Source organism: Phaseolus vulgaris, chromosome 4, assembly GCF_051622355.1.
Source record: "Phaseolus vulgaris cultivar YP4 chromosome 4, ASM5162235v1, whole genome shotgun sequence".
NCBI classification, from domain to species: domain Eukaryota; kingdom Viridiplantae; phylum Streptophyta; class Magnoliopsida; order Fabales; family Fabaceae; genus Phaseolus; species Phaseolus vulgaris.
Window position 1 is genome coordinate 40,397,851 of NC_143501.1, and position 71,408 is coordinate 40,469,258.

Consider the following 71,408-nt stretch of genomic DNA (forward strand, 5'->3'; position numbering starts at 1 on the left):
GGAGTGCAATCGCAGGTACCCCGCCGACCGGACGTGCATACGCGCGAAGGAGAAAGGACTAGAAGAATTAAGTAGCTGCTGGACAACAACAATTAGGTACTGACGTGGAACAACATCACTCTGACCCTGACATCCACACAGGTATATATATATATATATATATGAGGTGCAAAAAGAAAAATGTACCTGATAACTACATGAAACCTAAAAGCCCAAAAGCAAAAAACATGAATATTATCATGGATTTAAAATAATACTCTAGACCATAAAAATAGAAAATATATTCTTATATATATCTTTAAAATATGAATAAATAATTAATAAATATGATTAATATATTAATAAGTGTGAGTGTTTTCCTCATACCAATTGTCCAGTTTAAATATGACAGTTTAAATATGACTTGACTCTTAATAATAACTGTTGTCCAGTTTAAATATGACTTGACTCACTTAATAAATAACTATTGCCATGACTTTGAGATGTGATGGTTAATGAATAAATATTAATATTATATTTATAAAACTAAATGTTACATTAATGATATTAGTTAATGTAATTAATTCTCTCATTAGTTATTTATAAATCTGACAAAACTAAATGAAGATTTTATATATTAATTATTGCAAAAGATGGGTCAAATGTAATAGTTAAAGAATAAACATTATTATATTTATAAAACTAAATGTTAGATATATTAGTTAATAATATTACCAAAACTAAATGAAGCTTTTATATAATAATTATTGTAATGAAGATGAGTTTGAGATGTCATAGTCAATGAAAATAAATATTAATGTAATATTTATAAAAAAAGGAAAATGTTACATCAATGACATTAATTAATATTTAGCTAATATTTTTATTCTAAGAGTGTTTTTCACATATAAATATGGAAGAACCAATTTCTGCTGAGTTCATATCTGAAACAATCCTAAAAGAAAAAGCTTAAAACATTGAAAGGTTTTGATGGGAGAAAAAATGTCAGAGAAGTTGGGTGTGATGGTGGTGGTGTTCACAATCTTGGTGGTCTTAGCCATGGAGGCTCATCATGTGGAATGCACAGTTTATACGCCAATGGATCCCTGTAAACCTCTTCGCTGCTTTACCCTCTGTTTTCAAGTTATGGCCCAAAACTACAATGGTTTTTGTTGTAACGAAAACGCTACAATTTGTATTTGCAAATGAATTAAAATCATTATCTACTACTTTGCTATTATATATAATAAAGCTTTAATTGAGTATGTTTTCTTAATTTGCTATTAGAAATGAATTATTCTAGTATAGCATGTTCTATTTCATTCCAACCCATGTAACATGTTCAAATTGAAAATCCACAACTTTGTCTTAGTTTAAATAAAAAGAACTCATCTAATTATATGTAATGAGAAAAAGATACACTCAACTAAATAACCAAAATAAAGGATAATAGTTAAAACCTATATATCGGTTTTTAATGTTATTAACTTAGTTATGCAATGTTTATAATGTCTAATATATATTTTAATATCTTCTTAATCGTCTAAAAATTACACATATGCGATAAGTATATTTGTATATAGATTAATATTTCGTAATATAAAGATTTTTTTACAGGTTGGTCAATACCAAAAAACTCGTCTTGCAATATTACGAGAAAATTTGATTTTACTAACACACGAAATTTGTTAATAATGCTAAAGTTCTGTCAATAAATTGAAATTTCTCAAAAAGTGACGGTCAAGAATCTTTTGATAAATCTTTGTCTATAAACACGAAAATTACAACAATTAAGTATTATTTTTGAATCACAGTTATTAGACGAAAATTACAACAAGTAAGTATTATTTTTGAATCGCAGTTATTACACGAAAATTACAACAAGTCAAGAATCTTTTGATAAATCTTTGTCTATAACACACTATTAATATTTTTTTTTATAAAAAATTTCATATTAAGCCAACTTAACAACAATCATTTGTCATCATATGAAAAAAAATACTATTAAAAAAAGAAAATATAAAAGAATATGGGGAACTAGACCAAAATTCATATGTTAACAAAAGCGATACACATGTAGACTATACCTATTCATAAAAAATTCTAAGAACAGACTAAATGGAAGTCTATTATACCAATGAAATGATTATCTATGAGTGTACTGGACAGAGTGCTCGGATGCTCAGTGCACTAGCGTGGGTAGGTCCACTCGGTTGTTGGGTCCAAAGAATGGGTCACGAGTTTTACCTAGTTATATTGGCAAGCCCGTTAGAGACTAATTAAAACAATATTTTTGTTAGATATTAAAATAAGGTTATTAGCATAATATGTTTTTTTAACCTAACAGATAAGTGTGTGTGGTTGTTAAGATACGTAAATATATGCATATAGTTGTTTGTTGAAAAGATAAAATTGAAAATTGCACCGTGTGTAAGGGTGCCCACGTAAACAAAAATGTTTTTCTGCTATTAGCACCTGAAATGGTGTCCCGTTAGCAGGTGGTTTTTCTGTTATTATTTTATACACTCAGTAAAGATAAGATTCTCATGAGAGAAAGTTGTTACAAGAGTAGTTATAAAAGGGGTTTAAGTCCCTCGGTAAAGGTATGGTGTTTCTAAGATTGAGATTGAATACTTATTTGATTTTAGTAAGCTCTCACTGACTTAATCGTCGAAGTATGATCAACAGGTAGAGCCCCCTCTATTTCAATGGAGCCACGTTCCAGTGCAACAAGAATACGTAGAACCGATTCCAGAGGAGACAGGCTAGAAGTGGAGCTTCTCACCAGGTTCAACTGGCGAGAACATTTGGCACCCACCGTGGGACCCGATAAAACCTAATCCCACCCACATTCGTGTTTGAAGCCTTGCAGCGCGATGAGGAACACTTAACAAGGACCTGTGGGATCTGAAGGAAGTGAAGTCCCCACCTTACAACAACTCATGGACACCATAAGAACTCTCTAGGAAGCCAACAGGTGAGAGCAGAAGCATATCCAGCAAGAAGCTAAAGTCGAGCAGGAGAAGATCATTACAGAAGCTTGAGCTGAGTAAGTTCTTAGGCAAGATCAATTGATAACGAAGATAGATGCTTCACGAGCAAATAGTGAGGAATTGCGCAAGGCCAACAAGGACTTGCGCAAGAGTTTACAACAACGTGATCAATGCTCCACAAGGGAGCGAGGTTTGAATGCGCCCTTGAGAACTCGTCCCAAGCCATTCTCGCAAGCGATCATGGATGAGCTTGTGCCACCACACTACATCACGGGGGTAGAAGACCCTGAAAATCATCTCACGACGTTCATTGCCTAGATGATTATTTATGCGGGAACAAATGTTATCCATTTCAAGATGTTCATGGGTACATTCACAAGTACAACCCTGCAGTGGTTTAGTGGGCTTCTTGATGGCCACATCTCCTTTTTCGACTAATTTTCTAAGTTGTTCAGGGAACAGTTCTCTGTCAACCAGGTCAAACCTCCAATTTTATATGACCCCTTCAGCATGAGACAAAGGCAAGAGAGTCTATGAAAAACTACATAAATAGATTATGGGGGCTTACAATGAACTCTCGTGACCTTGCCTCTAATACTAATTGTTGGATTGAGTGTTTACCGTTGATATAACTAATGGTTAAGACACAACTCTTCTTATTACTTAAGGGCATAGTAGTACAAATGCCATAATTCACACCACCCTCCTCTCTCTCCCTTCTCTCTTCATTTTATCTCTCATATCTCAACTATTCCAAAATTTGATCACACATGTAGTAGTTGAGGATTTAGGCTACATTTCTACTCGATCAGGTTTTCAAACAAATAAAGTTTCAGTTTACTATAAAGATCCCTTTTTCTTAATTTTTTGTTATGATTTGGTCATCAATCTTGATGGGCACAATTGAGAGAAATGTTTAACATTACATACGAATTTTTTTTGTATGTAAAACTGTCGTAGGTAACTTTACATACGGATTTTTTCCATATTATTTTTAATTTTTCCATTATTATCTTTATCTTTTTTTATTTATTTCTTAGTATTATCTACACCAAAGAAACTTTAACCACTACATCACACAAATTCTTTTGTCATATTATGATTTTTATTATACTTATTATTATTATTAATATCATTTATATTATTAAAATTATTAATATTATTAACATTAATAATATTATTAACTATTGTTAATATTGTTAATATTATAAATATTATTAATATTATTAATATCTTATTATTATTTTTAATATTTTTAAATATTGTTAATATTATTAAATACTGTAATATTATTAAATATTATTAAAATTATTAATACTATTAATACTATTAAATATTATTAATATTAAAAAAATTATTAATATTATTAAATATTATTAATATTATAAACATTATATGTTTATTACTATTAAAAATATTATTAAGTATTGTTAATATTATTAAATATTGTAAATATTATTAAATATTGTAAATATTATTAAATATTGTAAATATTGTAAATATTATTAAATATTGTAAATATTGTAAATATTATTAAATATTGTAAATATTATTAAATATTAATAATATTATTAAATATTAATAATATTATTAAATATTAATAATATTAATAATATTTTAAATATTATTAGTATTATAAATATTAATAATATTATTATTATTATTAATATTAATATTTTTATTAATATTAATAATAATAATATTAATATTAATATTATCAGTAATATCAATGTTATTATTATTACAATTATTAAAAATATTTAATTCAAATTCGTATGTAATGTTCACTTTACATACAAATCTAGATCCGTATATAAAAATCCGTATGTAACGCTGACTTTACATACGGATCCAAATCCGTATGTAATGTTCACTTTACATACGAAACTAGATCCGTATGTTTTTTTTTTTTTATCAGCAATAAAATAAATAAATAAATAGGGACCACTTCAGGGGTGGTCCAACCCTTATACAGAAATACTTGACATCAGTCTCCTATTAGAACGCCTACCAAATTAGCAAAGGGATAACCATACCAACACTAACCAATGTTAATGAATCAACCTCATACAAGCCAAAGGATTTAAAACCCAACTAGAATAAGGGAAATAAGCAGAACGAGACTTTGCATAAATCCAAGACCATACCTTTACTTGCACCGAAGCGAACACTTCAGACACATCTGCCACACCTCTATTGAAGATGACTGAGTTCCTATGTTTCCAGATTTCGCTCACAATGCCAACCCAAATTGTACCCCAAACTTCGTTATCCGAAACAGAAGCCTGACTCATCCAGAATTGTGAAAAATTTGACTTAGGATCCTTGTGAATTACAGACGACACATCAAGCCACTTAAAGCACAGACACCAGACACGCCAAGCAAACCTGCAAACAAAGAACAAGTGACAAGATGACTCCTCCTCCTCCCCACACAAACAACACAAGAGATTTTCTACCGCCACTCCGCGCCTTACCAAGTTAACCCTAGAGAGAAAAGTACCACAGCTCAACCAACTGTCCTCCCAAAAAGAAATCTCCTTACCATCCCCCACTTTCCACTTAAACCCATCTTCAAAACTTCTACCCCAACCCTCTGAATCCCACACCTCCTTCAAATCTTTCCACCAGAGAGAGCCCCTACTAGACTTACCGCCTTCTCTCAAACTTCTCCAACCACCATACTTAGAATCAAGAATCTCTTTCCACAAACCTCCTTTATCCGTACCCAGTCTCCAAATTCACTTTCCTAATAAAGCCAAGTTAAATTTCCTAAGATCAATGATTCCAAGACCTCCAGAATCCCGAGGCTCCCACACCTTATACCAAGAAGCCCAAGCGATCTTCCTTCCATCAGAGCTCCACCCCCAAAGGAAATTCCTTTGGATCCGAACTAACTTGTCTGCCACCACAAAAGGCAGTTTAAATAAAGACATAAAAAAATAACGGGATTGAAGAAAGAACAGACTTGATTAAACAAATTCTCCCTGCCATTGACAGGCACCTGCCTTTCCACCTAGACAGTTTATTCTGAACTTTCTCTAACACCCCGTTCCAACAAGCACTGCGCTTATGACACCCTCCTACCGGTAGCCCCAAGTAAACAAATGGAGTTACCATCACATTACAATTGAGAATAGCCGCAAAACGCTGAAGCGAACTCGAATCCAACCCCAACCCGCCCAATTTGCTTTTTAAGAAATTCACCTTAAGCCCATAAGCTAGCTCAAAACAAAGCAAAATCGCCTTAATATTGAAGATACTTTTGGTATTAGCTTCACAGAAGAATAAAGTATCATCAGCATATTGCAACATATTCACCTTTACTTTAGCTTTTCCAACCTCCAAACTATCAATCAAATTCTTCTCTTCTGCCATCCTAGAAACTCCAGCCAACCCTTCTGCAACTAAAAGGAAGAGAAACGGAGCTAGTGGATCACCTTGGCGAAGACCCTTCCTAGGAGTAAATTCCCTAGTAGGACTACCATTCACCAACACAGAAACTGAAGCAGATTCTAAGCAACATTTTATCCACTTAATGTTGATTTTACATACGGATCCAAATTCGTAAGTAAAAATCTGTATGTAACGTCATTTTACATATGGATTCAAATTTGTATGTAAAATATGTATGTAATGTTCAATTTACATACAGATTTGAATCCGTATGTAAATAGAAAATTTCTTGTAGTGTTTGGATAACATGCTTTAGGTCCTTAGATCCTAGAGTGATTTTCTTGTCAGATATGAAATTTCCATAGAAATAAAGAATCTCAGGTAAGGGAAGCTATCTTTAATTGAATAGAACCTTAAGGTCGCTTATTTAGATAATAATTTAATATAAAATTATGTTATGCATTTTTAAGTATGAAGTTAGTTAAACTGAATTTGATTGTGGTATGATGAGTTTGAGTAGTTTATATGGTATTTAAATGATTGAAGAATGATGTTTGAACGGATTTTAGTTTGGATTGATCTTTTTGAATTGTTTAGAAGTTATGTGGTTAGATTGTTTTAGAATAGATCTTTGAAAATATATTTAAGTCTATTTTTTTAGGTTGGTTTTCTTATATTTTTGTTGAGACGAGACAATTCTTGCTCCAGCAAAAATATCCATGCATTTGATTTGTTCTTTAGTTCTCTTCTCGCACAAGCGAGCCTATTCTCTCAAGCGAAAGCCACACTGAAATATCAGCCCTTTCGTCCTCATTTTCACTTAAGCAAAAAAATTTCGCTCAAGCGAGCCTATTCTCGCTTAAACTAGAAAATTTCGCTCAAACTAGCCTAAAAAAAATCATAATTTTTCTTTTTTGTTTTTTATGCATTTTCACAATTATTTAAATTATGCATTAATTTAATTATTTTGCAAATCATACATTTTTTTGTGAAAGTTTAAATGTTGGGAGATTGAATGGTATGTAATATATATAAGAGTGATAATTGAATTGTGAAATTTTTAAATGATATGATTTGGTGTGAAGGATAGAATGTGTGTGAAATTGAGATCATTGTGTAATTAATTTGAGAAATGTTAAATAATACATCAGAGATTGTTATGCATTGTATGTGAATGATATACATTGTATGAGGACTATGGAATTGTATGAAATTAAGATCATGCATTTGGGATAATGTATTAGTTATTGATTGGTTTGGTATTAAGTATTGACACATATGTTTCAACATAGATCTTTTAGCTTCATTGGTGATCTAAGTCACATAAATTAAAATATTAGTAGGTGAGAAGTTGATGAGGGAGTTCATACACACCGTGACCGCTTGTAGTCACACGGTATTTGGTGTTTGAATTTATCCTGATCCTTTATCTTAGTTTCGCTTGTAAATCTAAGTCTTGGGTTGGATCATATGTTAGTATCTGGTAGAGCCTAATTAATACGAGTCTTCCAAAATGAGTCTGTTGGATATTGTTGGTTTATGGATCCATGTGTGGTCCATATGATTGTTCATGATGATATTGGAATGAAGTTGAGTTGTGGTGATTAATATTGATTATTATATGATTACGATTGATGGAAAAATGAAATGAAATGATATATATGAATGATTAATCTAATTTATTATTTTTACTTATATCTTCATATGTTATAATTTGATTTCGATAACTAAACATTGCACGTGTTGTTTATACACAAGCATACATATGTGCAGTGCACGAGGAACTTTGGGTAAAGAGTGGGGAGCGTTGCTTTATTTTATTTCCTTTTATAAAATGATTATATATTTTGGGGTGTTACAATTATAATAAATGAAAATTTTATATAATAATTATTACAATGAATATGACTTTGAGATGTGATTGTTAATAAATAAATAAATATTAATATTATATTTATAAAACTGAATGTTACATCGAATGAAAATTTTATATAATAATTATTGTGATGAATATGACTTTGAGATGTGATAATTAATAAATAAATATTAATATTTTATTTATAAAAGTGAATGTTACATTGATGACATTAATTAATATTAATTTTTTTATTAATTGTCTCATTAGTCCACTCTTAAGTGACTCGGTACACTAACTACAATACATGATAATTCTGCAATCGCACTTAAGAGCATAATAACTCAATCACTACCACGATTTGAATGTGACTTGATCCACGAGAATATATTAAAAAAATATGGTATTACAAATCCAACAAAACTAAATGAAGATTTTATATAATAATTATTACAATGAAGATGAGTTTGAAATGTGATGGTCAATGAAAATAAATATTAATGTTATATTTATAAAAAAAAATGTTACATCAATGAAATTAATTGATACTAACTAATAGTTTAATTCTAAGAGTGTTTTTAATGTATAAATATGGAAGAACCAACTTCTTGTGAGTTCATATCTCAAACAATCTACAAGAGAAAGGTTTGAAAATTGAAAGGTTTTGATGGGAGAAAAAATGTCAAAGAAGTTGGGTGTGATGATGGTGTTAACAATCTTGGTTGTCTTAGCCATGGAGGCTCATCATGTGGAATGCAACAACTTTATGATCCCAATGTACCCTTGTGATCCTCTTTCTTGCCTTACCCGGTGCGAGGAAGTTAGGGAGAACAAGTTCAAGGGTTCTCATTGTGAGAATAACCCAGAGGGTTCATTTTGCGTTTGCACATGAATTCAAATCATTATCTAATACTTTGCTTTATTATATAATATATGAATAAAAAAATGGTTTATTTTTTATTTTCTGCTTAATTTATTTTTATTATTCATAAAAAATTCAAGTTCTTTTCTTTTTAAATGTATTATTATCTGATCGCTCTTCTCCATAATATAATTTATAAACGTTATAATTATCTAAACTTCAATGTATGAAATGATTATAGTGTTTCATCTTTAGGATTTAAGGGATTATATTTGGGTCATAAATTCAAATTTCTTTAAAACTCTTAGGTTTATAAACATCAATTTCTTTTAATTTATTAAGACTTTTTAAGAATAAAATTGTGACAAAAAGACTGTAAATGATTCATCAAAAATATATTTAGCACAAACATATAACCATAATTTATTGGTGTGATTTATTACTCTGATTTATTATGAAATAATTATGAAATAGAAACATTGAATTGTTGTATTAAGAATATTATGGTATGCATAATATATGTTAGTAAGAGGAATCAGAATATTAAGATAAGAAGTAAAATTCATTAATAAAATCATCGATTAAGAAGGATGAAGAATGTTAAATTATAGGTTCACAAAATTATGAATAAAGCACTAACAAATAACTTATCAAGTTCATTGTTGTTCTTCACCCAAATGAAAAACATCAATAATACCTAAAACAATATGTTAATTACAAATAATTAAAATCTAATAAATAAATCAAATTTATTTATTTTTTTTACTAATTTTAAACTAAAGAGTAAATTTTTAATTTTACCTTTTTATTAATTAAAAAAATACAATTTTATACATTACTTAAAAACTTTTACATTTTCTTTCTTTTCACTATATTTACCTTAATTTAAACAATTTCCCTTTTTTATTTATTTTATTCAAATCCACTCCTTAATCTAATGTGCTCAATATCAAACAATTTAACTTCAGAGGTAGTTACTTATTTACCACTTCAAAATTCCAACCAAGGCATCATTTTGGGTAATAACAAATCGTAATTTAAATCTTACTATATTTGTTTTATTTACAATAACTTTCATCTATCGATTTTGAGAGAAAAAAAAACACTTATATAATTAATATATTTTAAATATTTACTAAACTCAAGTTTAGTAGTCAAAAGGTCGAGTTTATAAAAGTTCCTCGAGTTATAAATTAGGTAAAACGTAGATACACGAAAACAACCACGTTGATTTGAGCAAACTACAACTAAAAATACACAATTCCTGGGTTACAACAAATGGTTGTAACTTGTGAGGCAACAAAATCAATGTGAAAACTTCAGTCCTACATCGAATGAAGATTCACATGAGAAACATAGTTTCTAGACTCAGCGTTGCTCAAACGTGGATTGCACCCCATTCTGTTTCTTGTAGCTATATTACTGAAACCCATCAGGCCAATAAGCATGAAGCATCAGCTGTACACAAAGACATTAATGCATATGGGTTGGATTCAACCACTTTCCATGTTGCCTGCCACATGTTTGAAGAAATGTCTGGCCTAACTGTTGCTTCAGCAACGACCATAATTCAGGGTTTTGTTAAGCGCCACTGCTATGAAGATGCTATCCATCTTTTCTGTAAGATGTTGGCCTCAGAAATTAGACCCAATGAGTTCACATTTGGAACCGTGCTTAACTCCTCCACGTCACATGGAAATTTTATTGTTGGGAGGCAGCTTCATGCTTGTGCAATGAAGGTTGGCCTTAGTTGTCACGTATTTGTTGGTACTCCTCTTCTTGATTTGTATTTCAAGCTGAGTACTACAGAAGATGCCCAGAAGGCTTTCAGAGATACTCTACACCCTAATGTGGTGTCTTATACAACTCTAATTTGTGGGTATTTGAAGAGAGGGAGATTTGAAGAGGCTCTGCAGGTTTTCCATGAGATGCCTGAGAGGAATGTTGTCTCGTGGAATGCGATGGTTGGTGGGTGCAGCCAAACGGGTCATAATGAAGAAGCTGTGAATTTTTTTATTGGCATGCTTCGAGAAGGATTTATACCAAATGAATCTACTTTTCCGTGTGTGATTTGTGCAGCTGCAAATATAGCTTCCCTTGGAGTTGGGAAAAGTTTTCATGCATGCGCAATCAAGTTTTTGGGCAAGGTTGATCAGTTTGTTGGTAATTCTCTTATCAGCTTTTATGCAAAGTGCGGAAGCATGGACGACAGCCTGCTAATGTTTGACAAGCTTTTTAAAAGGAACATAGTTTCGTGGAATGCCGTGATATGTGGTTATGCACAGAATGGAAGGGGTGTTGAAGCGATAAGCTTCTTTGAAAGAATGGGTTTTGAAGGATATAAACCTAATGATGTTACCCTTCTCGGGTTACTCTGGGCTTGTAATCATGCAGGACTTGTTGATGAGGGCTACTCTTATTTCAATCGGGCCAGGCTTGAGAGTCCCAATTTACTAAAGCCCGAGCATTATGCTTGCATGGTTAACTTGCTTGCTCGCTCTGGACGATTTGCAGAAGCTGAGGATTTTCTTCAGAGCGTGCCTTTTGACCCTGGACTTGGATTTTGGAAGGCATTGCTTGGGGGATGTCAAATCCACTCTAACAAGGAGTTGGGAGAGCTTGCAGCAAGAAAGATTTTGTCTTTAGATCCAGAAGATGTATCGTCCTATGTGATGTTGTCAAATGCTCATTCTGCAGCAGGTAAGTGGTCAGACGTCGCAACCGTAAGGACTGAAATGAAGGAAAAGGGGATGAAAAGGATTCCAGGTAGCAGTTGGATTGAAGTTAGAGGCAAAGCTCATGTCTTTCTTACTGCAGACCATAATCATGATAGAAACTATGAAACTAATTTGCTTTTACATTTTTTCTGTGAGCATTTGAGAGAAAGTGAAGATTCAGATTTGTTCAACATTTATTGGCATCTCAGTTCGTAAGTAATGGGCTAAGTTCTGTCTTATATACTATACTGCATTGGTTAATTAATACCCTTTTCAATTTTAAAAAGGCTTGAATATTGTTTCGTTTCAAAACCTATAACCAATGCTAAGGGATGGCAGAGCTTATGACGCTTTGTACATAAAACGTATCTTCAACCTCTCATGCTAACTTACATGATTTTAGGTCACATTTAAATCCTCAGGTTTAGCTGCTAAATATGCAGTGAGATTTCAGCTTTGGCAATTTTCTGTATTTATGTATGTGCTAGAATGTGCTTCACATGACTGCCTTCTTAAATCTTATTTGTCCTCCAGCTAACATGGTAAAACACTTCTCTTAAGCATTTTACGATTTCACATAGGTTGCTTATGGTATATCATAATTTTTTGTTGTTAACACAGTATATGGGAAGGAAATAGAATGGTTAGGCTTAAATATGGTATAGCAGAAATTTTGTTGTTAACACAGAATATAGGAAGGACATGGAATGATTAGGCTTAAATGTGGTTTCATATATATAAATCCAAGATACACATACCAATTTGTACTTGGTAAGATCTTGCTTGTTTTAGCTAAACATTTTATGTAAAAATCATAATCATTTTGCTGCTCTTCATAGGAAACGGTTCACTGTTAATGGAAAGTTGTCTGATTTACATCATAAAAATGATATAGTATTCATCAACGTAGAAGAAATGGACTTATTCTTGTTGCCATGGCGCATGTTTATTTTACAATTAAATACATTTTGGCTTCCTGAAAATTTGGTCTAACTGAATTTTAGTTCAATAGACGGAGCACCAAATTGAAAACCTTACCCTCAACCACGCCACATATTTAAAAGCATACACTTCACACCCCTTGGAGAGTTAGAAACGTTGGCACTAATACTCTTTAGTCAAAGCTACCAACAAAAGAAGCCATCTGCCATACTTTATAAATATTGTATTCTAAAACCAGAGATTGAATGAATCAGTCCATAAATGATGCATAGCTCTTCATCACATTTAATAGGTTCTCTATTTGCTTTTGTTGGTTTAATTATTAAGTAAAGAATAATACTATAATGCATAAAAGTTAACTGCACGTTGTCCTTCTATGACTTTAGTAATTTATGTTCACACTGCATAAAATTTTGTTGTTAATTCCTCGTGATTTGATACATGTAATATTATGTCATAACTTCATATCGGTTGGGAGCGGATGGTTCCAAGATGTCTCGGTATCCAGTACCGACCGACATGTTTAAAGGATGATTAACAAGACTAAGCCATAAGGAAAATTAGGTAATACACCATTAATCATAATTAACGTGTTATTCTTGGTCCAACAATAATAAGACTCATCAAATTCATATAAATAGGCATAACAACTAAGATAAAGGTATGTCATTATTACGCATTTATTGTACTAAATACTGAACACTTACTTGAGCGTCAGAGCACCTTTTGCAGGTGTCCTTTCCACTGAGAACCGAAGGTAAAGAGCAAAGAGTGAAGGAAAGAAGCAGAGTCCATCTGAAGCAAAGGAGTTAATTGTTCAATCAGTAAAGATTCTTTCAGTCCCTCTATACAATAAGAGTTAGATTAACATATTACTTTGGTGAGAGAAAGATAAACAACATCTATTCAATTCCCCAATGATGGAAAATGACATAATATTACATGTATACAAGATTTTGTGGAGGGGAACAAAATTATTTTAGTGGTCTCTAGGTTCCAAAAGAAACTAGTTTCTGTCACTCCCATCCTCCATTTTGAGAAAAAGAAAATAAAAGGAATAAACACCATTTTTTCATGACTTCTTTATTTGGGGAGAGTTCATAGTTTTCACACATTTGACTTTTGGCACTTGACAAGAGGGGTCTACGTTATCTTATGGATAAGCCGCATTATAAATTGTGCCATTTGCATGTTTGAAACTATTTGACAATTTGACACAGTATAACTTTCCCTGCCAATTCAAACCTTGTGCACATAAATTTATTACAATTATATCATTTCATTTCCCTCGAATTCTACATATAACTTTTGTTATCTTTCTAAAAAAGTGAAAAGGACTGTTAAATAGATTCCATGAAAATAGGAGTAAGGGAAAATTAAGGGGAATAAATAGGATTGAAATTTTAAAAGGATATTTTTAACATAAAATTTTTAAAAGACTATGTAAAAGTGTAATGAATTATTAGATTGTCTTTAGACTTTTACTATTATGATTTTAATTTATTTATATGACAACAATTTCAAAGATAGGACATTTTGGATATATAAAATTTTAAAAAACTTTATCAATTTTTAGAAAATATTAAGATTTTACTAAAGTTGATGTCAAATCAATATAATTTTTTAATCCTTTAATAGTTAATTAATTATAACTTTATATCCTTCTATATGAATCTTCTATGTATTAGCAATTTAATTTTCTCGTTTCTGTTATTAGATTTGAACAATATATGTACAATGGTGGTCTTTATTTTTAAGATAATACTGAAGATAAAGATTTTTATATTGATTTAGTTTAATTTCATCATAACGATATCATACGTTATGTTGCCTTCAATTAGAGGAGGAAAAGTTTAAAATTCATCTTAAACAAAAATTTAGCTAATTTGTATATTTTTTTTAACATCAGGAGGGTTGTTATTAGTTACAAAAATCTTTAAAAACTTATTTCTAGCAATTTAATTGAATACCATAAGAGCATTTACATCATTTAAAAAATTTAATTGAATACTATAAAGTCATTTTTATAAAAAAAAAAATCCTGTAAAATCCTAATCCAATACGTCTGCTGAAATAAATTTTTGCACTTCAACTTTTAGTTAAATTAAATGAGTAAATACAATAAGAGAATTTATCAAAAAAATTAATTCGTTTTACTTTCTTAGTTTTTTATTTATTTTATAAACACTTTTGCAAAAGTTTATTCAAACAATACATTATTTTTCTACAAATGGTCATGACCGTATAAATATTTTTTATTAAGTTTAATCTTTTTTATTCATAAATGAAGAAACATTTAAACGCATTTATGCTTTCAACATATTAAATACAACAACTTTTTGGTATTCACTTTATAAAGAAACAAAATAATAATGATAAAAGATATAATTATATTTTGGTCCTCAAATTAAAATAAATTTAATTATAATCCCTTAAATTAAAAAAAAATATAGTTTAGTCTTTCAAATTTGAAAAAAAAATATGAATTTAAAACTTGGAATTATTGTTTGCTAACTAGAAGCAGTTTTTCAAAATATTTTAGTCCCTCAAATTTCATATTTAAAAATAAAATAAGTGTTTTCTTTAATTTGAGACAACATTTTTTAAATTTAAATTTTTAAACCCAATTTACTTCAAAATTTATTAACTAAAGGCATAATTAGATCTTAATATGATAAGGTAGGACAATACAAAAAGAGAAAACCTAAATATTAAAGATACCTATTAATGTTGTTCTCCTATAGTTTTAGTAACATGGGATGCTTTTAGTACAATAATAAAAGTTCAAATGTGTGAGGAACAACATTTATGATACCTATGGTACTATATGTAAGTTTGTCCAATGCAGTATTATACACAACCATGTGTTGATGAAAACAAAATTAAAACAATATTTATAATTTATTTATTATACAATATCAATTACACAAAATTTAACATATATTATAAATATGAAAATATCCAAGTAAATATATTATAATAAACCAGAACATGACTCCAATTGTCCTAAAAGTACATAAAGTATAATTTCAAAACTTGAATTTGTGGAAAAGAACGTTAGGCCAAATTAGTTGAAGAGATAAAATAGCCGTTGTATCATGAAGAACTTCAGACATCAAACATCAAATAAGGACAAACTAAATAAACAGTTCAGGTGGTTCATCAGTAACACATGGGCACCAAACAAGATTTGAGTTGGTAAAAGTAATGAAAATTTTACATTTGATACACAAATGAATAGCATGTAAAATTTTGTTTACTTTCTGTGACTTCACAAAGACTAAGCCTTCACAAATTACATTACACAGCATAACTAAGCCTTCACAAAGACTCCCTCAACTATCGTGTGAAGATGAACTATGTAGCATTGCCTTCTCATCATCTCGCTTTGGCGGTAGAGGCATAATTCCATTCTGATCCTCAGCTTCAGAACTGGTGGATGGTTTTGCACCATTAGTAATCATATTTTTTAACCAAGCAGTTTGAAATCTTGGGGACCCTCCTCCTCTATTTGAATTGTTAGGGGACTCTGGACCATTCTTAACGTTGTTAGTAACATTATTCGTAACACCTAAGAGGAACCGGTATGCTACTTTACTTGCTGACACAATCTCGGTTTTAGCTTGCCGGAACTGCAATCACCAGGTATCATCAAAATATGTCAATACTAATAATAAGTAATAACTACTTCACTGAAGTGTTCAAGCCAAAAGAACAAGAGACAGGTTATGATGAGACAATTCCAACAAATAGTATGCACAAGACAATAACTTGGTCGATTATGAACTTTGTTTCTTACCCGTAATGCAGTGTTTCCAGCCACTTCCATAGCAGTATCGCCGGCATTCGCAAACCTATTAACCCAACCTGTCATGGAAGCTGTAAGAATACAAGGTCGAAGATGAAAAGTAAAGAACAGAAGCAATAATTCACCAGATGGATCATTGCTCAAGACATCTTCACTTTACATATAAATTTCAAATGAGAAGTGACAAATTATCTATCAACCCTAATATCCAATAACTCGCAGTTCCTTTGAGTGCACATCATTGCCTTGACTAAACCATCTTTCCTAATCCTAACTCCCTATTAATACATATATCTGCAATCCAAGAGCATTTATGCTTTTCAATATAAAATGTAAATTGAACTAAATAGATGTCTTCTGTATCTACACTGTAAAATTAATAAAAAAGGTGAATTGAACGGAACACGGCTTACAATAAGATAACAATCATATAACTATCTAATTTGAATAAAGTTTCCTCAAAGATAAGTATTATATTTTATCTGGGAGAAACAGTACTTCAAACACAAACTTTATTGGTAAACTCTAGCATACCGTCAGAAACGAGAAAATGAAAGAAAGAAAAACACAATTCATAAAGAATGTATTACAGAGGTGACTTCTGCAATACCCACAGAGCTAAGTCCATTTCCACACTACTAATAAAAAGCACAAGAACTAAATCCCATCGCTCAACTACCCATCTTAATTCAATAGGGATCACCAATTTCCACTTCTATTTCCCATTTGGCTCCACGGCAATAACTCCCTTATATGTTTTCTGTTATCTGACTTCCAAACCGAAGGCCCGTAACTAAGTTTCATGGGACTAACCAACTCCCGGGGTCTAACACATACCTTAGAATTTACATTATGTGTCCAAAATATGACTAGGTCCTCTTTTAGGGAAAAAAAATGAACACTATGTAAGTATCATTTTAGTTAGATATTTACCTGGAAGTTTAGGTACACCAAGCCTTTCACAGAATTCATCACAGAAGTGATTGCAGTTTTTGGCCAGCAGATCATATGAACTCCCTGGCCACTCTCTACTGAGTTCTCTTAGTATTTGATTCACCTTCAAACAGGGAAAGTTTGTTTTCCCAAGAACAATGGATTCACGATATGTATACATTGGATTCTTTCCAGAAGGGCAACTAAAAACTCCGGTTCCTTGATCACAGAATCCAAATGACCATTCATCCTCATCATAAACCTGTCACAGCAGAACAAACAATCTTACTATGTAACCACAAAATAAAATAAAATAAACAAGTCTACCATGTGTCAAGGAAACAAAAGTGTCAATGAAAAATAAAATTTGGGCCAAAAGATGTAAGCAAAAAACATGCGATAAACAACAAAAAAAAGAATATTGTGAGGGTAACAATTTCTGCTTAAGCTGGATGATAAAGAAAGCTGCATCACCATATTTCCCAAGTAGAAGTTGGTAAAAAAGAAGACGATTTTCCATCTCGCACTGACAGATAAGTTCCTTTACTTTAGCCATCGCAAACTGGGAGTGCCAGCCAAAGTAATAACTGAACGATGAAAAGAAATAATTGTATTCTTCATAATTTGAAAAGGTAAAGGGAAGTATATAACTACATATTACATACAAAATTAATAAAAATGTTTAGAACTTCCAGTTTTGGTTTACACAAATTTATGCTTGGAAAGTTGTAGGGTTGGGTGGTATCAGTGCCCAGAGTCATTGTCCCATTGGTTTCAGCATTAACCCCGCCTAAAAAACCGTGTCATACTTCCTCCTAAACTCCTCTAGAATACTGCAATTACACTTCCTTCTGTTAAAATAAAAATACTCAAACTAAGATTTCATATGACTGGATCAAGCCAGCATCCAGATATACCAAAATGACTAGTCCATGCCCGAATTAGAGTAAGAGATCCAAGAGATCCTAATGTCAGTCTGTTAATCGTGCCAAAAAATTATATCAACGATTTCCATTATAATAGAAAGACATACATACACAGTCACGTCTGTTGCAGCCATATCATACATCACACATACTAGCCCGAGTCCATATCTTAATTTTCTATCTTCACTTCAGCATGATTACTACTCTCACAACATAACAGTTAACTAGTTACCAACGACATCGGAACCTAAAAAACCACCTTAAACACTTATCTTCCATAAAAATCCAGGGCTGCCCCAACTTATACAATAAAGATAGAAACAACTAGAAGCAGCATCTAGTATATCTCTAACATACAAGATAACTTCTCAATCCAACAGCAAAAACACAAGCTGAAGAATGAAAAATATTTATAACTACACCATAGATATACCTGCTAAATAAAAACTCTAATCACAGCTTACATCACTGACAATCACTAAGGCACCAAGTTAATTGCTGTTTCTCAAATCTCAAATACACTGCTTCATGCAAACAACATCCAAACTAAATGAAATTCCAAAGCTAGCAGTAGAGTCCCACATTGGAGAAATACACTCACCCAATCAACATTTGCTTACACCAATCAAGTTCCCCATAACACACAAGCAAAACAAAACCTAGATCGAATCAAAAGTGAAACTCAAACAATAACAAACAGAACATGAATTTCTACAAGTTAGGTTAAGAACAAGACCTGCACGGCGCTGTGGAAGATGCCACCGAGACCAATCCCATCCTTGAAGATCTTGTTGATCTGAACAATGGTGTTGTTGGTTTTCTCCGATCCACTATTCGTCACATCGTATATATGCAGTACTACATCCGTCATCTTTCCCTTTCACACCAGCCACCCGCAACAACAACAAAACAAAACCCAAACTTTCCACAACCCCACTTCACCTTTCTCTCTCTAAACGCTATTCACCTATCTGGGTCTCTCTAAATAATTCGAGAATCAACAACAACAACGACAAGTGCAATAACGGGTGTTGTTGTTCCTCTCCCTCTTCGTAAATTGAACCGAGATTCGGCCTCGGGATCCTGGAAAACCCTCCAATTTCACCATCCAAATTTTCTCTTCAGAATAGAAAGATTTTCGGGTTTCTCTCGTGGATTTATTATATTCTAGAAGGAGGGAACACAACAAAGAGACTGTGTATGAGAGAGACCAAAGCTACAAAAATGAACAACAACAAAATCAGAAGGGAAAATAAAAGGAAAAGGGACTGTCGAAAAGACTCTTTTGCCCCTCTAAATTCATTAAATTATGGGAAACCCTATTTTCTTTACAGCTGGCTGCCACTGTGGGATGTGTTTGGTTAATGATCAGTGAGAGAGTTGGAATTTGTGGGCTCCATCAGTCATGCACGCCATTATTAACGGTCACACAAACGGGCCGCTGGTGACTCGAAATGACGAATTTACCCTCTCTTTCTTCAGTTACAAATTTCGAGTCCTTTGCCCTAATATAATGGACTGTTCCGTCAATTAAGGGATGGCGCAATGTGTGGATCCTTATATAAATAATAACAACAATAATTACTAATTATTAATGAAACATGTGTTTCGTATTTTTATTATATTAAATTTAATATATTAAAATTTAGATAATTTATTTCGTCATGTATTGATCAATATAAAAAATAAGATATTAAATACTATGATGAATTAATTTACATCTAAAATTAATTATTATTGCACTTTTATTATCTGTACTGATTTATAAAAAAAAAGTAAAATTAATTTATATATTTTTACGAATTACTCTTCCCTTTAAAAAATTTACTCAATTCATTACTATTTGTTAAACTTTAATATATGTTATTAGTTTCTTTTAATATCTTCAACGTCAAAATAAATACTCTAAAAACATAAGTTTACTCTAAAAAATCGAATTTTGATTAGAAATAATAATGGTGTGTATAGGTTTTCATGTAAAAAAACTCATACGTGTGTGTAAACTCTTGAATACTTATTGTAATAGTTACTCAAATTTATAAAAAAAATGTTTATTAAAATTCATGTATATTTGAAAAAACAACTAATATATATATATATATATACATATATATATATATACATATATATATATACATATATATATATATATACATATATATATACATATATACATATATATATACATATATATATACATATATATATATGTGTGTAATTACATTATTTCGTCATGTATTGATCAATATAAAAAATAAGATATTAAATACTATGATGAATTAATTTACATCTAAAATTAATTATTATTGCACTTTTATTATCTGTACTGATTTATAAAAAAAAAGTAAAATTAATTTATATATTTTTACGAATTACTCTTCCCTTTAAAAAATTTACTCAATTCATTACTATTTGTTAAACTTTAATATATGTTATTAGTTTCTTTTAATATCTTCAACGTCAAAATAAATACTCTAAAAACATAAGTTTACTCTAAAAAATCGAATTTTGATTAGAAATAATAATGGTGTGTATAGGTTTTCATGTAAAAAAACTCATACGTGTGTGTAAACTCTTGAATACTTATTGTAATAGTTACTCAAATTTATAAAAAAAATGTTTATTAAAATTCATGTATATTTGAAAAAACAACTAATATATATATATATATATATATATATATATATATATATACATATATATATATATATATATATATATGTATGTGTGTGTAATTACATCGATGTAATCACGAAGATGATATATTTACAATTAAAACTATTTGAAACTTCATTTATTTATTTATATATTCATTTTAATAAAAAAAAAGTAAAACATAAATCTAAAATATTAATTTGATTACAAATTAATGTATTTAATTATAACAGTATAAATTTAAATAAAATCTGTCTCTTTAAAATACAAATAAAAAAACTGCATTATGTAAAAACAAAACAAGATATAAAATAATTTCTTTTGGTATTTTTCTCTTTAACAATTTCACTTCGTTTTCGCAATATTAAGACCCTAATAAAATATTTCTTTATTTCGTTATATTATACCTTTAGTTGTTGACCATTTTAAAAAGAGTTAACAATTCGCTATTAATGAAGCGAGTAATATTTATTCATTAATTTTTAAAAATAATTAATTTAATATTTCCCCTTTGTGATAATTGCTTTTTTTTGGAAAGTTTAATCTATTGCATAATAGTTACATTATATTACGAGATAAAGATGTAATTGTATACAAACAACAACAAAGTTATTGCATTTTTCTCAATTTTATACAAATAATAGTAAAATTATTATATTAATAACCTATTATTGTAAATATATATAAAAAGAAAATCATGTAAATGGATTTCATGTAACTTCAATATACCCATGTAGAGTTGAATGCTGAGCAGGTAATTAATGTTGAAGATTCTGTGTAGTTAAACTTGGAATTCTCACACTTGTACTTAAGACCACTAAGAAGATAAATTTTAATTTTGGAATTTTTTTTAAAATATCTTACATCAATTAAAAATAAAAACATTTTATAATTAATAAAAATGATGTTTAATATATAAGTGAATGTAAATTTATTTTTATCTGTCAATTTTATAAAATTATATTAGATTTATAATTTACTTATTCATATTATGTAGAAAGTGAAAGTTTCTTGATCTTCTTAGGTCACCCAATTTTAGGTTTGTCAAAGCATATTTCATTGAGTTCATGGTTTATTCTTTTAACTTGTAATCCATGCAATAAAGAAAATACCAAATGTAATGTAATAGGGACATGAAATTTTGCTCCACCAAAATTTTGAGTTGATAAATGATTGTCCAATTTAACATGGGTTCCTGTTCTTTCCAAATAAAGTGTGTAGATTAAGAGCATTTCACGTTTGGGAGACTTCTTTTCCCAAAACTTGAGCTAATTTCAGAAAAAAGCTTGTTTTTATGATAAGCAACGTGTCTGTTACAAAGAGTTTGAAAAGGTTGGACATGCACCCAAACATGCCATTATATAATTGAACCAAACTCATTCTTAGGCATGACACAACTTTTTCTTCAGAGACTTCTAGTGACGTGCCCACTTGTAATGTCTTGTCACCATATTCAGAGTATCTAATTTCCATGTATAAGAACAACACAGGTTCCATCAGACAAATAAATTTTTATTGCTCAAGAAGCAGTAAGAAGCACAGAGAAACATGTCTCAAATAAACAAGTGGACCACGGCATTGCAAACTACTGTTGCCTCCACATTGCAAAAGCCAGCAGCAATGCGCACAGTGTATTTGAGCTCAGAAGTTCATACAGAGAATAACCTCTTGAGAGGTGGCAAAGGCAAAAATGGTGGAAGCCAATTTTGTTCATGTGGGTGGTCCTACTTGATTTGGAATCTTATTTTTAATAGGTTGGACCTTTGATTGCGGGTAATAGTAATTCATGTAGCCATTTGTGTGTGTTTGTGTAAATTCTTCCATGCATCATTTCAACCTTATCTGAAAAGATCCTTCTCCTTCTGTAGAATAGTAGTGGAGTGAGAAGAAAATGTGAGCAGGGCTATTACTTCAACAAAATCTAGAATTGAGTAAGTATTCTTTGACCCTTTTACCTGAAAAGGAGATTCTACATATTCTTCAAGTGAAATACACAGGCGGTTGTTGAATGAGTTCGATTGATCTGATCTGACAAATGTGAACATGTTCTTTAGCTGGTACATATCTTCTCATATATTCTTTCTCGACAAATATTCGGGAAAAAAGAACAAGAAATGACACAATAGCACGTGAAATGTAGATGCAGCTTTGAGGTATATATTCCTATAAAAGAGTCTGGTTGGATGAACCTACAGCATCTCTTAGGAAATAACTTACTTGAGTTACAACTGATCCGTAAAACACAAGAATGGATTGTATTTTCATGATTATCTGGGAAGGTAGCCTTGAAAACAGTTTCTTTTACACAGACAATAGAAATTCATTCCATCGCCACATTATCATATTAATTACAATGATGTGTCAGTGTCAGTATGATGAATTCTCATAGAATGCTTCTGTAAAAAATATGGCCATTAAGTTTAGCATTTGATCTTTGTTACCCTCATTCATCCAAATAGAAGTTAAATTTCAAACACAAAAAAGGTGGATTTTCAAGCATTTTCTCTGCTTCAAGCTGAAATCCATGAGGGAGTGTGTTAAGTTTAAAAACCATTCATGTGCTTTTGCATTATCCTGGTCAGAGGATAAAACAATGACACAAGATTGCCTACTTATCCTCTCACAATGGTGAAAGCAATATATATGAAGAACATGGTGCATTTTATTTTCTCAAATGAGTTCATAACAGGCCAAAATAAGTAAATAACAGAATTTTTTAACTACGATAACTATTTTACTTCATGCAGCATCATTAAGATCAACTTCATTTGTCAAATAAAAATTAATAATTGGATAAACTTATAAACATGCAACTTATACCTAATTCATCTCTTCATAAAAACAGAACGGTTACATAACATTTGCATCCCTTCAATGCCAGACATCATGAAAATAAAGATTATGCAAATATACGTCAGAAACTATGAATGAGTCTTGCTTATCACTGCCTTCCATATGCAAATGTTAATATTGGTATGGGTGCAGTTTTCTTTAACAGAAGAAAAATTATACAGAAAAGAATTATCAAAGCACGGGTACACCGTGGTACCTCTATTTCCATGTGAGCCTTTCTATACATGATCAAGTGTTGCCTCTATTTGCATAACATTTCTATCTCTATCTACCTTCACTCTTCATTAGTTGAGAAAAAACTTCAGTGGCGCTTATGTCTGAATAACCATTATCATTATCTCCCTCTCTTCTTATGTTGGTAGAAGGACTCCCAGGAGTTATTGTAGTTGTCACATTCAATGTTTCCTGAGCACTGCTATCATCATATGGCTCCTCTTCTTGGTCACTTTCTTGGAGCTGAAGTGCATATTCCAAATTCCACAATACAGCACCTATAGTTGGCCTATCAACACCATATTCAGCCAAACATTTCTCTGCTGTTTCACCAAATTTCTTCAACGAGCTTTGCTTTATCTTCCCAACAAGATAAGGATCAATAATATGTTCCAGCATTCCTTTTTTCTGCCATTCAAGTACCCATTCGGCTAAGTTCACTTGTTCCCTGTCAAGTTGTGGATCAACAGCAGATCTGGCACAGAGAACCTCAAAAAGCACAACCCCAAATGAGTAAACATCTGACTTATCCGTAAGCTGCTGCCTTCGGAAATACTCCGGATCAAGATAACCGAAACTTCCTTTCACACCAGTACTCACATGGGTTTCATCGAGACAAGGTCCTGATCTTGAAAGACCAAAATCAGCAACCTTGGCGACATAGTTTTCATCCAGCAAAATATTGGTTGATTTGATGTCACGGTGTATGATTCCTTGCGCGAAACCGGTGTGTAGATAGTGGAGACCTCTAGCAGCACCAATGCATATCTCAAGCCGCTGCTTCCAAGACAAAGGTGCATGTCCTGCTGACCCATATAGATGCTTTTTGAGTGGACCCTTTTCAACATACTCATAAACTAGTATCATCTCTGAATTTTCTTCACAATATCCAACTAGTGAAACAAGATGGCGATGGCGAATTTTGGATAAGATTGTTATTTCAGTCTGGAATTCTGGAAGGCCTTGTCTTGATCCAGGCATGCCTCTCTTCACTGCAACCTTCACATTGTCTTTGAGCACTCCTTTGTAAACCATACCAAACCCACCAGATCCTATAATTAGACTCCTATCAAAATTATTTGTGGCTAATTGTATATCAGCAAAAGGGATTCTCAATCCAAAATAACCATAAGAACCAGGAGAGGGAAAAGCTGTTCCTTCAGACATTCTACTAAGTGAACTCCCTCCAAACACACGTAAAGGCGTCCATCCTACACTTTCCATTGTTCTTTGTTTTGGTTTCTTTTTCTTCTTCTTCTTCCTGCATTTGAGAGCAAGCACAAAAGCAGATATAACTAAAAGCAAAACAACAGTACCACCACCAGCAATTGAACCCACCAATATCCACAACCTCTTCTTCCCAGGAACAACACGTGAGTCCACAACATTCACCAGCTTCATTATCTCTGCCCCATTCAAAATGGCATTCATCCCCCTAGAAGCGCTCAGTTCAGAAGGGCCAACACTTATTCGCATAACACCTGAATCATCAGAATCTGCAACAAAATCTACATAGACCGGAGATGCAAGCACGTGGACTGTAAGAGATGACAAATCCAGATCCTTGTATGCAGAATACCCGTTGATATACACATCAAAGTAGAGCAAATTAAGAACAGGACTAACAATATCACAGAAATGCAACCGAACTAAGTGTCGAACACCACCTGGAGCCACTGGAAAATCCCAGGTTATGTTGAACTGTGAGGCTATAATGGTGTGATCCTTATCCATTTCCTGAGCAGTCATATAAACACTATCTGGCGCGATCTCCCGAGTGGCGCCTCCTTTCTGGTAATTTGGTGTGTGAGTGCTCACCACTGGCTTAGCAGCATCCTTAGAAACCAGAAATTCCTCATCAGGAATCCATGTCCTCCAAAGGGTGTCATTAAAAGCAGTTACTTTCACACCCCCAACATTAATCCTATGGACAGTTTCCAAAACCTGGGATGAAAGGTTCTTGTACTCTACCACACCAAAAGGACCAACCAACCTAGTTCCATAATCTAAAACAAAATCAACAGGAGCAGTAAACACCTCCATAGCATTGACAAAGGCAAAACCTGAATTGCCTTCAGGTCTAAACACTATTTCAAGCAAATTTGACTCTATCTTCAGAATAAACTCCTTAAACAGCACACCATTACTTGGCTTGAAATTTGTAAGCACCAAATTACCATCAACCAAGACACTGAAGTTAGCAGATTTTGGATCAAACCCTTGAGCCTTAAAAGGTGAGAAATGAAAACGAACCAAGTGGGTGCCATGCTTCTTCATGTTGAACCTGTAGCTTCCTGTGCTGGGAAAAACTCTTGCAGTGTGATACAAAATGGGCAAATCTGGAGGAGGGTTTTGGTTGGTGAGAGAAATGGATTTGTCACCAGAGAGAAAACTTGAGCCTTGGTTGGTGGAATCACCCGTGAAGACGCGGTTGAAGAGAGAAGCATTGTTCTGTGACCCACAGCTAAGAAGGTAGTTATCTATGGGAGTGAAAGAGGATGAACAAGGAATGCAAAGGAGAAGAATGAGATGTATAATTAGCTTTTGAGTCTTCATGGAAAAATGAGGATATGATCCTTGGGGAATTTGAAGCTCACATGGAAGTAGAAACTATGAAAGATTTGCAGTGAAGGCTTATATAGAAAGTAGAGAGACAATAAATTCACATCAATTTTGGTCACTCATTAAGTCAAGGGGTTGCCACTACTTTTCATTTTCTTAATGGTTGTGTTTAAAAAGCAACATTTGTGAATGTATCACACAAAATGTGTTCTGGCTTGGACTAACTGTACTAGATTGAGTAGATTCAGTTTGGTTCGATTCTGGTCTAGATTTAGTAGGTCTTTTGTGAAGTAATAAAATGCAGAAAACCAGAGAATGGTAACATACTTTATATGCAATTAAAAGATACTAGATCGTTTGCTTTTGCCAAACTGAAATGCAGTTTTTTGCTGTGCACCTTTACAATTGTAAGAATGGTTTATCTCAGACTAAATATATACAAAAATATTAAACTGAATCAAATATAAAACTTCAAATTTTAGAGCACATTAATGTAAATGCTTATTAATTTTTAGTTGTTCAACTTCTCTGCCTATGCTAAAAAAGTGCATGACATTTTGTAGAATGTAAATGTTAATTTCCAAGAAGTAACCACCTTCCACATGGCATATTGTAGGAGTAAACATTGGAAGAAAGATAAACACTGGCACACTACCAAAAAGCTGTTAGTGGAAGTGGTTTGTGGTACTTAAATTCCTTATTTCTGATTTGGAATTCAATCTTCTTTGGATATAGAAATATCACTTTATTTCAACAATAGTTGGATTCAGTAAAAGGTAAGGTATATAAGGAAGCTAACATAATTTTTTATTCATTCTATAAGTTTTCAAGTTTTCATTTCTTGAAGTTTTCTATCCATATCTTTTTACAGTATACCTCTGTTATACTGAATGTTCATTCAATTACTTTTATTGGCAAAGTGGTGGTAGGGCTTGTTTGGTTATAGTCTACTTAGTAATCATTAATGCTCCAGAGTCTAGTTTGGTTGGCATCTTTAATTGGTTGAAAATAAAGTTGACACAAATTTTGATTCCAACTAATTGGTTTGGCTGCCATCCACTACTATCTCATATTACAGTGAAGAAAAAATACATCACACTATATAAGCTAAAAGTACTTTTTTCAAACCAAAGTGATATAGCATTTGAATTCTTTATATGAAGTTTAAATTTTGATTTCTGGTTTGAAAGTAAAGTTGTATCTGAAAATATTACTTTATTTCAAAATAAAATAATGCTCTATGTTAAATAAAAGTCCCAAATACTTTTTGATATTAAAAAGTATTGTCAACTATTTTATGTATGAAGACGAACTTCTACACCATGATAAAAATGTCTTTGATGAAGAATTAAACAGGATTTAGTTTTAATAAATGACATCAATGTTATTTTTAGTTTTATAATAAATATTTCTTATATTAATTTAAATGAACTAATATGACCACTTTAAAAATAATAGTTAAGTAATTTATTGAATTAGAAAAATAATGTTAAATCAATCCACAATTTTTAAACTTTTTGTACAACTGCATAACATGATGACATATGCATGAGGAAAGCATAGCTAAGAATTAGTCATGTGTGCATAAAACATGCATGTGCGATTGTACATTCATTAAATGTGTTACTGCCACTGTTTCCTCAACAGGATAAACAACTAAAGAATGTGGATTGGTTCTATTTGGATGAAGAGTAATGCCACGATTTACGGAGTTAAGAAATGCATGAGATAGTAGAATGGATGGATGACAAAATTAAAAGTTCTCATTTATCCTTATATATGTACATCACTATAATAACTATATAATAACTATTTACATGTGAAATGAGTTCACACTCCTTGTGTGGGACGGTCCAATACGATCCGCATTTTGCAGACCAAACCCGGAACAGACTTATGCGCGATGGGCCAATCTGCATAGTCACCTCTAACTTTTTCTACAAATTCACTATACATGATATGAATCCACTAGCAAAGAAGAGATGATTCTTTGACATTCTATGGAATCAACTTGAGTTGGAGATAGCTTAGGCACTTTTAATAGAATTGGATCAAGGTTCTATGTTTCAAGAACTCACCAAAACTTGCACCAAACACCAAACTCACATGGAAGATCCGTCTATTGCCAATTGAACCGATTAAAATGTGTAAAAAGGCAAATGAACCGATTGAAACTCTTAAGAACACAATTGAACCGAACAGAATATGAAAAGAAGCTACTAAACTGAATTAAAACAGAAGCAAATGAAAATAGCCGAACAAAAGTGCAAGGAAAGGAAGATGAACCGAATAAAAGAAACTAAGACATGTTTAAGGAATTTCATATAAATATGGAGATGAAAGAAAGAAGAACTTATGGAGATGGATGCTTTGGTTTGATGATCACGCCACTTAGAGGATGAAGGTGAAAGAATATTTTATGTTTTATTCAATCTGTCCTTCATCTATAACAATGATACATATATATAACCATAGCATTAGAACCGTACAGATTCTTTTTCTAACATAACATCTGTAATTAAGACTAATTATAGACCCATTAATAGTGATTATATTCCTATAATTAAGTCTAATTATAGACTCATTAATAGTGATTATATTCCTGTAATTAAGTCTAATTAAGTCTAATAATGATTTTGTCCGGTAATATCCCCTCAAGTTGGAGCATGTAAGTCTTGAATGCCCAACTTGACCAAGATGGCTCCAAACTTTTTAGCACCGAGAGCTTTGGTGAAAAGGTGAGCTAGTTGTGTATGTGTGGGCACATAGGATGGAAGAAGGCGCTTGTGAAGGATTTCATCTCGAACAAGGTGGCAGTCAACTTCAATGTGTTTGGTGCGTTCGTGGAAGACCGGGTTTTTAGCAATGTGAAGTGCTGCTTGACTATCACAATAAAGACGAATTGGGTCAGGATGAGGAACATGTAGAGAAGCGAGAATGTCTTTAATCCACTTTAATTCTCGGGTGGTCTTAGCCATTGATCGATATTCAGCCTCAGCAGAGGAGGCAGAAACCGTTTGTTGTTTCTGGGTTTTCCAAGAGATTGGGGAAGTGCCGAGTTGAATAAACCATCCGGTGAGAGATTTCCGTGTCAGTGGACAACTTGCCCAATCAGAATCACACCACCCAAAGAGTTGTAAGTTGTTCTCTCGAGGTAGGAGTATTCCTTGTCCAGGATGCCCCTTTAAATATCGAACAACACGAAGAGCAGCTTGTCAATGCTCGGAGCGTGGATTTTGCATAAATTGAGATAAAGCTTGGACACTGTAGGCAAGGTCAGGTCGAGTGAAACACAGATAAATTAACCTCCCAACAAGTCTACGATAAGTAGCCGGGTCAGAAAGAAAAGAACCAGTAGCGGAGCTCAATTTGTGATTTTCTTCACATGGTGTAGTGGCGGGCTTTGCACCCAACAATCCGACTTCCGTAATGATATCTAAGGCATATTTCCTCTGACAAAGGAAGATTCCGTTGGGGGAGCGAGCAACTTCAACCCCCAGGAAGTACTTGAGGCGGCCTAAATCTTTCATATGAAAGCATTGATTTAAGTAGCCTTTAAAACATTGGATGGCAGTACCATTATTCCCTGCAATCACAAGATCATCAACGTAGACTAGCACAACCAACTGTATGTCATTATTATTGAGAGTAAACAGGGAATGATCCTTCGGGGATTGTTGGAAGCCGTAACGAGTGAGAGAAGAAGATAGTTTAGCAAACCAACACCTGGGGGCCTGTCGGAGGCCATATAGAGACTTTTGAAGCTTGCACACTGCCCCTGGTTGAGATTCTTGGAAGCCAGGAGGGAGTTTCATATAAACCTCATCATCAAGATCACCATGGAGAAACGCATTGTGAACGTCCATCTGATGAAACTCCCAATCTTTTGCGGCTGCTACTGCTAGAGTTGTGCGAATGGTTATCGTCTTTACGACAGGAGAAAACGTCTCGTTGTAATCCAAACCCTCCACTTGATGATTGCCAAGAATTACCAATCGAGCCTTGAATCTTTCAATTGTTCCATCCGAGTTGTATTTGATTTTGTAGATCCATTTACACCCAAGTGCCTTCTTTCCAGGAGGGAGAGCGGTGAGTTTCCAGGTGTCATTGAGTTCGAGAGCATGAATCTCCTGTGCCATAGCATCACGCCATCGGGGTTCTCGGACCGCTTGAGAAAAGAACAGGGGTTCCTGCTCGGTGTGTAAAGAGGCAAGAAAACTTTGATGATGTTTAGAAAAGGAATCACAATTCACAAAATCATGTATAGGATACAAAACACCTGAGGATTCTGTTGAAGAAGGTGACGGAACAGAGGGGCTTGACGGTATCGTGGTGGCTGCGACAAAATCGCGTAACCGTACGGAAGGCAGCTTCGCGCGATGCCCTCGCCCAAGGGGAACCGCGGCCGTCAGCGGTGGTGAAGAAACTGACGGCGCCGTCTCCGTCGGACGCGGCGGTGGATCCGCGGGTAGCGTCGAGGCTTCTATGCACGGATCGGAGTCGTTGATAGTGTGGTCTAAGTCATCTGTGAGGGTAGCATCCTCCTTGGCTGGGATGGGAGATGCAATGGGTTGGTTGACGATGCATTCATCTAGGTTTGAGGAGGCAACTTCATGAAGAAAATGTGGGTCCGTTCCAGTTTCTAAAGAGTTGGCAATAATTGGGTTTTGCAATGGTGGTGCAGTGTCCATTGTTTTGGCTTCAAAATATGGAAATTTATTTTCGAAAAAATGTACATCACGAGAGACAAAGAAAAGTTCCTGTTTCCAAATCAAATAATTTTCATCCTTTTTGGCCATATGGATACCCGACAAACACACATTTTCGGCTACGACTATCAAATTTATCCCGCTGTCTATTTTGATTATGAGCATAACATAATGAACCAAATACTCGTAAGTGCGCGTAACTGGGTACACATCCATGGATCACTTCATAAGGGGTTTTTCCTTTTAGAATGGAGGATGGTGTGAGATTGATTAAGTAGCCTGCAGTCAAAACGCATTCCCCCCAAAATTTAATGGGAAGATTGCCTTGAAACCGTAATGACCGAGCAACATTCAGAATATGCCGATGCTTGCGTTCGACGCGTCCATTTTGTTGCGGGGTCCCGACACAGGAAGTTTGGTGAAGGATACCTTGTTGAATGAAATATTGTTTTAGACACATGAATTCGGTTCCATTGTCAGAGCGAACCATTTTAACACATTTGTTGTATTGCCTCTCAACGAGTGTGAAATTTTTTTTCAAAGTCACTGATACCTCTGTTTTTTCTTTTAACAAATAGATCCAAACTGCCCGTGAACAATCATCCACAATTGTCAAAAAATATGAAGCACCAAAAGATGAAGGAGTTTTATAAGGACCCCATAAGTCACAATGAATTAAATCAAAAATATTCAAAGCTTGATGCGCACTTAAGAAAAACTTATCTCTCGTTTGTTTCGATTTTTCACAAACTTCACAAACTTTATTCAACTCATCACGAGTACATTTCCCACTTATATCAGGAAGCATTTGCACAATCTTAAATGACGGATGTCCTAATCTTTGGTGCCAAAGTGCTAGTTGATTTTCCATCTTGACATGACATGCTTGAGTCTTTCGTACCCCACGATACCAATAAAGCCCATCTTTCCGTTCACCTGCTCCAATCAGCGTCCTCGAAGTGCGGTCCTGTATAATACACAATTTATCAGTGAATGTTACAACACAATTTTCTTCATCCGTCAATTGAGGTACTGAAAGTAAATTGCATTTTAATTTGGGAACATAAAGGACATTTTTCAATTCAAGTCCTTCTTCAAGAGTCACTGTTCCCTGTTCGCAAGCTAGAACACGCTCACCATCGGGTAACCCCACGGGGCACCCTTGTATAGTTTCCTTTTCACTCAAATTTTCCAGTGACCCGGTCATATGGTTTGATGCCCCACTGTCAATAATCCACAAATCCCAAATGCTCTTACCAGTCATTTTCTCTGATTCATTTGATTTTTGTTTGCTGATCATATCAACCAGTACCTTCCATTGTTCATTGGTCAGACCTGCCATCTCAAGTTTCTTGTCGTCATTGTTGGCTTGACTGTTGCTTCCACTAGCGTGTGCCACATTTGCACGTGTCGGGTTACCTTGTTTCGCATCCCTTGGCGTCCCCTGCCGTTCCATTTGCCTTCACTTTCTGGTCTGTCACCCCACCATTCGGGATATCCGATCAATTGGAAGCATCCCTTCATGTCGTGACCATTTTTACCGCAATGACTGCACGTCATTAATTTTTCTACCATATCTCCACGCCCTTTTTCTTTGTAGTTGGCCTGCATCGCGAGACCCACGACCAACCCCCTTTCTTCCGTTGATTTGGCCATAATTCTCACTCTTTCTTCTTGTACCAACATAGCATATACACGGTTCAGAGACGGCAATGAGTCTGAGGCCAGAATGTTTGATCTTACTGTCCCGTAGCTTGCGTCATCCAACCCCATAAGGAGTTGATGAACCTTCTCCTCCTCCCTTCGTTTTTCCAACTGAGCACCAATCCCACACTTGCATCCACCACACGTACAAGATGGAATTTTGTCACTGTTAGCAAGCTCATCCCAAAGGACCTTCAATTTTCCAAAGTAAGTTGCCACCACCATTCCCTCCTGCTTGCATCTTGACAAGTCCGACCTTAGTTGTTGAATTCTAGGTCCATTCACGACCGAGAATCTTTCTTTAATGTCTTCCCACAAGTTATGTGCAGTCTCAGCATATGCTACTGTGGATCGTAAGCTTGGTTCAATGGTGTTTAGAATCCAAGAGACAATCATGGACTGCACGGTCCACCAATCTTCAAGGTCGGGTGCCTCATCCTCTGATTGGATATGGGTTCCATCAATGAAGCCCCATTTTCTCCGGGCACGAAGCGAGATCTTTACTACTCTTGCCCATTCGTCGTAATTTTCTCCGCGCAATTGGACTTGCGTGATTATGTTTCCGGGATTGTCACTCGCGTTGAGATCATATGGCGAGTAGGTCTTCTTAGCACCTCCTCCTTCGTGCTCTGCTTTGTTGGCATTATTCTTTTCTGGTGCAGCTGCCATGGTTGTGCACCGTTGCCTTTGCTTTGTGTTTGTCGGGTATCAGAGTTTTGTGCTCTGATACCATGAAAAAATATTTTATGTTTTATTCAATCTGTCCTTCATCTATAGCAATGATACATATATATAACCATAGCATTAGAACCGTACAGAACCGTACAGATTCTTTTTCTAACATAACATCTGTAATTAAGACTAATTATAGACCCATTAATAGTGATTATATTCCTATAATTAAGTTTAATTATAGACTCATTAATAGTGATTATATTCCTGTAATTAAATCTAATTAAGTCTAATAATGATTTTGTCCGGTAATAGAAGGCTCCAAGATGAGTGAGCTAGTGCCGCCACTTGAGAGAACCAAATGCACTCAAGATAAGACAAGGTGAAGGAGAAGACAAGTTCTCACAAATTCTCTCTCAATTTGAGAAGAGTTTCTCTATTGCTAATTTCCAATCTGAATTGTGAAGGACCTAAGCCCTCCTTTTATAGGAGCAAGGGTTGGTCATTTACATAGCTTATTCCCTAAGCTACCTAAAATGCTCCTAAGCTCACGCCCCCTTACTAAGCTCACTCCCCAAGCTTCTAGAATTTTTTAAACTAAAGCCAAAAGATGCTTTTACAAAAGAGGTGTCTAATGTTTCCCTCTAAGCACCTTTCTAAACACTTTTCTATATTATTTACAATTTAAAAGAAACTATAAAGAGAGATATTTAATTTGAAGCTCATTCTTGAAAGCTTGTAGACTTCTTTGGCTTTAGGCTTGATCCTCTCTTTATTTTATGTCTTCTTTTAATTTTGAGAAGACTAGAAGGAAGAACTTCAAATGTGAAGGTGAATGACCTCTTCCTTCGTTAATAAAAGCCTCCTTTATTTGATTCTCATCAATACATGTCTTAATTGTAACATTCCTATATTTTTGAAATATCTAATAACCCTAATTTGCATGAAATATCAAAATAAATATATAAACATAATATAAATATGTTTACAATTGTTTCTTATAGTGTTTCAAAATATATCTCTCTTAATAGGACTTTAAATATTTACATAAACTTAAAACAAATATTTAAAAGAAAATAAACATTTTCATCATCCAGCTTCTCACTGAAGAACTCTATCACCTATAACATCATCTACTCTCGTGTAAATACACGATCATCACAGACTAAGGAAAACAACCACAAAACAAACAAAGGGTGAGCTAGATATTTTTAAAACTTCTAATATAAATATAACTTTAAATGTCCACATAAAGCTGCCAATTCTCATGCATTTGCACATAACCATCAAGTGTCTATCAAAATTCACAATTCATCTCTCATGTCAGACTTCTACTGACTCATAACACATAGAGACTTTACTCTTCTTTCGAAAAACTCGTGTATTGAAATTAGCATCCAAAGACATGCACATGTCATACTATTCATTGTGAAATCCGCACATCCATGCGCATAATTATCTCAATATCTCATAATCTCATAATCTCAATATCTCATAATCTCATAATCTCATCATCTCATATGATAGGGTAAATCCATTTGATATGCTGTGATAAGTTCTTTCATACCTTATACTCAGCAAAATGAACCTCCTTCGACTCTCACCAATTGAATAATTTCATCTATATGATTTCATTATATCAGTAGAGTTAGGATCGTCTCATTCAATGGATACCCACAAATCAATACACCCTAATAAAAATCTCAACATGGTATTTCCTCTCCTGAAAATACTATGTCTTGATTACACTTGCATCTCAGGGCATACTTCATTTAACACATCAATACACCATTCAATCACATCATAATTTAAACTTTCTAAACAATCCAAATATATCTCAAAATTCACTTAAATACATAACTAAGTTCCTTTAATCATGTTTCCATTTTATTCTCGTTTTAGTGAGAATTAGCTCACCCGAGCGAGATATACAGAGAAATTTGCATAATTATGCCTAATTTCATCATTCATAGTCAAACAAAAACAATTTCAATAACTCATTAACTTCAAAAGCAACTTACACTATATCAACTATACAAATCAATCAATTTTTCAGATTCAAACAAAAGCATTTACCATAAATTATCCATATCAAAATCAACATGTTCACATTTTATTTCAAATAATATTTTGCATTACTCATAAACAATCAATCTTGCAAACAAAATTTGGAACTGATGACCACATCACCGCCACATCTAGATCTTCTAAACTAGGGTTTTATTGAAAATTTAAACATATGCTCATTAAGAACTCCAAACCTACCAAAATCTCAAGGTAGCTTAACCTGCACCACAGAGTCCTAAACTAACAAAGATTGACCATGAAGCTAAAAGAGTCACATGCAAAGCCTATGCAGAGACAAACCTAACAAATTCAAAATTTGACGCAAAGAGAAGAGCAAAAATGAACTTACTCTATTAAAGATTCTGATCAGGCAACCTTGTAGTATTCACTGTTAGGAGTCTGATGGCGGACTCGGATCGTCAAACTAATGAGCGAGGAGATCAAAATCTTAAAGAGAAGATAGAGAAAAAGAAAATGGAACTTTTAGAGAGACGATGTAATTCTCAAACGTAATTCTCAAACGTTTATCCGTATAATTTTAATAAAATAATTAGCTAAATTTTTCAAAAACTCTATACATAATATAACTATCATAGGTTGTTTTACGTATCAAGATATTTTTTAGTTCATATTAAAACTACTAAATTAAATGTTTTATTAAATTAATGAAAGTTCGCATTTTAAAATCGCTGTTGTTTTATTGAAAATATTGTTTTATCTATAAAATAAGTGCATAATAGTCTCCGAGAGTCTAACCTTTAGTAGTATCTCTACACCATTGCAAAAGGTTATTTCTAGCAAAATGACACTATAAAAGACAACCACCTTTATTTATAAATAATAATTTATGTTGGTTTTTTTTTCCAATTTAGAAGCAGTTCATCACATCAAATGGGCAATATAAATGTTAAAAAAAATTCCATAAACGACCCATAAATGCTTCACTATTTTCCACTCACCTGAGATTATTAGTAGTATCTCAAGAAAGATTTAGCAAAATAACTTTATTAACGATCAAAATAAATGGTTAGGTAAGTTTCATCATGATAGTTTAGGAAAAATATTTTCATTAAAAGCTCCAAATATATAAATTTCAAATTAAATTATAATTATTTTTATAAATCATTTTTAAAAAAATATTTTAACTTGAACTTCATTATATATGTAGATAGAATCAAAGCAACTTGTTCAATACATTCTTTCTAAAAAGCTTTTAGATAAAATTGATGACTTCATAGATAAGTTGCGCATGAAGCACTACAAAAATTGGTTTTAAAAATTAAATTTTGGTCTATAAAATGATAAAATTAGTCACTAACTTAATTAAAGACTAATTTAGAGTCTTATAGTAATAAGTGACTAAAATCTTGATAACTAATTTTAGATACCGATTTATATTATAATTTAGAAACCAATTTAGTAACCAAATATATAGAAACTAATTTAGTGGCCAATTATATAGAAACTAAATTAACAACCAATTTCATTGAAACCAATTTAGTGACCAAAATATGAAACTCATTTAGTGACTAAATATATAAATACCAAAAAATGGTCACAATATTGGTTTCTAAATAATATAATTTATTAAAAAATGTTGTTTTATTTACCTACTTACTATTTCATATTTTATATTTATTTGTAGACTTAAGTTCACTAATTTTAAAATAAATTTATAAAGTTCGTCAATTTAAACAATTATGTTCACAATCCGTATTTTTCAAATTTTACAAAAAAGTTTTTTTATGAATTATGAATGTGAACTAAGATTATGGTAGAAACTAGAAGATAATCACATAAACCCAAGTTGAAATTATTTTACTGTAGTAGTTGTTTGAAATCTACTTTCAACTTTTGTTAATATCCATGAGTTATATGTACAAGAAAGTTTGGTTTATTCCTATCTTGTTTGAATTTACATTTTTTGTGCCTACTTGCAACTCACAGGTCTGTTGAAAAAAGTAAGAGCCAGACCTAGTAAGTGTGAGTGTTCCTCTCTATCCATCAAACTGTCTACAAGTTTCCGAGTTATAGGGAGAACAAATCAAGGACTTTCTTGGAAGTTTGAAATGAAGGATTGTTACAAATAAGTAAGAAACAAACACACAACAATGGATAAAGGAATGAAAGAATGAAAATTGAAACACATGATGAATGCAAAAATTGCAAATCATTGATTGTTTATTAACTTACCTTCTCAAACGATACTAGCTCAACCTCGTAATACAAAGTGGAGTTAGAAGGAAACCATATTCAGGTGCAATAGTTAACAATGCCACCTCACCCTTCTTCATAGTCAAAACAGCTTTATCAAGCCCATCAGTTACTTGTTCTACTCAATCCATAAAACACCCACATTAGCTAGCATAATAAATAATTTAGTGGGAATCGGGAGAAACATGGTACATTCTTTCATGTTACCCTCATCAGTTTTGAATTCAAATAGCTCCCCTTCATCATCATGACCCTTTTTCAAAAACAAAGTACCATCTTGCACCTTACCAATTACTTTCACTATAAGAATGCAAAAATAGGTAAGGAAACATCATAATCATGCTTTAAATCCATAAACAATGACAAGGTTATCATCCACGTCAAGAATTACAAGCATTTACATTTCACAATTGCCCCCTCATTTGGACGCTCATACCCTTCCCCTTCCTTGAGGATCTTCTGAATGACCTTCTTATCATCAGTTACATCTGATAGTCTTCCAAGAAACTAACTCAAGAGTAATCTCCAATGATGCGTTTGGTGGAACTAAACCTACATCACCATGTGTTGGCTTACCCTATTCACCAAATCCATCTACAAAACAGATAAATAAATGCATAAAAATTTGAATAAAAGAAGTAAATAAATAATTACTAATTATCTCCTTTTCAATAATAGATAAAAGCAAATAATGGTTTTCTAATAGGTACCAAAACTCAACAGACAACTTACATTGAGGCTTCACACTCAAAAACACTTTCTCTCCCTCTTCATGGTTTTTGACAGCCTTTGACAAAGCAGGACAAAAATAACCTGTAATAGAGTAAACATTAATCTCATAATTTATAACATGAAGAGCGTAACAAAATTAATAGGCACTAACCATCTTTGATTGTGAATTCCACTCCATCAGATTTTGCTACTAGAGTCCCATATTTAAGACGTGCTTCATAATTCACTACAACAATAAGATTGAATTTAATAGTTAATATAAAGTTGAATGGTGCAAATATAGAAAATTAAATATTTACAAATATGTTTCGTACTTCATACCTTGTTTGAATTTACAATATTTAATATGTTATATGTACAAGAAAGTTTAGTTTATTCATATCTTATTTGAAATTTACATTTTTTGTGCCTACTTGTAGCTCCCAGGATGTTTGAAAAAAGTAAGAGCAGGACCTAGAAGTGCAAGTGTTCCTCTCTATCCGTCAAATAGTCTACAAGCTTCTGGGCTATCGAGGGGAACAAATCAAGGACTATCTAGAACTGAAGGATTGTTACAAATCAGTAAGTAACAAACACACAACAATGGATAAAGAAATGGAAGAATGAAAATTGAAACATAAGATGAATGTAGAACAAAAACTTAAATCTTGCACTCAAATCTTGCATTCTTTATAATTTTACAACAAGAACTTCAATAGAAAATTTAAGAAACCTCTAATTGAGCATAACAAAAATCAAATTATGATTAAGCTAAAAATATATATTACATGTGTACTTACAACTAGTTTTGTTTTTAACATAACAAAACTTCAACCAAACTTACAAACAAAAAATGCAAAAAAATTAAATATTTTAATATCAAAGCCAAAAAATCTCAATTGTCAACAACAAAAGTGTAAAAGCCTTTACAGACCTTACTCTTTGCTCATAGAGTAACCACGATGATTTTTTTTAGCAAAACAAGCATGTGAGAATACATTGTATTTATGTAAGTGTTATAATATACTGGTGATGTTCATTTATATATGCGAATTATACATTGTTACAGAATGGTCTTAAAGGTGACATGAACATGGTATCTCCCTTAATGGTACAACCGTTTACTGGCCAACAACACATGCCACCTCCTTGCTTGCCACTCACAATGCCTTTCCTACATCATGCTCAGAATTGACTATGTTGGTATTTCTGTATTGATTGCAACTTCATTTTACCCTCTCGTTTATTACACATTTATGTGCAATCCTTTTTCATGCTACATCTACTTAAGCTTCATAACACTGATGGGGATTGCCTTTATGGTCTTCTCTTTTCTCCCATTTTTCCATAAGTCTATGTGGCACGAATATGAGATACTATAGGGTATGGGATACTTATGGGAGCATCAACCTAAGGCCTTGCAAACTACAGGGTATGAGATACTAATGAGAGTTATTTATGGTTTGGAAGCAGTAACCTATGTGGCACGGATACCAGAAAGGTGGATGCCTGTGAAGTTTGATATTGTTGGGCACAATCACCAACTCTTTCATGTGTTGGTTGTGGCAGGGGCATACACACACTACGTTGATGGATTAATCTACCTAAGATGGAGAGATTCTTAAGGTTGTTAGGTACATAGTGAACCTTTTGTCTTTCTTTCTCTGGCCATCAATATTAACTAGAGTAAATTACATTCCCTTCTAACATTCTCCTTTTCTCTTAACTAGTGTTATTCAAAATGTTTCAAAATACTATAACTGGTTATATATAACAGAGATCACATCACAAATAAGCCATAACAACTTTTCAAAGAGAAGCCAAACAACATTTAGCCAACAATTAAGTTCAACAATAGATAAGTAAAAAGACAAGACAAAACAATTTAATCAATATAAATGGAGCATATAGATCAAGATTAGAAATCACAACTTTATTCAAACACTTGGAAAATGTTCAAAGTTCTCGTAAATTCCCAGAAATTGTAAATGAGGGAATACAACACGAGAACATAATATAGGATTTTAAGATGGGAAAGATACACAATGAGTAAAGTTACGCAGAGCTTCGATGAGCAAACACAAAAATAAAAGGCAAAGGGCAAGAATGGAGCCCGAATCAAAACTTATGATGATAAACTTTAAGAGGTTGACCTCCTTCACAACAGAGAATCGTCGTTGTTGCAGAGTGTGTTGTTGTTGCAGAGAGCGTTGTCGTTGCCGAGAGTGAGAGATGAGTAGAAAAGGTTAAAGAGAGAGATAAACTTAGAAATTCAACCCTACCGACTATTTGCTCAGATTTAAAAAAATTAAATAAGTTTTTGAAAAGTATGTTATGAGAGTATTTGTGCATATTTATTTAAATTAATTCATAATTCTTTTAATTTAAATAATATTTTGAATTTATTATTAATTTAATTTTATGTTTAAATAAAATTAAAAAGGTTAAATACTATTTTAAATGTAATTTTTAATTTAATATTTTTTATTTTAATATTATACTAAAATTAATAATTAGTAAATTTATTGATATTAATTTAAAATATTTTATAAATTAAAAATTAATGATTAATTTTATAAAATTTAATTACTTCAAAATTAGTATCTAAATTCAAATTACGGTGACTAAAAATTTAAGTATCTAATTATATGATGATTAGAAACTAGTTTCTAAGTCTTATTATTTTTGTAGACCAAAAATTAGTCTCTAAAATAGATTAAAGTGACTTAAAAAATGGTTTTCAATTACATCTTAACAAGAGACTAAATTTTTTTTTCTCTGAAAACAACTTTTATTTTTATTATTAGCTGTCAAAATTATAGTATCTAATTATATTATAATTTTTTATTAATAACAGATATTTTTTTAGTATCCAATAATTTTTAGTTTATAAAATAGTATCTAAATTAGTTATTATAAACACTATTTTTTTTTGTTTTTAAATTAGTTACTATTAAATTATTTTCTTGTAGTGAAGATTTCAATCATGTCAAAATGATCATCTAAACTTGTATCACAATATATTTCAATCGATGATTGAGCAATGACCATGATTTCAGCTCCTCTAATAAGCTCAATATGAAAAAATAAATTACCTATTATTTTTCATGTGTTTCATGCATTATCATTCCAAAATTTATTAACCAGTTTGAGAAATATTTGTTTAAAAGTAAAATGTAAGACTGTCGATTTGGAATTCGAGATTTGTACATATTTATATACCATAATTTTATTTATTTATTTTATTAATAGTTTATATGGAATCTTCAACATAATCTAAGAGTCAAAAGGTTGAACACATCAAACACCAAAATAGATAGTTATATAATAATCTTAAGAGATACGAAAAATCCAACAAAACCTTGTTAAATTAAATTTTAAATCTAAATCAATTTCAACCTCCCAAAAATAACTTATAAATTTTGGTTTGTAATTGATGTTCATAATATTTGAAATCCGAAGTGTATAACTGATTTATTTATTTTTTTTACCATAGAAGGTATTTTCTGAAAAATGTAAAAAATGTAAGGGTTTTAAAATATTATTTTCTCATTAAATTGTGCTGGAGGTGCGGAATAAAATATGGAGTGCAGGAAATAATTGCCCAAGCGGAAATGCACATTGGGTCGTACGTTTGGGCCCATTTCATGAATACCAGTTCAATGGGGGTGGTGAATCAACACGACCTTCTTTGCTTCTTTTTCGGTTCTTCTTCTGCAATCTGCATCATATATGTATAGAGAGAGAGGGTAAAACCCTAATTTGTTGTTTTTCCATCTGTTCGCTACAATCGAAGACCGTAATTTTTATTAAAAGGTAACCCTATCCCTATCTCTTAATTTTTCTTTCGCAATATTCTGTCAAGATTTAATTATTTTTTTAAATATAGGTAGATGAGATGGGTAAATTGGGGATAATATAATTGATTGTTAATTGCTAGGCGCAAAAAAAAAATGGTGAATTTATCGTATAGTTAGTCATCCAGTGTAATTTAAATGGGATTCTTTCAAGGTTTTGGATTTTTCCTTTTTTTTTATTTTATTTAGAGTGTAATTCTGGTCCGGCAATAACGAACTTATGAACCCATTTGGTAAAATTAGGATTTGATTTTGCAGCATGGATGATTATGCTAAAATATTTTGTTTTTAGCTTTTGGTTAGATGAAAATTTCATTGGAATCATGTGGAACTGGGTCATTTCAGAAGTGCAGAGGGTGGTGACTTGGCAAGTAATAGGAAAACTTGGGATTCGTTTATCTTGTTTATCTTATTGCTTCTTCCAGTCTTGTTAATGCAATCAAATCTTATTAGATATTTAGGTAAAAGTGTTTTGTACTTATAATGTATATAGATAACTTCAACTTTATCTTGAATTTGCAACTGCAATGAAAAATGTTGCCTCTTCTGTTGGCTAAGTGATGATTTTACATCAAGAAATTGCATTCAGTGGACTAGATCTAAGTAACCCTTTCTTAGTTGATGATGTCAATGACACTTGTGAACTTGCTGTTTTGAGTAACGTTATGGTGGATTGTTCTTGTGCAGGCTGATGTACATTCTATGATTCAGAGTTTTGGTTGAAGTATCACTTGTTTTCTTTGCTGTCATGGTATGTTCGATGTCAGATCTCTTAAATATGTTCTGTTTATTTGGTGTTTGATTTAATTTATTTGTAATTTTATAAATTTTGTCGTTCTGCTCTTCGTGGCTGGTTGAGAGATCTTGCAATGTCTCAGTTTAGAATTGCTTGTCTGAGGGGGCAACACTCTTCTTGGCTTGTAATATTTTTTTCCTAGTCGAAGCATTACATGTATATTTTACATTCAGGAAACTCAATCAAATGTAAGTATGTAGATATACAATAATTTCTATTAAACTGGAAAAGGTATTACCAAAAAGGGATTGACAAGATATCCTCCTCAAAATACAGCAACGAAAGAGCACATCAAATTCCTTAGAAACGACACATTCAGGAGTAGATTCAAATTTTGGAATTCTTAGAATCCACTTAACTAATATGAATATATGAAAAAGAAAGTACCTAAAATTGTTCATTTGGATTTTGATATCTTGCATATCTATTCTATATAGGACTTATTTTTTATGTATGGCTGAATGCAGGATCCCAATATTGATGATAAGAGTGAAAGTAGACTCTATATTGGTAACCTTGATCTTAGAATTACAGAGTGAGACTACCAAGACTTGACATTGGTTTTTGTTCTGTGATTCATGCACATACTGACATGTTTATTCTCTCATTTTCTTTTCAATGTTTTCCAGAGCTGCTTTGCTTAAAATGTTTTCTCCTTATGGAAAGATAATTTCTGAGGACTTCTTATGGCACACACGTGGCCCAAAACGCGGGGAGCCACGTGGTTTTGCTTTTATCCAGTATAGCACAAAAGAGGTAAGTTGATTGCACTCATTACTTAAGTCAGTTTCTAGCAATTTCTGATTTCTATCGTTAAAGTGAGAATGCAGGAAGCAGAATTAGCCAAGGAGAAAATGCATGGGAGGTTTGCCTGCGGCCGGCCACTGGTTGTTCGTCTTGCCGGTGAGAAGTGCTTGTTGGAAACAGCTGATAAGTCTACAAAAGCAGCAAGTGAAGGACAGAAGATGCTTCTCATTGGTGGTGGTGGTGCCATGGGACAGACAAGTCGTACTGCAAAAATAGCTGCTATAAAAAATAAATTGAAATCCTTGGAGGAGGAGAGTTCTAGGACCAAGAAGCAGAAGCAAAATGGCAACATCTCTTGAGTCAGATTGTGAGTATATAATATGTAGAATGAAGGGATCATTCAATAAATTTGAATTTCACATATTTAGTTCAGCTTGCTTTTTAGCCATAAGTCAGATTGTAACTGCAGAAGCTTACTTTTCATCTGAAGTCCAAATTGAAATTTAACTGGTTATTTTCTCTAGTTGAGGTAGAGTGGAATCCAGATTTTAAATGAAGTGGAATCAGAACATTTTGGGATTTTAGAAATTGAGAAGGTGACAGTTTTCAATTGATATGATTTTGTTAATAATTGTAGAATATTTTCCTTTTAATTTTGTGAATAAAATGGTGAAAATTAGTAAAAAAATGACACCCTTTTATTTTCTCTAGAAAGCCATTAAAAAAGGAATAAAATAAAAATGAATAATCTTTTAATTTGTAAAAAAAGATAAATCATGAATAAAAAAAATGAGGTTTTGTTTTTTAAAACTAATAGTTAAAAAAAGATGTTGAAATAAAAAAAATAAGACAATAAGTTTACGTTAATTTATCGTCCCATTTTCTACTATAAAAAGTATTAAATTGCAGAGATTTTCTATTAATCATATGCTACTAGTCATGGTTTGTCTCAAAAGAACTTTTAAATGTATTTAGATTCAAGATAAGGTTTTTTATACTAAATATGTTTCTTGATATGAAAGTCACTAAGGAAGTTTATAACAACTGTTAAATCAATTGAGCTAAACTCCCTTAACAATTGAATATAACTTCATTTAATTATAATTTCCATGTATATTGTAGTTCTTCAAATTTTATGTAGCATTTGACATAAGAAAGTTTATATTTTTAACCAATTCACCTTTTGTAAAATGAGGTTTCAAGAATAGTAATATTCTTTAAAATATTTGGAAAAATATGTATATACTTTTAGTAAAATATTTTATTTTCAACAAAAGTTTATTTTAAGTTTAAATTAAGTAATTTTACAATTAATTAAAATGAAAAAAAAGTACATATGAAGGCACAATATTTTTATTTATACTTATTTAAAATTAATAGAAATTCATAATATTAAAATATATTTATCGGAGGAATTTGTGAGAGGCACCTAATATCGGAATAGGAAGAAAATATAAAAATTGAAGTTGTGGTACTATTATGTTACAAATTATCATTTCATGCATTCGTGAAAACTAAAAAAATAAATCAAGGTAGACAAAAATGATTGTGGATAAAAGTTAACCAACAATCCTTTATGTTTTTCTTTTATATGTGAATATCTCAAATAAGAATACCAAAATTAGTGTTGTGAAGGATACCAAAGTGAAAAGGGTGCAAACAATAATTGTTGTTGAACGGATTCATGAAGTCAGCAGAGCTAATCTATAATTAAAGGTTATTTAGTACGTTCTAAAACACGAGTCAATCCCCTAATCCGGACCACCAACAAAGACACATTAAGGTAATATAAATAACGCAGATTCTAAGAATTAAGTACGTCATTATCTACAGTACTCTGACAACCGAGTGCCGACACCTGTGCTGACTTGATTGTCGGAGTGTCTTATGCCATCTGAGTTTGTGCTACCACACGACCTTCTTTGTCGTGGGTGAATGGTCAGAGGGTTTGGGATTTCGACTCAAGGTGGTCGATCGGCCATACCAATACAATAATAATACAAACTACAACCGTGGACGCTACTAATGAGAAGGGAGAGCCAATGACAAGTACCATGCACAAAAAGAAGTCACACGAACAAGAAGTGAACTGTGGCAAAGAAGAACTAGAACTTGGGGCTTTCAATATATATATATATATATATATATATATATATGTATGTATGTATATATATTGTGTTCCTGTTAGGGAGATGAGACCTAGAGAACTATTGAAGTCTTTGTCTTCCTCCTTCGGTCGGGCAGGTTGTTGGGTGCTTGACTAGGGTCCTTCTCGTCTTCGTGCTTCTCCTTCGGCTCTCGGTCTCGGTCGAACACTGAATGGGGGGTACCTACGGAAGACACTCCGACGCTCAAGTCAGTAAAGCGGGTGATCAGTATTCGGGTAGGTGCACAGTAATAAATGACGTACCTCACTTATGGGTGTATTACCTAATCCTTAATGACGGATTAGCTTAATTGACCTTGGTTTGAGCGTTAATTGATGTATGTGTTGGCCGGCCTAGCTGATCATGGCGGGTTCTCCTGTCTCGGCCAAGTTTCCATGGTTTCGGCCAGGTTTCTCTATCTCGGTCAAATAGACCAGGTCTCGAGCAGTTAGGTGAGTCTCGGTCAGAGAGATCGAATGTCGGTCTCGTCCATACCAATACATATTTTTTTCTTTTTTTTAAATTTTTTTATAAATAAAATTGTAACAAAATTTTAAAACAAACTATTACCGGACAAAATCATTATTAGACTTAATTACAGGAATATAATCATTATTAATGGGTCTATAATTAGTCTTAATTACAGATGTTATGTTAGAAAAAGAATCTGTACGGTTCTGTACGGTTCTAATGCTATGGTTATATATATGTATCATTGCTATAGATGAAAGACAGATTGAATAAAACAGAAAATATTCTTTCATGGTATCAGAGCACAAAACTCTGATACCCGACAAACACAAAGCAAAGGCAACGGTGCACAACCATGGCAGATGCACCAGAAAAGAATAATGCCAACAAAGCAAAGCACGAAGGAGGAGGTGCTAAGAAGACCTACTCGCCATATGATCTCAACGCGAGTGACAATCCCGGAAACATAATCACGTAAGTCCAATTGCGCGGAGAAAATTACGACGAATGGGCAAGAGCAGTAAAGATCTCGCTTCGTGCCCGGAGAAAATGGGGCTTCATTGATGGAACACATATCCAACCAGAGGATGAGGCACCCGACCTTGAAGATTGGTGGACCGTGCAGTCCATGATTGTCTCTTGGATTCTAAACACCATTGAACCAAGCTTACGATCCACAGTAGCATATGCTGAGACTGCACATAACTTGTGGGAAGACATTAAAGAAAGATTCTCGGTCGTGAATGGACCTAGAATTCAACAACTAAGGTCGGACTTGTCAAGATGCAAGCAGGAGGGAATGGTGGTGGCAACTTACTTTGGAAAATTGAAGGTCCTTTGGGATGAGCTTGCTAACAGTGACAAAATTCCATCTTGTACGTGTGGTGGATGCAAGTGTGGGATTGGTGCTCAGTTGGAAAAACGAAGGGAGGAGGAGAAGGTTCATCAACTCCTTATGGGATTGGATGACGCAAGCTACGGGACAGTAAGATCAAACATTCTGGCCTCAGACTCATTGCCGTCTCTGAACCACGTATATGCTATGTTGGTACAAGAAGAAAGAGTGAGAATTATGGCCAAATCAACGGAAGAAAGGGGGTTGGTCGTGGGTCTCGCGATGCAGGCCAACTACAAAGAAAAAGGGCGTGGAGATATGGTAGAAAAATTAATGACGTGCAGTCATTGCGGTAAAAATGGTCACGACATGAAGGGATGCTTCCAATTGATCGGATATCCCGAATGGTGGGGTGACAGACCAAAAAGTGAAGGCAAATGTAACGGCAGGGGACGCCAAGGGATGCGAAACAAAGGTAACCCGACACGTGCAAATGTGGGACACGCTAGTGGAAGCAACAGTCAAGCCAACAATGACGACAAGAAACTTGAGATGGCAGGTCTGACCAATGAACAATGGAAGGTACTGGTTGATATGATCAGCAAACAAAAATCAAATGAATAAGAGAAAATGACTGGTAAGAGCATTTGGGATTTGTGGATTATTGACAGTGGGGCATCAAACCATATGACCGGGTCACTGGAAAATTTGAGTGAAAAGGAAACTATACAAGGGTGCCCTGTAGGGTTACCCGATGGTGAACGTGTTCTAGCTTGCGAACAGGGAACAATGACTCTTGAAGAAGGACTTGAATTGAAAAATGTCCTTTATGTTCCCAAATTAAAATGCAATTTACTTTCAGTACCTCAATTGACGGATGAAGAAAATTGTGTTGTAACATTCACTAATAAATTGTGTATTATACAGGACCGCACTTCGAGGACGCTGATTGGAGCAGGTGAACGGAAAGATGGGCTTTATTGGTATCGTGGGGTACGGAAGACTCAAGCATGTCATGTCAAGATGGAAAATCAACTAGCACTTTGGCACCAAAGATTAGGACATCCGTCATTTAAGATTGTGCAAATGCTTCCTGATATAAGTGGGAAATGTACTCGTGATGAGTTGAATAAAGTTTGTGAAGTTTGTGAAAAATCGAAACAAACGAGAGATAAGTTTTTCTTAAGTGCGCATCAAGCTTTGAATATTTTTGATTTAATTCATTGTGACTTATGGGGTGCTTATAAAACTCCTTCATCCTGTGGTGCTTCATATTTTTTGACAATTGTGGATGATTGTTGACGGGCAGTTTGGATCTATTTGTTAAAAGAAAAAATAGAGGTATCAGTGACTTTGAAAAAAAATTTCACACTCGTTGAGAGGCAATACAACAAATGTGTTAAAATGGTTCGCTCTGACAATGGAACCGAATTCATGTGTCTAAAACAATATTTCATTCAACAAGGTATCCTTCACCAAACTTCCTGTGTCGGGACCCCGCAACAAAATGGACGCGTCGAACGCAAGCATCGGCATATTCTGAATGTTGCTCGGTCATTACGGTTTCAAGACAATCTTCCCATTAAATTTTGGGGGGAATGCGTTTTGACTGCAGGCTACTTAATCAATCTCACACCATCCTCCATTCTAAAAGGAAAAACCCCTTATGAAGTGATCCATGGATGTGTACCCAGTTACGCGCACTTACGAGTATTTGGTTCATTATGTTATGCTCATAATCAAAATAGACAGCGGGATAAATTTGATAGTCGTAGCCGAAAATGTGTGTTTGTCGGGTATCCATATGGCCAAAAAGGATGGAAATTATTTGATTTGGAAACAGAAACTTTCTTTGTCTCTCGTGATGTACATTTTTTCGAAAATAAATTTCCATATTTTGAAGCCAAAAAGATGGACACTGCACCACCATTGCAAAACCCAATTATTGCCAACTCTTTAGAAACTGGAACGAACCCACATTTTCTTCATGAAGTTGCCTCCTCAAACCTAGATGAATGCATCGTCAACCAACCCATTGCATCTCCCATCCCAGCCAAGGAGGATGCTACCCTCACAGATGACTTAGACCACACTATCAACGACTCCGATCCGTGCATAGAAGCCTCGACGCTACCCGCGGATCCACCGCCGCGTCCGACGGAGACGGCGCCGTCGGTTTCTTCACCACCGCTGACGGCCGCGGTTCCCCTTGGGCGAGGGCATCGCACGAAGCTGCCTTCCGTACGGTTACGCGATTTTGTCGCAACCACCACGATACCGTCAAGCCCCTCTGTTCCGTCACCTTCTTCAACAGAATCCTCAGGTGTTTCGTATCCTATACATGATTTTGTGAATTGTGATTCCTTTTCTAAACATCATCAAAGTTTTCTTGCCTCTTTACACACCGAGCAGGAACCCCTGTTCTTTTCTCAAGCGGTCCGAGAACCCCGGTGGCGTGATGCTATGGCACAGGAGATTCATGCTCTCGAACTCAATGACACCTGGAAACTCACCGCTCTCCCTCCTGAAAAGAAGGCACTTGGGTGTAAATGGATCTACAAAATCAAATACAACTCGGATGGAACAATTGAAAGATTCAAGGCTCGATTGGTAATTCTTGGCAATCATCAAGTGGAGGGTTTGGATTACAACGAGATGTTTTCTCCTGTCGTAAAGACGATAACCATTCGCACAACTCTAGCAGTAGCAGCCGCAAAAGATTGGGAGCTTCATCAGATGGACGTTCACAATGCGTTTCTCCATGGTGATCTTGATGATGAGGTTTATATGAAACTCCCTCCTGGCTTCCAAGAATCTCAACCAGGGGCAGTGTGCAAGCTTCAAAAGTCTCTATATGGCCTCCGACAGGCCCCCAGGTGTTGGTTTGCTAAACTATCTTCTTCTCTCACTCGTTACGGCTTCCAACAATCTCCGAAGGATCATTCCCTGTTTACTCTCATTAATAATGACATACAGTTGGTTGTGCTAGTCTACGTTGATGATCTTGTGATTGCAGGGAATAATGGTACTGTCATCCAATGTTTTAAAGGCTACTTAAATCAATGCTTTCATATGAAAGATTTAGGCCGCCTCAAGTACTTCCTGGGGGTTGAAGTTGCTCGCTCCCCAACGGAATCTTCCTTTGTCAGAGGAAATATGCCTTAGATATCATTACTGAAGTCGGATTGTTGGGTGCGAAGCCCACCACTACACCATGTGAAGAAAATCACAAATTGAGCTCCGCTACTGGTTCTTTTCTTTCTGACCCGGCTACTTATCGTAGACTTGTTGGGAGGTTAATTTATCTGTGTTTCACTCGACCTGACCTTGCCTACAGTGTCCAAGCTTTATCTCAATTTATGCAAAATCCACGTTCCGAGCATTGGCAAGCTGCTCTTCGTGTTGTTCGATATTTAAAGGGGCATCCTGGACAAGGAATACTCCTACCTCGAGAGAACAACTTACAACTCTTTGGGTGGTGTGATTCTGATTGGGCAAGTTGTCCACTGACACGGAAATCTCTCACCGGATGGTTTATTCAACTCGGCACTTCCCCAATCTCTTGGAAAACCCAGAAACAACAAACGGTTTCTGCCTCCTCTGCTGAGGCTGAATATCGATCAATGGCTAAGACCACCCGAGAATTAAAGTGGATTAAAGACATTCTCGCTTCTCTACATGTTCCTCATCCTGACCCAATTCGTCTTTATTGTGATAGTCAAGCAGCACTTCACATTGCTAAAAACCCGGTCTTCCACGAACGCACCAAACACATTGAAGTTGACTGCCACCTTGTTCGAGATGAAATCCTTCACAAGCGCCTTCTTCCATCCTATGTGCCCACACATACACAACTAGCTGACCTTTTCACCAAAGCTCTCGGTGCTAAAAAGTTTGGAGCCATCTTGGTCAAGTTGGGCATTCAAGACTTACATGCTCCAACTTGAGGGGATATTACCGGACAAAATTATTAGACTTAATTACAGGAATATAATCACTATTAATGGGTCTATAATTAGTCTTAATTACAGATGTTAGGTTAGAAAAAGAATCTGTACGGTTCTGTACGGTTCTAATGCTATGGTTATATATATGTATCATTGCTATAGATGAAAGACAGATTGAATAAAACAGAAAATATTCTTTCACAAACAATATCTGAAATATAATAATTCACGAACTAATAGAGAATAACACAAGATGAAGTGGAAGACGATGGTGAGAGGCATTCACGATATTAAAAGAGGATGTGGGACTACAATAGTTGTTAGGGGATGAAATTGGTGAGTGACTGAAAGTAATTATGAAAGTTGCAATGGTGCCTATTTTATTATTGTATGATGTTGCCATGCCATGCATTCATGAAAACTGAAAAAACTATTAAGGGTGACCATAAACTTTTCTTTTGCCTTGTTAATATCTCACAGATGTAGGTCTTAGAAATTGAAGTTTCTCCTAGAGAATTTTCAGATCAACAAAAAATTGAATTACATTTCTTTCTTCGTATTTGATAGAATGAACTTATAGTAACAGATTTGAGATGAAAAGTGGTCTTTCTTTAAAAATCTTTCCAAAGACTTTTTAGCAACATTAGTGTACAATATTGTTAGCAATTGGAAGGCTTAAAGTTCTTATAATCTATAAAAAAACTATGACACTACATTTTTTTTCAGTCTCAAAACTAGTATTATTATTATTTGGTTTAAAAATACTTACATCAATAAATTTCAATTTGTTTTTAGATAAAATCATATTTCTACTCTATGATAGTTAATTCTTCTTCATATTTCTACTTTAAGGATGCAGAAACAAGAATTATTCATGAATTTTATTCAGAATACAAATAATATAGACAAGTAGAATTTAGACATTGATAATTGTAAAACAAAATTGATAATGATGACTCCATTAACCTTTGAAAAATATTATAAAAAAAATACAATAGTAAAAAACAGCAATAACAAAAACATACCTTAGCCTCATCTGATACCATCTAGAAAATGATAACACATTAAAAAAGGGATAAAAACATAAAAAAAGTTGAAAGACAAAACCATAACCTTTATGAAAAACAAAAAATTAGAGAAGAAATTAGTCTCTCAAAGATTTTTATTTTCGTGTAAAATGGAAGGTTCATGGAGAGGAAGAAGCTGTAATCGAAGAAGAACACCATGGTTCCAATTAAAAAAAAAAAACTTATTTCTATTATGAAAACTTTACACTGTGAGACTTAACTTGATTTACAACATTTTATCCAAGTTTTGAAGACTCTAACTCAAAAAAACTAGTATCACAACACTCATAGCATTTCCTTTTAGAATGCTTTCTTTGACAACAAGAGCGTTTAGAAAATGTTGAATATATAAAACCATATAATATAACCTTCACCTACGCTTTTTTAAACTTATATTGAATTTGATGAAGAAATTTATGAAAATATTTCTTTTTAAATTATTTCAATAGATTTTGCCAAGCCTTTATATAAGCTCTCATTAGTTAAACTTTTTCCGGAAAGTTGTTTATCGATATATTGACACCATACACAATAAAAAACATGCACATGATAAAAAAAAACTATTTTAATTTATTTTTTAATGTAAAATATTATTATATTATTATAATGATTTGTGAAGTATATGTATCTTACGTTTTTGGTGTCAACAAAACCTTTTCCTTATCAAAAGTGCTTTTTTTTAGCAAAAGAGTGATAAACGATTTGAATAATTTGAATAGTTTGAGAAAGAAAATAAAACAACACAATTATAGGCTTTTTTTTTTTCTTCTCTCATTTTTTATAAAGAGAACTAGGTCTTTACTTGCTCAATTATTTGGTGGTTGAGTGGTAACTTTTTATGAGGAAAAAACAAAAGTTTTTAATCCTCATTTAGTAAACATTGTATGAGGAAAAAATGTGGGCAACTAAATGTGATTAAGCACACAATCTGGGTTGAATCTTTCAGTGCCTCATAATTATTAATCTGATTAGAAAAAGGCAAGTGATTCTTATGTTGGAGTCATGCATTTGATAAATTTTTTTATAAAAATTTTCATGTTATGTATCACTATGTAACTTGACATCTCAGTTAGGTTGACACATCAAACAATAACAATCATCTGCCATCACATATGAAAAGAGTATTATTAAAAAAAGAACAAAGAAAGAAAATACAAAAATATAGGGACTAAACAAAAACTCATATGTTAACAAAAACGATAAATAGGTAGACTATACCTATTCATAAAGAATTCTAAGAACAAACTAGATGGAAACCTATTATACCAATGAAATGATTCTCTATAAATAAATCATAAATTAGCCAACTTATCAGCACATGCATTTCCTTCACGAAAAATATGAGTAACCCTAAACCTGATTTTCCCGCAGTAATTAAGACAAGTATTTCATTGATTACGAAGCATCCACAGAACATTAGTTAGTCCTAGAAGTAAACGCAACACAAACCAAAGCAGAATCACATTCAAGCCAGACATTAGTAAGTCACATCTTTTGAACTTCCTCCATAGCATGTATAATTCCACAAAACTCAGTAACCATAAAGTCTGAACTTCAAGAATTGCAGAGAAAACACCAATAAACTCTCCGATACTGCCACGAAAAATACCTGCACAAGTAGCAAGACCAGAATACCCCCTAGCAGCACCATCAATGTTAATTTTAACTCAGCCTGGTGAAGAAAACTCTCATCCAACAGGAAGAGGACGAAGAACTTTACTTGTACGAGTACTAATACTAAAAATATTTTAAAAACGTTGAAATCCAATATATCATTCTTCATTTAAGTTTTAGACGAATTTTCCACTAGACAAGTTAAGTCTTTAATTACTGAAATAACCCTAGAAACCTCAATCTTATCTTGAAATCTAGCATAATTCATCATACGACATATCATCCAAATAGAAAAGGTTATCATAACAAAGTTAATCAATTTAACCAAAGAACTACCATCGCTCTTAATAAAAGAAAGAAGATAATCATTTTTACAAAAATGAAAAGTAAGAAAAATCTGTCGAACTCAACTCCAAATATGCAAAGCATTGAAACATTAAAAAAATACATGCCCGAATAGATTTATAATACTTTTCATAAAGTGTATACATAAAATATATATTATATACAAATCTTTATTCTGAATATATTGATGGTAGGATTTGCATTTGATAATTTAGCAGTGGGCCAATCATAGAAACTAGAAAGGGAAAACCCGTGCTAAGTCGAAGCTTTGGGGAGATATATTTCCTTTGTTTTATTATTTTAAAATTAAAAAATAGTATGTTTCTTTACTTTTCTTATGTTCTCTATCTTTTATTCTGGTTTCCAAACAGATTCCTACTTCAGTAATATATCTATTATTATGATTTCCAGCATGACATAAATGAGATTAGCTATCATGAAATATGCTAGAAGCACAATCATGAATAAATAATATATCTAATTTACATAATGGCCAATAATATATATAATTTATCTTTGGTTCAATGTTTGTTCCGGATTCTTTCCTACTTTTCTTCCATATCACATTATATATTGTTTTCTGAAATGATTTTAGACTATTCTACTTTCTAAGATGCTATTTCATTTTCTGATTGGTATCTATGACAATTCAATATCATGTGACCTATGAAATGTTATGGAGACTGCCCTGTTAAACACAGCAAGATAAAAAATATCACCTACAAACTTATTCCTCCCAGTAAAGAGCAATGTAATATTTAAAAAAGATTTAGAACATGACAAGGTCTTGAAAAGCTTAAGAATTTTTTATCTAAGTTCTAAAACTAGAAATTTTAAATTGAACCGTTGGTTTTATATCATTCTTGTAATCGAATCTTTGACATTAATGAAACCATCACAAATTATTTTTCTAGCAATTTCAAACTACCATTGACTAATTCCAAAGACCAAAGTACTAGAAGATACATATAGCCAAATATAATTTCTTAGTCAAAGACCAAATTAAAAATTCCAAAAAAGTTTAGAGACCTACTATTACATTAAACCCTTTTATATTTAAAAAAAGGATAAAATTTAAACTTCTCTAAAAGAGGCAGGCCAATCAAATATGAGAAATACAGAACACAACTTTCAGAATGAATTGAGGCCTTGATCCTAAAAACTAACAATACATGTGCCACAAGTGTAAGATTATACATATCACAAAAAATTGCATATAGTACTATAAATATTTTCAGTATTGTTCTCTAATCAAATGTTAAGTTTTACTTTGATAATTTGCATCTAAGATGTATTAAATATGATTGAAGAACACTACCAGTCTGAGCTCGCTATATTCATTTGCAATATTTTAGAGGATTTCCTTTAACAAAGCAACACAAAATATATCATATATCTTTTAAGCTGAATTCTTTGCAAGAACATAAAACAGTAATACTCTTTTCTTCATGGAGGCAGAATGTCTCTACTAAATAAGATAAACTATAAAAAAAATCATAAATTACAGAGATTTCATCAAACAATAGTATAAATCACTTCAAAATTTAACCCCCACGGAATCTATTTTTTTTTATACACAAATGATGACAGACTAAGAATTGAAGTTCTGAATCAATATATAATGTATTTATTATATCAACTAACCTAAGCAACAACAGGAGATTGACTTTTACAAAAAGGAGTAAATTTTTTTAAAAAGAAATTAGTACAAATACCAGCTTCCAGATATAACTTGGGAGTTCAAAAAATTAACAAGCCGGCAGAGTTAGTAAGATTTGGCAAAAATAGCCACTTCTTCAGCAGGATTACCAGTCATCAAGCATGTTTTATTCCCTTGTGGCTGTTCAAAAGGAAAACACCTAATAGTTGCTCCGGTTTCCTCCTTCACTTTTAACTCGTCTTCATCACTGTGACATTGTGTAGAGCGTGATATTAGAGAGTTGTGAATTAATTAATGCCCTCCTCTATATATATTAGAGTTAGAAGTTATTTTTTCAACATCAAAACATTAATATTTAATATGAAAAAATAGGGGGGAAACAACCTAGCAGACCAAGGGCCCCTTGCCCATTTTCCTTGAGATATTGCAGCTTTAAGATCATTGTATGTGGTCACATCTACGATATTACTGCAAGAAAAAAACTGAGCATGTCAATTTGCCTACCTACACCACTGAAGCCCAGAACATATGCGCAATTGGGTGAGCATAACATAAAATAAAAGGTGAAGCTTAAGAACTTAAGCAAAAGCAATGAGCCATTGAGTTTAACCGCATTAACCTATTATTAGTCTGTAATTACAATTTTACTGAAACCATTTGCTGGAGGTTTGGAACATTTTAACTACTATAGGAAGCCCTCATTCCAATTGGTAGCAATAGTTTTTGTCACCACCAAAGCATTAGAGACAGTTCTTAATGAAATTATAGTCAGGGACTTGGTTTCGTCAGTCCAATAATTCACGGTGCAAATATCTATTAAAAGGTCAGATCTGAACTTAGACTAGAACCGTACGACTCAAACCACATATTTGTTATTGAAGTAAATCAATCCACAGAATTTTCTCCGCAAAATTTATGCAGGCTAAGTACCAAACTGTTTTGACAGAGTTCAAGATTAAGCATTTTGCTACAACTAATATTCTTATATTCAGGAAACAGATGGTTAATGTGATTAATATTAAAATTTAAAGTGGCTATTTTGAAGAATGCAAAGCATGTTAGAAAAGTTATATATAGGAGTCACAAACTAAAAATAGCATTGAAGGAAAGAACCTGTCTCGAAATGCAATTGCCCTTTCCAAAAGAGACGACTGTATTTCATCTAACTTGTCTTTAACATAAGCCTCCAAATTTGAAGGTTCCATAGAGATTCCAAACACTTTTCCTTGCTTCCCAGGGATATCTCTCCTGGATATTACCACACTTCCACTAGCCACATCACGGGGACCAATTTCAATTCTAAGAGGTACTCCCTGAAATATGAAGAGATGCAAATGATATAAATAAATCAGATACTAAAAACAGAATAAGACCCTGCAGAATGTGCTGAAGCAATGCACATTATTTGGTCTCAGAATATCCATTCAAGTTTAACACCATACCTTCATTTCCCAGAAATTGAATTTCCATCCAGGGGTTCTTTGATCTGAGTCATCAAGTTTAACTTTAATCCCTGATTTTTGAAGTACATCCTTTACAGTCAATGCTGCATTTAGAACTGCAGCTTTTTCATCATCCTTCTTCCAAATGGGCACAATTACCACCTAAACCAGCAACAAATTATTTTAATTACAATATGAAAGTACAGGCCTGGAATATTATGATGCATAGAAGTTTGGACTTTGGAGTAGAAGAGATTTTTTATTTTATTTTAAGTCACATTCTCTTTATTTGAGAATATTTTAGAATGAAAGACTACCATGTAACTTTTTTAGCTCCCTAACTATTTTTATAAACATTTTGTAAAGAAAAAAAAAGCTTTTGTACCCTCCCCTCCAAGCTCTTCCAGCCAATCATACCCCTTAATGAAATTCAGTAAGCAGATCAAGGAAATTAGCAATGAGATACTAACATATGAGTCAAATCATGTGTATTATGTATAAATAAATTAATACTAAAAACACCACTTCAACACACTGCCTGAAGAGGCAGCTTAGCATATCAATATGACAAAAGCAGGTTCTGGATGAAGTGTTGAAGGATGTTCTGTAAGAACATTTACAGCAAAAGTAGGGAAGTATATTATTCACCACCTTTGCTGCACCAAGGTGCCAAATTTTCCAACTATGAACAGCTAAATTTAACCAATGGTGTCTACACCACAAGGTTTAGACATCAGTAGACCCAAATGTACCTGTATCGGCGCAAGCTTTGGGGGAAGCATTAGGCCTGCATCATCTCCATGTGTCATGATGATGCCTCCAACAAAACGGGTACTAATCGCCCATGATGTCTGCCAAACATGTTCCCTAACTCCATTTTCATCTGTGAACTGCACAATTACACATTTTGAACAACTGCATTCTCATTGAAAAGATTATATTAATATTTCAAAAAGAAAGAAAAAATAAATAACAGTTGACCCCATAAAAGAAAAGGGACAAAAATAAATAAATAAATTTAGAAGACTAAACAAAATCTAGATACTGGCATGCTGCAAATACTAAAAGATCAACTTTAGTATGTATTCATGTATTTCATGGCTTGGTATTTAGAAAAAGGATTGAGTTACTTGCTGGGAAAAAAGGCACAAACCAATGATCATGTGAAAAAAATAGTAGAATTTAGAAATATATCATTATATTATATTTGCAAGAACTGGGATTTATCATAAGTAGGGAAATTATTAGTAGGTTGGTCCGTTTAGGACTTTTTCAAAAAGTTTTAATTTAAATCAGAATGTTTATAAAATATTAGGATTAATTTTGCTCAAGTTAGGGTGTTGTACTTCCACTCTTCTCCCATGTATATAACAGATTTCTCAATCCTACATTAGAAAAATGATTTTCAGATGAAAACTATTTAACCATATAGCTCCAACTGGAATAAATAAATGACCTTCTTTTTGCAACTGACATTAACAAACAAGTAAGAAGGCATGGGTGTATAACTTGCAGGAAAATCTAATGAAATAAACAAGAGAAATTGAAAGCAGAATGCCAGCATACTTTGTAGTTTTATGGGCTGAAATAAATAAATCTAAAATGCTATGTTAACGAAAAATTTATTAGTTGTAGACACCAAGGTAGTAAGTATCTTTCAATACACTATTCTTATCATACAATATGATATAATTCTCTACCACTGATACAACTCGCTACAACACTCATTTTTGCTCCCAAATTGGTCTTTTGTCTCGTTCAAATTGCAGGCAGAATCACATGAGTCGCAATTTTGATTTGAATCATGCACTAAATCGTGGGTAGAGTCATACACAGGTTGTGTGACCAGGTTAGAAAAATCTTAAATCTGCTTATGTTTTGTGCGAATATGAGCAGAAAGAGAGGCAAAATGATCTTTCTTTTACCTCCAGCCATGCCACTTAATATTTTGCCCTTTTCCTCACTTCTAGATTCAGTTATAATCTCTCTTCTCCACCTACACCCCTCACCCACTTATCTCTGTCTTTTCCTCATGTTTACTTAATAAATTATAAATGTCAGTGGTTTCTTATATGTTTCCTTCTACTCCTCAAAAACACATGTTGTTTCAGTGATGTAGATCTCGGAGACGAAGATGATGCAATATGAATGATTTTGGATAGAATTTTTTGTTTGTTTTTTAGGCTGTTTATTATGTTTAGAGTAGTGTAGCAGAAAAAGCCATAGTTTGCAATAATAATGCAGTAACAGCAACAACACTTATTTTTTGGATGACTATAATGCAAAATTTGTTTAACAGCATATAGCCAATTTTATAGGAATTAGCATTTGGTGGTTGTGTTGCTGAAATTGTGCAGCAGAAATACATGTACAAACACTCGTTTTGACTATGGTTGTATATTTGCATGTTTACATACATATTTAAGTATATGTTATGCTTTTTAATATTTAAGAATCTTACTATTCATAATTCAAAATATAGTCTCTCTGATACATCTTTTGTATCTCAAATTCAACTACCATGGTAGACACAAACCCAAAAGTAATCCCATATCACAAAAGAAATCCAGATGAAGGAAATACTATGTATTCGGAAATAATTAAAGCAGTACATCAGACCTGTGTTCCAAAGGCACGGGCAAAGTTTTGCCCAAGGTTATGACTGGTTCCTGCTTGTAATGCTTTCTTGTCACCCATCATAGCCTCAATCGTATAGGTCTTACAAGCACCAGCAAATGTTTCCACTTTAGATTTTCGACCAGTAATAACAGGTATTGCGGCTTGCTCGTATGCAAATCTGGTATAGATATCAATCATCTGTATAGCCTGCAGTAGAACATGATACTGTCGCTTTAGATTATCTGATAATACATTTATTCCGGTAAAGATTTTACCATCTTGACATAGATAAGATATGCACCTCATTCTCTGCCTCCTCTGGAGTAGCATGAGCAGTATGTCCTTCTTGCCAAAGAAATTCAAGAGTTCTCACAAATGGTTTAGTGCGCATCTCCCATCTAGTCACGTTTGCCCACTGAAAGGAAGTTGGCAAAATTGTACGCCATTCAAAAAGTCCATGTTCTTGCTCACAAAAAAACACACAACAGCATTACCTGATTAATCATGAGAGGAAGATCACGATGGCTATGGATCCATTGAGTAAACATATGATTCACAATGGTTTCACTTGTAGGCCGGACCTGCCACAGCCTCAACAAGTGCAAAAATCAAAAGACAAACCCTTAGGTCACAGCTTTTCAATCAATATTACAGATGATTAATCACTTTAATTCATCTTAAATATTACAACAAACATTATAAATTTCACCCATGAAAGCAACTGTTATAAACAACTGAAAAGCATACATACCACGAGCTTCTCTTCAAGTTCCTTTCCACCCCCAATTGTCACCACAGCTAATTCAGGACTAAAACCCTCAACATGACTAGCTTCTTTCTCTATAAATGAGTATGGGATAAACTGCAGCACAGTTTAAAAAGATGCATCAAACAAATGATAGATACAATTTGTGCTGCGGTCATAATCTTTGTACACCACATTATCAAGATCTCACTTTGCTAACTCACTTTTTTACAAGACATATAATAATGGCTCACTATAGTAAGAAAAATCCAACCTCTTTGCAATCCCTCTCTACATTGTTGAGGTTAGCATAGAAATTCTTGGATAAATTTTAGACAAATATATTATTAAGGAAACATTTGGAAGAGCTTACCAAACTTATTTGGACTGATGAAAGTGGCACAGACATGTTCGGGTTCATAGCTTAATTTAAGCCCAGGTTATAGATTTTCATTAAATACTCATAGGAGAAGAAAATGCGATCAGAAAATGAATTATACATCAGTTTAATTACGCAGTTCAACTTTTGTAGAAGTTTGCTCATCTACCTTGTCCAAAAATTGAGGTACGTAAGTTTATTTTAACTTATAGGGAAAAAAGTTTGATTCATTTTGCTTTCTATCTTGCTTTCTTATAAGTACTAAATTAGAAATGTATCCTGATAGAGTCAAAATTATTTAAATTCTTACCAAACAAGAGCTTAGTGATAAGAATGAATAATATGAATCTCAGTGAAATAAGCTAAGAAGAGCTTTCAAGAAAGTCATAAATCACTACCAAAGATACATAAAAGCTCTTCCAAACACAACCTTTACATTAGCTCCTTTAAACTCATATCAACAAGTAAGCAGTTAAAGCTTATAAATTGGTGTGGTAAGTTATTAATTAAGCCGTTAAGTAATCTGTTTATCCAAACACACCCTAATAACCTAAATAATCAATTTATTAACCATGGTAGTTAACTTTTACCTGGGGAAAATACATGTTACTATGCCCAGTCTCCTTGAACTTCACATTCAAGTACTCCTACACCAAACCAAAAAATAAAAATAAAAAATTAAGTTAAACTAACTGAAATTATGAAAATAAAAGGTACAAGTGGCGAGAAAATGCAAAGGAACCTGAATGGCTTCCCAAATGGCGTAACCGTAGGGACGAATGACCATGGTACCGCGAACCGGACCATAATCGGCCAACTCAGCATTGGCGATAACGTCGAGATACCACGCGTTGAAGTCCTGTGATCGTGGCGTGATGACTCGCTCGGGGACTCGGTTCTTCGAGTTGTTGACTCGGTCCTGTGTCTCCGCCGTAGCACTCTGGGCGGAGAACGAGGCGGCGAGTGGTCGTTGCCGGATATGGTGGCGCCGCCGCAGAATGAGGGGGGAACGGCGCGCGATGGCGGCGGAAGAGGGCGGGGATAAGAGGTGGGTGAAAGAGGTTAGCCTGAGAGACAACATCTGTGGCTTTGGAGCAGCAGTGTCTGAAGAGTCTCCAGATGAGGTTTGGTTCTTATTAAAAGGTTATTGTAACATTTACAACTTTATTTTCAAAATTATTTTATAAACTTTATAAATGAAATATTTATGATTTTGTGGTAGCTTCTTTGATATTAATTTGGCCTCAACCTACATAATAATTCATTATGGCCACAAAAAAAAAAATATATCTCTATAAAAAATTATGATGAGTTAAAGTTTTTTTCCACAAAATTTTATAAATTATTTTAATTATTTTATTTAAAAAATAAAAAACAAACAAGTTTTTTATTTTCAAAATAAAAAATCAATAGACCTTTAATATAAATTCCATACAATTAAAATTGGCTATGAGTAATAACAACTTGATGACAATTTTTTTAAAAATATGCACGACTTTTTGAAAAAAAATTAAAATCGAATTTCTGTCTCACGATTTATCTATTTTTTTAATACAAAAATTTTATGCACATTTTAGTATTTTCTATAAAAGAATTTTCCATAACTAGATTTCTTAAGTATATTAACAGTGATTAATAATACTAAAGCATATAAAAAAGTTATATTCAAGTAACGCAATTTCTAAATATGCACCTACAAGCACATTATCAAATAAAAATAAACATGCAAATTAATTTGGAAAAAATAAAATAAAAATAGAAAATTGTGTACTTTATTTTCTCTTTTGTGTAAAACATCTTTGAGTTTATATTAAAATAATTAAAACGTGATAGCGCTTTTTTGTTTGACTTAATTTATTTTGGTTTAACAAAGTAAAAGAATTAACTGAATCTCATTGTTAAGTTTGGTAAGTTCTATAAATATTAATCTAGATTGTTTTATTAGCTTAGTGAGTTAAATGTGTTGATCAACTTAACTTAAAAATAAATAATTTTTCTGAAGAACTTATATTTTTATAAAAATTTCAACAAATTAAATCACAAATTTTCATTAAGGATGTGTTTGGATTGGGGAGAGGATTTGAGGGAGTGGATTTGTAGTGATTTGAGAGGAAAGTGTTTGGATTAAGGTATATTAGAGTGGATTTGTGAGGAAAGCGAGGAAAGTTTATTGGAGTTGATGAATGATATGATAATTATAAGGGTATTTTTAATTTTTTTTAAATGTGTAAAGTGTAGATTTACAAATTTACCCATATTTTTAAAAATAATAAAATATGAGATAATTTTTTTATAAATTTAAATTAATTTTTGTTAATATATTAGAACTAATTTAGAAAAAATACAAAATAATTTAATTTGATAAAAATAATATTTAAATATTTATAATTATAAATATTTAATAAAAAAATATTTTTATAATAAATAACATTATTATCTTTAACTTTATTTTTTATAATTAGTATAATTATTATATAAATTTATTTCTTTATTATTAAAATATATATTTATTGTTATTTATTTATATTTATAATTTATTGTATATCTATAGTATGATTAATTATTTTATTTATATTTGTAATTCTATTTTAAATGAAAATAAAAATATTTTGAGTTTAAAATAAAAAGAATAACAAAGTAATTTCCAAATAATTAATTATATAAATATTTATATATTTATATTATATATATAAATATTTATATATTGTATTTCTTCCTAGAAACAAACACAGCATAATTCTTAAAGTTTCCAATGATTATAAAATAAAATTCCTAAATAAAATACAAGTCTTAAGTTATTGTTCATTAATAATAATAAAAAAAACTCCATCATTGTTCTTTATCCATCAAAATTAAACACTAAAATATATAAGAACTTAATCATATTTAGTATATCTTCGTTTGTAATATATATATATATATATATATATATATATATATATATGTGTGTGTGTGTGTGTTAGCTAACAATGACTAAAAGCACACTCCCTAACAACTGCAATGTTCAACACATCATAAAAGTTATCTTAAAAAGAGGAGTCTTGGTGGTTCTCCAATAAATCAACACATTCAACTTTGTGAAAAACACTTTGGATCAAGATTTGTTTTTTCTAAACATAGATTGAATTCAAACTTTTTATTGTCATTATAATATCTTGACTTAAATAATCAATATTTTTTTTTTTATGATATTAGAGTCTAACACCCAATTTTGTCTAAGTAATTTGAAAAAAAAAGGTATAATCTTGTTTGAAAAAAATCTAAAACTTTAAAATATATTTTAGTTTTTTTATCTTAAATATGTTGAATTTTTAAAAAAAAAATTGTAACATATTTATTATTGCTTTTTATACATAATTACGATTAAATAAAATAATCTATTATTCTTCTTCTTTTTCTCTCTTTTTTATGTGTCTCTTACTCTTCATCCTTCTTACCATAACTAGGTTTATCTATTAGTTCATTATTATCAGTTGGAATATGAAATGTGTCCTTAATATTTATACATTAAGAGCTCTATAATATGTACAAATCCTCCGAGAGTCATCCTTCTTCTTAACTAATATAATTGGAAATGAAAATGGACTTATACTCATTTGTATAATTTCTTCATCCAGCATAGAGTCATCCTTTTTCTTAACTAATATAATTGGAAATGAAAATGGACTTATACTCATTTGTATAATTTCTTCATCCAGCATTCTTGCTATCAATTTCTCAATTTCCTCCTTCTTGCTGAGGATATTTGTATGCTCTAACCTTTACAAAGGTGTAACCTTCAACCAAGGGAATAAAATCATCATGATATTTCGGAGGAAGTAAATCAGAAGATGTATCAAACACTTAAAGAAAATTGTATAACATTTGTACTGATCAGGTAATCGGAAGTGATGACGTGGCAGCAAGCGATAATATAGGCGTGTTGAATGGGACACCTGGCTGACAGAAGGGAAGTACATCGGGAAGTCTGTGTAGTACATTGTTGGCTTGGCATTCTTCGATCTCTAGTATGTATAACCGGCGGTCACCAGGCTTGCGTCATAGTCGCCGTATGTGAGTTTTAGGCGATCAAGTGGTTAGAGACTGCCTAAAGGGGCACATCGCCGAAAGTGAAGGATGAGGTTATCAGATAAACACTCCCTAGCCAGAGGTCGGGGCAAGGGAACAGTTTCCCAGAACATGCATGATGTGCAAGAGAAGCAGATCATGATAGCGGCAGGCGAGACCACAGAGAAGGTGTGCATGGTGACACCCCGTACTCGCCGCTTAAGGGGTCGCACTCCAAGGAAGCTGTGCACCAAGTTACTCCTTGCATGGGTAACTTAGTCGAATAACTTGAAGAGTAGAAGTGACGCTCAAGTGGAGAGGGATCCAGATGGTGACACGTGTCCAGAGTTGTAACCGTTAGGAGAGAGAAACACTCAGGTATATAAGGAACTCTTAACAGACTTTTGAGGTACGTTTTTTGAGAACACTTCAGTACGCTTTGAGAATACTTGCTAGTACACGGAGGTTCACTGCGCACGGTTCCTTGAGTTGAGATATTCTCTCTTAGTATTTGGTGATTCCATCACTGACTTGAGCGTCAGAGCGCGATTGGCCGCAACGGCGCCACTCTGTTTTCTTCAGGTTCTTGTGAAGAATTGAGGCGTGAAGGACAGAGGCTAACGTGGTGCGAAGCTGATCCAGAAGAAGAAACCTTTGACGTGGCAAGACTCTTGCACTCAGGTCAACCGGCAGGATCATCAGGCGCCCACCGTGGGGCCGTGTAAAACGTGTTTCCCATCCGCAGCGTGAGTTTCTTGAAGTTTCTGTGGTTCTTGTGTGGTTGTGTGCTGGTGCAACCATTTTCGGTGTTTTTCACCGTTTGTTTGAGTTTTCGATCGGTAGTTTGAAGTTTTCCACCATTTGTTTGAGCTTTCGATCGGTGAATTGAAGTTTCTTACCGTTTGTGCGAGTTTCAATCTGTAAATCGAAGTTTTTACTGTTCGTTCGAGTTTCTGATCGGTGAATCGGGAGTTTTAGTGGAGAAGCGGTAGGTTCGTGTTGAGATTGCGAGTTTTTGTGGAGGTTTTGGCATCCGAATCAATCCCGTGCTGTTGTGGTTGCGTTCTTGGAAGTTCTTTGGAGTTTAAGAGGTTTTGACCGATTGATTGCTGGATCGATCGTTCCGCTGGTGAAGGTTTTGGTCGCTGAAGCTTGATCTGTTAATATTTCATGAGAAAGATGAGAAGTACGCGTTCAAGTCCCGTTGTGCCAACTGCTGGAGAAGGCGCCATGACCATGGCGCAAATGATGGAGATCATGCGCGCGTTGCAAGCAAATGTGGAGGCATCGCACGTAGAGCAAGCGAAGATGCACGAAAACCTGGTCGCCTCTCAGGCCAGAAATGAGGAGCTCAACAAGGTCACTGAGGAATTGCGTCAGGCTCTTCACGAGCAGAGAGGACGCACAACCGTTGAAGAGGTTGCGCCGTCATCGCCCCCGCGCGTTTTTCCGATGCCGTTTGCTCAGGCGATCACGGACACGGCGATCCTTGCGAGCGTGGTACCTGTAAAAGCTTCGTTCACCGGCGTGGAGGATCTTGAAGCACATCTCACTGCGTTCCACACGCAGATGATGCTGTCAGGAGGCTCATATGCAGTCTATTGCAAGATGTTTATGAGCACGCTCCAGGGGACGGCGCTGGAATGGTTTGTTAGCCTGCCTACAGGTCACATAACCAATTTCCAGCAGTTCTCAAAGCTTTTCGTCGACCAGTACATTGTGAACAAGGCGCCACCTAGGGTGTCTTACGACTTGTTCGACGTGAGGCAGTATCAGGGAGAGTCCCTCAGGGACTATCTGAATCGTTTTGGAGCACAGATGGTCCGCTCGCCTGCCAAAGACGAGGAGATGTTGGTATACGCCTTCAAAAAGGGCGCACTGCCTGGACCTTTCTGCGAGGCGCTAATTAGGGGCCACCCCGCCACGTTTGCTGAAGTTCGGCGACTTGCTGTGGCCCACATCGCCGACGAGAGTGAGGTCGCTGAAAAGAGAGGGAGCGTGGCTCCTGCTAGGCCACGGGCCTAGACTAGAATTCAGCCGCAGAGGGTGCTGGAGACGGCGGCGGCTAAGAAGGATCAAAGGACTCGCCATCCTTACGACCCAAAGAAAAACAAGGGAAGGGGCCCAGGGCGCCCTAGGGAGTTCAATCGCCCGCCAAGGTTCAAGTTTGTCATTGGGTTGGCGGACCTGATCGCCATTCCCAACATAGCTGCCAGGCTTAAGGCGCCTGAGAAGATCTCGGACAAGGTGTTAGGGTAAAAACCAAACGCATGGTGCGAATTCCACCAGAGTTTTGGTCACACCCTTGACTCGTGTTTGGCCCTGGGTTACCAGCTCGACGACTTGGTCAAGAGTGGCTTCTTGAATGACTACCTGCTGGACAAGAGAACGGGACAAGCGTCGAGCTCTCAGCTGGCGAGCAGTGAGGGCCAGCAGCACGAGATGCCCACTCACGGCGAGATCCACACCATCGCAGGAGGTTTTTCAGGTGGTGGATGCACTGCATCACAGAGGAAGAAATATGGAAGGTCTGTGATGGCAGTAGATGTGTTCGAAGACCACTCGCCAGATGTGGACATTACGTTCACGAAGGAGGATCTCAAGGACGTTGTGCCTCATAACAACGATCCCATAGTTGTCTCGCTAGTCACGGCAGGAAGGAAGGTCCACCGGGTGCTGGTGGACCAAGGAAGCTCGGCAGATGTCATGTTCTGGCTGACTTTCACCAAGCTGCAAGTACCCCTTGACCAGTTAAGGCCCTACGGAGGATGCTTGTATGGGTTCGCTGGCTACCAGGTGGAGGTCAGGGGGTACATTGAGCTGAGAACTACGTTCACAGACGAGGCGGCCTCGAGGACGGAGAAGATCAAGTACCTCGTCGTGAATGCCCCCTCGGCGTATAACATTCTGTTGGGAAGGCCGACCCTCAACAGAATAGGAGCTCTGCCCTCAACCAGGCACATGAAGGTTAAGTTGCCATCAATGGAGGGGGTGCTGATCACCATAAGATCTTACCAAAAGGAGGCAAAGAAGTGCTACGAAAACAACCTCAAGAATAAGAGGTCGGTGAGCTACATCACCACGACACCGCCCCCCGGTGTGAAGCCCAGGCCAACAGAAGGGCGAGTTGTTGATGCGGCGATGGAAGTGACCGTCGGAGGGGATGTTATCATGGTAGACGCTGAGATTGAGGGAAAGAGCGCCGATCGGGAAGAAGAAGCGAGAAACCGCCCAGAGGAGGCAAGGGAGTCGGGAATCGCCAGGGCGGTGATCGCCAGTGAAAGCAGGCCCAAATCCGTCGAGGAGTGGCTCGAGAGGGAGATCGGGGGCAAGGTCTTCAAGTTGGGAAGATCTTTGGAAGGTGAGCTCCAAGACCAGATCGACGAGGTGATAGAAAGGCATCTGGATGCTTTTGCATGGTCTGCTTCAGACATGCCGGGAATCGACCCCGATTTCTTGTGCCACCACCTGGCAATGGACACACAGGTCAGACCAGTGCGACAGAGGAGAAGAAAGTTCAATGAGGAGAGGAGACAGGCGATTAGGGATGAAACGCAAAAGCTCCTCGCCGCAGGCCATATCAGGGAGGTCTAGTACCCTGAATGGTTAGCTAATGTTGTGCTGGTAAAGAAGAGCAACGGGAAGTGGCATATGTGCGTCGACTTCACGGACCTAAACAAGGCTTGTCCATAGGATTCATACCCTTTGCCAAGTATAGATGCCCTGGTCGACAGCGCAGCATGGTGCAAGTTGTTGAGCTTTCTGGACGCCTTCTCGGGGTACAACCAGATAAAGATGCATCCCATGGATGAAGAGAAGACCGCCTTCATGGCTGAGAGATCCTGCTACTGCTACAAGGTGATGCCCTTCGGGCTGAAGAATGCGGGGGCCACGTACCAAAGGTTGATGGATAAGGTACTTGCACCGATGCTGGGAAGGAATGTGCAAGCGTACGTAGATGATATGGTCGTGACTTCGTTAGAAAAAAGCAAGCACATCTCAGATCTGGAGGAGTTGTTTACCACAATCGCCAAGTATAAATTGAAGCTGAATCCCGAAAAGTGCATTTTTGGCGTGGAGGAGGGGAAGTTCTTGGGTTTCCTCTTAACTGAAAGAGGAATTGAAGCAAATCCTGATAAGTGTGCTGCCATCTTGGCGATGAGAAGCTCGGCTACCGTGAAGGAGGTGCAGCAGCTTACAGGTCGGATGGCCGCCCTATCTCGTTTCGTGTCAGCTAGTGGAGAGAAAGGTCATCCGTATTTCCAATGCTTAAGGCGAAACAATAAGTTTGTCTGGTCAAAGGAATGCGAAGAAGCTTTCGTGAAGCTTAAAGAGTACCTGGCGAGCCCGCCGGTTTTGTGCAAACCTTTGGTAGGAACCCCTCTCAGGTTGTATTTTGCTGTAACTGAGAGGGCGGTGAGTGCGGTGCTCGCCCAAGATCAAGATCAGGCTCAGAAACCTATCTACTTCATTAGCAAGGTGTTACAAGGCCTAGAAGTAAGGTATCAGGCCTTGGAGAAAGCTGCACTGGCGGTCGTATTCTCGGCGAGGAGGTTGCGCCACTATTTCCACAGTTTTATAGTGTTGGTGATGACCGACTTGCCTATCCAGAAAGTCTTAAAGAAGCCCGATGTAGCTGGGAGAATGGTGAAGTGGGCAGTGGAACTGTCGGAGTTTGACATCAAATACGAACCCCGAGGACCGATCAAGGGGCAGATTTTCGCTGATTTTGTGGTCGAGCTCTCGTCGGAAGCAGCACGAGTTGAGGGGGACGATTTTCGTTGGGTACTTTTGGTGGACGGATCGTCTAACCAGCAGGGTAGCGGCGCTGGAGTCATTCTAGAAGGGCCCAACGGCGTGCTGATAGAACAATCCCTGAGGTTTGCCTTCAAAGCTAGCAACAATCAAGCAGAATATGAGGTGTTGATCGCAGGCATCTTGTTGGCTAAGGAGATGGGGGCTAGGGTGTTGATGGCCAAGAGTGACTCATTGTTGGTTACAGGACAAGTAACAGGCGAGTTTCAGGCCAAGGATCCATAAATGGCGGCTTACTTGGAGTATGTGCAGGAGTTGAAGGGTTCCTTTGCCTCGTTTGAGGTGGTGCATGTACCCAGAGAACAAAATGCCCGAGCTGACTTGCTAGCCAAGCTCGCCAGTTCAGGCAAGGGGGGTAGGCAGAGGAAAGTTATTCAAGAAACTTTGAAGACGCCCAAGGCGTTTGTGGCGGACCACCAGGTTCTTCAGATAAGCAAGTCGACGGAGAAAGCGGCGAGGAGTCACAGGTCCTTGACCCAGGAGACCTTGAGATCGCCGAGAATAGGAGTATGTCGAGGAGAGAGGGTGAACGTGGCGCAGGTATGCGCTACGCATAAGCCAGACACATGGATAACGCAATACCAGCGCTGCCTGGCAGATGGCGTTCTCCCGCTGTATCCGACGGAGGCTAGGAAGATAAAGAAGAACTCCAGCAAGTTCACCATGATCGACGACGAGTTGTACAGGTTTGGGTTTACACACCCACTTCTAGAATGTGTGCACGGAGAAAAATGTACAAGAATTATGGCCGAGCTCCATGAAGGTATATGTGGGAGTCACGTCGGGGGTCGAGCTCTAGCTGCAAGAACTTTCCGTGCAGGTTATTACTGGCCAACGATGAGGGAGGACTGCAAGAAATATGCACAATGTTGCAAGCAATGTCAGCAGCACGCCGATTGGCACAAGGCACCTCCAGAAGAGCTGAAGTCAATTTACAGCCCTTGGCCGTTTCATACTTGGGGAATTAACATTCTGGGACCCTTCCCATTGGCGGTCAAGCAGATGAAGTACTTGGTGGTGGCGATTGAATACTTCACCAAGTGGATCGAAGCGGAGCCAGTAGCCCAGATCACCGCACATAAGATCGAAGGCTTTGTATGGAAG

General features: G+C 34.4%; 7 protein-coding genes and 2 pseudogenes across 11 annotated transcripts; 4 read left to right on the plus strand and 5 right to left on the minus strand.

The window, feature by feature from the left end:
- The first annotated feature begins 10,246 nt into the window (after positions 1 to 10,246).
- LOC137837588 (Pentatricopeptide repeat (PPR) superfamily protein) lies at positions 10,247 to 12,114 on the plus strand. The gene has a single exon (XM_068646615.2). It carries the CDS (start codon positions 10,420 to 10,422, stop codon positions 12,016 to 12,018), a length of 1,599 nt encoding a protein of 532 aa, XP_068502716.1. The 5' UTR covers positions 10,247 to 10,419; the 3' UTR covers positions 12,019 to 12,114.
- A 3,752-nt stretch (positions 12,115 to 15,866) lies between these two features.
- Positions 15,867 to 19,680, minus strand: LOC137837589 (deSI-like protein At4g17486). The gene is made up of 4 exons (XM_068646616.2): positions 19,148 to 19,680; positions 17,486 to 17,747; positions 16,544 to 16,611; positions 15,867 to 16,376 (listed from the first exon to the last, which is right to left on the minus strand). The coding sequence occupies exons 1-4, from the start codon at positions 19,280 to 19,282 to the stop codon at positions 16,080 to 16,082; spliced, it is 762 nt and encodes a 253-aa protein (XP_068502717.1). The 5' UTR covers positions 19,283 to 19,680; the 3' UTR covers positions 15,867 to 16,079.
- A 2,658-nt stretch (positions 19,681 to 22,338) lies between these two features.
- Positions 22,339 to 27,082, minus strand: LOC137837590 (Protein kinase superfamily protein). The gene is made up of 3 exons (XM_068646617.2): positions 24,116 to 27,082; positions 23,022 to 23,094; positions 22,339 to 22,928 (listed from the first exon to the last, which is right to left on the minus strand). The coding sequence occupies exon 1, from the start codon at positions 26,686 to 26,688 to the stop codon at positions 24,184 to 24,186; it is 2,505 nt and encodes an 834-aa protein (XP_068502718.2). The 5' UTR covers positions 26,689 to 27,082; the 3' UTR covers positions 22,339 to 22,928; positions 23,022 to 23,094; positions 24,116 to 24,183.
- A 5,499-nt stretch (positions 27,083 to 32,581) lies between these two features.
- LOC150028061 (uncharacterized) lies at positions 32,582 to 33,776 on the minus strand. Its single transcript, XM_090301032.1, has 2 exons — positions 33,084 to 33,776; positions 32,582 to 32,626 (listed from the first exon to the last, which is right to left on the minus strand). Exons 1-2 carry the CDS (start codon positions 33,774 to 33,776, stop codon positions 32,582 to 32,584), a joined length of 738 nt encoding a protein of 245 aa, XP_090157158.1.
- A 4,277-nt stretch (positions 33,777 to 38,053) lies between these two features.
- Positions 38,054 to 39,866, minus strand: LOC137838767 (peptidyl-prolyl cis-trans isomerase FKBP62-like). The gene is made up of 6 exons (XM_068647994.1): positions 39,839 to 39,866; positions 38,944 to 39,018; positions 38,793 to 38,873; positions 38,462 to 38,548; positions 38,268 to 38,360; positions 38,054 to 38,178 (listed from the first exon to the last, which is right to left on the minus strand). The coding sequence occupies exons 1-6, from the start codon at positions 39,864 to 39,866 to the stop codon at positions 38,054 to 38,056; spliced, it is 489 nt and encodes a 162-aa protein (XP_068504095.1).
- A 26-nt stretch (positions 39,867 to 39,892) lies between these two features.
- LOC137838768 (heptahelical transmembrane protein 4 pseudogene) lies at positions 39,893 to 40,406 on the plus strand (annotated as a pseudogene).
- Positions 40,407 to 42,418: 2,012 nt separating this feature from the next.
- On the plus strand, positions 42,419 to 44,785 carry LOC137837591 (RNA-binding protein-like RNA recognition motif protein). 3 transcript variants are annotated; one of them, XM_068646619.2, is made up of 6 exons: positions 42,465 to 42,587; positions 42,921 to 43,089; positions 43,316 to 43,379; positions 43,892 to 43,959; positions 44,054 to 44,180; positions 44,255 to 44,785. In XM_068646619.2, exons 3-6 carry the CDS (start codon positions 43,377 to 43,379, stop codon positions 44,528 to 44,530), a joined length of 474 nt encoding a protein of 157 aa, XP_068502720.1. In that variant the 5' UTR covers positions 42,465 to 42,587; positions 42,921 to 43,089; positions 43,316 to 43,376; the 3' UTR covers positions 44,531 to 44,785. The 3 variants fall into 3 exon arrangements, with proteins under 3 accessions (XP_068502719.1, XP_068502720.1, XP_068502721.1); XM_068646618.2 differs by lacking the exon at positions 42,921 to 43,089 and having other exon boundaries at positions 42,419 to 42,587; XM_068646620.2 differs by lacking the exons at positions 42,465 to 42,587; positions 42,921 to 43,089; positions 43,316 to 43,379; positions 43,892 to 43,959 and having other exon boundaries at positions 44,042 to 44,180; positions 44,244 to 44,785.
- A 2,359-nt stretch (positions 44,786 to 47,144) lies between these two features.
- Positions 47,145 to 48,340, plus strand: LOC150028062 (uncharacterized; annotated as a pseudogene).
- A 7,767-nt stretch (positions 48,341 to 56,107) lies between these two features.
- Positions 56,108 to 62,614, minus strand: OVA6 (Class II aaRS and biotin synthetases superfamily protein). Of its 3 annotated transcripts, none has more exons than XR_016520424.1 (11): positions 62,185 to 62,575; positions 62,033 to 62,089; positions 61,070 to 61,180; positions 60,813 to 60,899; positions 60,620 to 60,733; positions 60,319 to 60,525; positions 58,452 to 58,614; positions 57,700 to 57,861; positions 57,371 to 57,570; positions 56,642 to 56,725; positions 56,108 to 56,504 (listed from the first exon to the last, which is right to left on the minus strand). XR_016520424.1 is itself a non-coding variant. In XM_068646621.2 (11 exons), the coding sequence occupies exons 1-11, from the start codon at positions 62,521 to 62,523 to the stop codon at positions 56,363 to 56,365; spliced, it is 1,641 nt and encodes a 546-aa protein (XP_068502722.2). In that variant the 5' UTR covers positions 62,524 to 62,614; the 3' UTR covers positions 56,108 to 56,362. The 3 variants fall into 3 exon arrangements, 2 of the variants coding, with proteins under 2 accessions (XP_068502722.2, XP_090157491.1); XM_068646621.2 differs by having other exon boundaries at positions 58,452 to 58,589; positions 62,185 to 62,614; XM_090301365.1 differs by having other exon boundaries at positions 58,452 to 58,589; positions 60,813 to 60,909; positions 62,185 to 62,554.
- Between the last annotated feature and the right edge of the window lie 8,794 nt (positions 62,615 to 71,408).

Excerpts from the sequence above, each read along its gene's own strand:
- LOC137837588 (XM_068646615.2), top strand. The coding sequence starts at position 10,420 with ATGAAGATTCACATGAGAAACATAGTTTCTAGACTCAGCGTTGCTCAA.
- LOC137837589 (XM_068646616.2), bottom strand. The coding sequence starts at position 19,282 with ATGACGGATGTAGTACTGCATATATACGATGTGACGAATAGTGGATCG. Across the intron at positions 17,748-19,147 it reads TCTTCCACAGCGCCGTGCAG|GTTTATGATGAGGATGAATG; the intron begins GTCTTGTTCTTA and ends CTGCTGTGACAG. Across the intron at positions 16,377-16,543 it reads CTGGAAACACTGCATTACGG|TTCCGGCAAGCTAAAACCGA; the intron begins GTAAGAAACAAA and ends TGGTGATTGCAG.
- LOC137837590 (XM_068646617.2), bottom strand. The coding sequence starts at position 26,688 with ATGAAGACTCAAAAGCTAATTATACATCTCATTCTTCTCCTTTGCATT.
- LOC150028061 (XM_090301032.1), bottom strand. The coding sequence starts at position 33,776 with ATGGCAGCTGCACCAGAAAAGAATAATGCCAACAAAGCAGAGCACGAA. Across the intron at positions 32,627-33,083 it reads ACCGTGTATATGCTATGTTG|TGGGGCATCAAACCATATGA; the intron begins GTACAAGAAGAA and ends GATTATTGACAG.
- LOC137838767 (XM_068647994.1), bottom strand. The coding sequence starts at position 39,866 with ATGTTCATGTCACCTTTAAGACCATTCT. Across the intron at positions 38,549-38,792 it reads TTTGAGTGTGAAGCCTCAAT|ATGTAACTGATGATAAGAAG; the intron begins GTAAGTTGTCTG and ends GAAGACTATCAG. Across the intron at positions 38,361-38,461 it reads TGAGGGGGCAATTGTGAAAT|TGAAAGTAATTGGTAAGGTG; the intron begins GTAAATGCTTGT and ends GCATTCTTATAG.
- LOC137837591 (XM_068646618.2), top strand. Across the intron at positions 43,960-44,053 it reads CTTGATCTTAGAATTACAGA|AGCTGCTTTGCTTAAAATGT; the intron begins GTGAGACTACCA and ends AATGTTTTCCAG. Across the intron at positions 44,181-44,254 it reads TCCAGTATAGCACAAAAGAG|GAAGCAGAATTAGCCAAGGA; the intron begins GTAAGTTGATTG and ends GTGAGAATGCAG.
- OVA6 (XM_068646621.2), bottom strand. The coding sequence starts at position 62,523 with ATGTTGTCTCTCAGGCTAACCTCTTTCACCCACCTCTTATCCCCGCCC. Across the intron at positions 62,090-62,184 it reads CCATTTGGGAAGCCATTCAG|GAGTACTTGAATGTGAAGTT; the intron begins GTTCCTTTGCAT and ends GGTTTGGTGTAG. Across the intron at positions 56,726-57,370 it reads GCAATTGCATTTCGAGACAG|TAATATCGTAGATGTGACCA; the intron begins GTTCTTTCCTTC and ends TTTTTCTTGCAG.